Source organism: Capsicum annuum, chromosome 11 (assembly GCF_002878395.1).
Source record: "Capsicum annuum cultivar UCD-10X-F1 chromosome 11, UCD10Xv1.1, whole genome shotgun sequence".
NCBI classification, from domain to species: Eukaryota; Viridiplantae; Streptophyta; class Magnoliopsida; order Solanales; family Solanaceae; genus Capsicum; species Capsicum annuum.
Window position 1 is genome coordinate 60,155,806 of NC_061121.1, and position 72,089 is coordinate 60,227,894.

The following is a 72,089-nucleotide window of genomic DNA, read 5'->3' on the forward strand; positions in this document are numbered from 1 at the left end:
GGCCAAGCTAACCAAGCCAATCCATCAAATAACTGAAACCACTAACCATACAAAAAATAATAAACCAAAATGAAAATGATGACCCAGTGTGTCTGTATATTTATATAACATGATCAATCCATGTCAAAGTCCACAGTTTTCCATACAAAGACTCTAAATCAAAACCAAGGAGTATTAAGTCGGACATTCCCCGACCATAGCCAAAAAACTAAATCTACGGATAGAAAAAATATGAAAAGTTATCCATGACATGAAATGGATGCCTTCCATATATAGAAGCTCACCATTTCAATCTAACATCGACTATTCCCGAATTCGATCAATGAACAGAAGGAGTAGTATAGTTGGTTCCTGTATTGCATGGGGATACAGTCACCTAAAGACGGGTTAGCGGGTGAACGCTATCATGTACTCAGGATAATGATAAAATAATGCTAATCTTTAAAACCATGTAAACCAACCATATGCCTACAAACCATATATATATATATAATCATGTCGAAAAAGAAAACCGGGTTTAGCATGCTATTAAAACCATTAACTTGGGTATGTGCAGCTTAACCATCATAATCTACCCTCGGGCCATATGGGTACAGTGTAACCCACTGAACGGGCTTTGATATGTGTAGAAACACAAATTAGAGATACCGTAGGAGTAAGGGATTCTCGAGTACCCTTCACTCTCTATGATACATATATACAAGTGTACTTAGGAGATTTTCGTGTACCCCATATGTATCATTTAAAGTCGTCATGAGCTATCCTTATGTCGGCAAACATGAGTTTCTAGTGTTCATCCCTTGGACTCCTACCTTTACAGTTAGCTATCATACCCCGCCATTATTGCCCAATTAAAAACCATCACCATCCAACAAAACCATTATTCCATTTATTATCAATCAAGGCTAGTATAAGGGGTATCGTCATATCGACTATAGTTTGCAAGTAATGTCCTTAGCCAAAATTAGGGGAGTCCCGTGTAACCATAGGTTACATTAATAAATTTACTGGGGGGATTCCCATTTACCTCAAAAGTGCATCATCATTAAGCTTACTAGGGGGATTACGGTGTACCCCACAAGTATTTCATTATTAAGCTTACTTGGGGAATTCCTTTATACCCCACAAAGATGTTTAAATAAACTATAACCTTTACTTAAACTAATTTCATTATTGCATTCTCTTGGGGGAATCCAATGTACCCCACAGGTTACATTTTGACCAACATAACTACTAAGGCCGTACCCTTTTTCAATTCCAAACCATTCTCACCATTTAGACCATTCTAGACTGCACCAATTATCTAAATCTTTTAAAATATTTATACCATGTTAAATAATTTAAATGATGCAAAACCATCCAAATCCATGTAGGGTTCCATTACCAAACCATACCATGCAATAGATCCAATAAAAGTTCAACAATAGAGTAAAAGCATTCTCTTAGGCATTTTATCAAACATGTTGAGGGCATACCTTTACCCAAACAAAAACCAATGCATAAACCATTCAGTTTAGGGCTACTCATGACCCGTTTGTTAAAACATAACCAATAAGCACCCACATTTACAAACCATCACCAAAAACATGTGAAAACACAATTTAGAATATTGATGAGGAGGTTCGCATATCATGATGAGGGTGCTGGAGCACGCGGTGAATAAAAAATCAGCATTTGTAAAATTCCAATAACTCAATGTGATTAGGCCACTTCACGGAGATATAGTAATGGACACCCTAGCACGATGCGATGAAGCTCAAAAGTGGAAAATCTGTGCGCAAATATAAAAGAATGATGTAAAAAACTTCTCCTACACGGTTTATGATTGGTATATTATAAATTGGACATATTAAAACATGTTTTTGACATCTTGGAATGGTTGGGATCATTGAGGAGGCTACTACAACTTTATTTTTGGTTTTTATTCATTTATTTAGCTTCTTTTGTGGTTTTAATCATTCATATAATTATTTGGATTTTGGTTATGGGTATGGTGGTGAAAAACTCCCTTTTTTGGGTTCAAGCCAAGAACATGACTACTATTATTTTGAATTAATTTGATTTAGTTTGCCTATCATAATTGATTGTTTGTTTTTTCTTATTTTAACTATTTTGAGGATTGATAACCCCTTAAATTACATTTATTGTCACCCTTGTGATCTTGGTAGAGGGAATAGGGAGATAGAGCATGGGAATGAACAAAGTATTGTTCTTATTCTTTTACGAAATAAAGAATTCGAATTAGCATCTACGATAGGGATGTACCTAGAAGCCTTACTTGTTTAGCATGTAGAATGATAGCATAAATAACTTAATTGGATTATTACATCCCTGCTCAAAGATGTAGTTGTAATGTCCAAGTTAGGTAAACGGTTAGAGGTTGGGAGACCATGATCATGTAATTAACCCTACGAATCAACAACCAAGATAAGCAAGTTAAAGAATAAAGTTCAATAATGTAGTATGATTGTTCAAGGTGATTTAACCCTGGATTTTCTCCTATTTATTGGCTCAAGATCTTTACTTTATACATTGTTTACTTTACTTGCTATTTACAATATTCAAAACTCTATTTTGGTTATGCTTACATCAATTAATCTAAAATTACAAACTAGAATTGAATAGTCATTAAAATAAGTCCATGTGGGATCAATATTTATCTTTATTTATGGTCACTGTATTGCTTGGTAGACCACGCACACTTATGTGTGCGCTTAGGTGTTGTCAAGGTTTTGACATCGTTGCTGGGGACTTGTAATTTGGCAACTATTCTATTCTAAGTTCTACTTTTAGATTTATTTGGTGTTTTTATGCTTGGTATTGGTTTTGTATTTGTAGGAAATAGGTTTACAAAGTAGTATGCTGGCAAAGGATCAGACTAGGTTGAACCAAGCTCTGAACCTGAGCAAAATTTTCATCATCTCCATAGAGAAGCAATCCTTCTCCCTCGTATTCCTCAAATTGTAGAGGATCAAGAAAATCTTTCTCTAATGGATGAAGAACAAACAAATCGTAGGACAGATAGGGAAGTGGAAATCCCACTACTAACAAATTTGACCTCCCCATTTCAGAAGCCAGCAACTGGAGGTAATTTTAAACTCAAATAGAATATGGTACAACTTTTGATTAACAGTGGACAGTTCACAGGGCTTTCACTTAAAGATCCATAGGTCCTCTTGCAAAATTTTCTAAAAGCATGATACATTCATCCCCACGTGTGTGAATGCAGACTATGTGAGGATGATGTAGTTCCCGTTTTCACTGTTGGGGGAAGCAAAAAATGGTTGAATGCAGAGCCGACAGATTCAAACATATCATGGGATGTCCATGGCTTCCTTATCTGATTTTTCCCATTTGGCTAGACGATAGTCTTTATCATGGCTAGACAATAATATTAATGATGCATGGGAGCACTTTAAAGAACTTCTTTGGGACTATCCACACCATCAACAGTCCGATGAGGTAATTGCTCATACTTTTGTAGAGGCTCTTAACCACAATATTAAAATTTTGTTAGATTCAAATGCAGGTAGTCAAGCTCTTGAGAAGACTTAAGATGAAATATACACTTTATTGAACCACATAGCTCAAGGTAATCCCGAGTGGCATTCACACTCGAGCAGCGCTACAAAAAAAATTGCAGGTGTATTAGAGGTTGAACAATTCACTGCTATATCCATTCAAATCTCTTCATGGAAAAATCAAATAAGTAATCTGAAGCAGGGGCTAGCACAACCTGCAACCACAATTAATGCAATCCAACAAGCAGCAAGTTAGTGTGAAGTTTGTAGTAACAATGACCGTTCAGCAGCTATGTATGCTACAAATCCATAATTGGTAATGTCTATGGATAATGTTCAAAGGCCTAATTATGGTTACACCTACAACATGAAGTGGTAGACTTAACTAATAATTAAGACATAGAACGCCCCACAACAACAGGCTCAACCAAATCAGTCAACTAGAATTGTGGAGATGATAATGAAACAACGTTTAGCTGGTCAATCACAAATTATTGCGGACGTGAAAAGTCAACAGGCAGAATTAAGAAATCAACAAATAGTCATAAAAAGCTTAGGAAGTTACAAAAGACACTGAATACCAGGCCTCAAGGTGGTTTGCAATAAGATATAGAAAATCCAAAACAAGTAATGGTAATCACTTTGAGGAGTGGCAAAGATCTCAATGACGAACCTCTAAAGGCAACTAAGGAGGTAGATGCAGATTTGACTCCCCCACAGGTATGCAAAGAAGTTGTTGAAAATTTGAGAAAGTCTGAGTATTCAAACAATAATTACTGTAGAAGTGGAGAAGCAGATGTCAGAACTTTATTTACCATACTAGCACAAAAAAGTAAATGAGGATGCATGTTTTAACAATTTCTTTGACATGTCAGAGAGCTTTACATTAACTTACCTTGGTTAGATATTTTGCAGGATATGCCCAAGTACGCTAAGTACTTGAGGGATGTCATTGCTAATAAGGTAAAGCTGTAGAATATGCAGGAAATAACACTCACTGAGGAGTGTAGTTCTGTTTTGATACAGAAAATCCTAAAAAAACTGAAGGATTCGGGGAAGTTTACTCTCCCTAATACAATTGTGAGTAGTAAAATGGTCCATGCACTAAGTGACTTAGGGGCAAGTATAAAGTTGATGCCCCTCTCTTTGTTTAACACTTTGGACTTAGGGAAGCCTAGACCAATCCCTGTGCTACTGCAATTGGAGAATGGGATCATTTCTTGCCGAGAAGGAATTATTGAGGATATTCTTATAAAGGTTGGTAAATTTTCTATTCCTACTGACTTTATTATTGAAGATTATCAGGCAAATGAATAGGTACCAATGTTTTCGAGGCATCCATTCATAGTGTAACGCCCCGAGACTACACCCTAGGCATCACACAGTACTTACACCCCTGAAGGACCACAAGCTAACTCATGACTGGTACCTGCTGTGAACACTGAATAATAATCATAAAGTATATGTGGAAGTAAAACTAAAAATACCATAAGGTTCATAAAATTGAATCAAAACTAAATACATCTACAGAATAACTGCTAACTGATAACGTTTGCAAGCCTCTAAACATATGAAATAAAAGGATAGGACAGGCCCCAACTAACTCACAACTGTTGTTTGAAATAACTAAAATACTGAAATAATTCATAGAAAAATAAGTATTGCATCCTCGATGGATGAGGACTCACTTCTATAATTGTGGATGATCAACTGATCTGGTTAACTACGGTCTGGAACCTGAGTATTCTAACCTATATTATGAGACATCATAGCTTAAAAAAAGAGTATGGATCAGTACGTTGAATGTACTGGTATGCTAGGTGATGTTACTCTAATATGCATGGGTTCATGTGCATGAATAATTATAATAACTAAATATCATAAAGTGACTAGATGAGAGTAACAAGGTTGGGACTACAGAAGTTAATGACCCTGTAATATCAAACATATATCATCTGTTTGAATTAGGATAAAATTGAAGGACTGAATTTTTGTTAACAAAATAACTAATAACTATAAGTCATGATCATGTAGAACTGAACTGAGTTATGTACTGACTACTGAATACTGGAACTAATACTGTGGAAGTTATCATCTAACCGACATACCTTATTTATAGATTGATTCGAGGTCTAACTGGTGACCCTAGTCTGAAGAATGTTAGCACCATGCCACGAGTTACTAAAACTGGCTGGGTCAACCCTAATCGGGCTGGAAGACTCATGAGAAGTATATAGTTACATCAACCCTAGTCTGGCAGGAAAACGATTTACCCTATGCTGGCTACGTAGTTCTTAGCTCAGGGACTACTACTAAGGGTCAAACCCTATACTGACAGAAATTCTCCTATCCTCGCTGGTGCTAAATTCTACTCCCAACTAAATTAACACTAATCACTAGGTTGTTCTAAGCTTGACTGAACATACGCTGACTCTGTTAACTGACTGAATACTACTATCCAAGATACTACAAAATTATTCTAGTATGATTAGAAACTAAGTAAATAGATAATTTCGGGTATACAATAACCCCAGGACTTGATAGCATAGATAATGGAACCATATCACAAGTTTAAAGACATTACAATTAGGATATCATGAACAATTTATTCATATAGACATTTTGTCAAACACTTGGGGAGCATGGTTCTTCTACACAAGAAAGAATAATATGGGGATATCATGACTACAACCTTCAACTCACAATTCATGGGTTATGATATGAGAAGTACATAAATCAATGCACATGCTAGTTTTTTTACTTGAAATTCATAATCTTGTTAGTTTAAAACCCATAAAATCAACACATACATGAACACAATTAAATTCAAGAATATAATTCATAATTTTAATTCTCAAAATGAATTCTTGAACTCCAAGGGTAGAAGGAACCCAAGGATGAAAACAAAACATAACATAATTTATGAATTTATGAGAATTGATGGTGAATTCTTGAGATTTGATCTTGAATCGTGAAGGCTAGGATTTGTTCTTGAAAGAGACTACTTTAATTGGAGTAAATTGTGAGAATAATGAGCAAATAATGCTCTTTGGGACTGAAATCCCGTGTTTAGACTGAATGGGTGAGGAAAAAGGACTTAAATGTACTAGTAATTAAAAATAAAGAACTAAACTCAAAATCCAGATTTTGACGCCCAGTGCGACGCGGTGCAATCGCGTCGGGCCACTGAAAAAGGGACAATCTCGAATTTATCCAGCGGTGCGATGTGGTAAAATCTCATTGATCCACTGAAAATAGAAAGTTTCTAAATGGAACCTTAGCAAAATATGATGTCACACTGGAAAGTGACGATCATGAAATTAGACATCACCGTGATGCGGCCTTATAGCGTTGGGCTACTATTTTTCACTAAAAATGCCATAACTTCTCACCGAGTATAGGATTTAGAAAAAAAGGGTATTGTTTGAAAGATAATTTAATTTTCTACAATTTAGTTTGTATTGAGCTTTGAAATTCTTAATAGATCAAAAGATATGCTTGTTTGAAGTTGACTAAAGCAACATTCTTATCAAAAACTCAATCGGTAAGGATTATATTTATTCAGTTAATAGTTAGGAGTTATTTAAGGTATTAATATACATCAAAATCATGCAAACACTACCAACGAACTATAATGTATTTTGCATAAGCTTGAAACACAGATCTAACATTGGTTTGGATTTTTGAGGTATTACAATAACTCCCTTTGGGAACTTTCATCCTCGAATAAGACTGGTCAAGCTGAAAACACTGAGAAACTTAGGTTACATGTTGTATATACATGATGAAAATATGATTACATGACTGAGTCTAAAGTGTAGCACATGATTAAACTGGTTTTGTGAATGCATGACTACATGAGCATCATATGTAGCTGAAACTGAGCATGGAAAAGATAAATTCTAAGAGGACTGTTACCTTACACTGAATATGAGTTTCCAGAGAAAATATAAGGGTACTTGGTCCGTATATTTTTTTCTGCTTCCCAAGTGGTTCCCTCAATAGACTATTTCCACCAAAGAACTTTGATTAGGGGAACTTCTTTGTTTCTAAGTCTATTAATCTGGCGATCGAGGATTTTGAGTTGGACCTTTTCGTAAGAAAGACTAATCCTACCATCTACAATTTCTAAGGGAACAATTATAGATGGATCACCAATGCACTTCTTTAGTAAGGAGACATGAAACACTTGGTGTACTGATGATAAGTTTGCAGGCAACTCAAGCTCATAAGCCACCTTTTCGAAATATCTCAAAATTTTGTAAGGGCCAACATATCGTGGACTAGGCTTCACTTTACTACCAAACCTCTTTATTACATTCATGGAAGAGATTTTAAGATATACAAAGTTGCCGACCTCAATTCAAGGTATTATCTTCTCATATATGCATAAGATTTTTGTCGGCTCAGGGCTTCCTTAAGACTCTCCCTGATCGACTGTACATTCTCTAAGGCATCAATCACCAAGTCAAGCCCCACTACCGTGGCCTCACTTACTTCAAACCAACTAATTGGAGATCTACATCTTCTTACATACAGGTATCAAACTGAGCTATCTAAATACTGGAATGATAGCTATTATTATACGTGAACTCAATCAAAGAAAAGTGGCTATCCCAACTTCCCTTAAAGTCAACTACACATGCTCTCAACATAACCTTTAGGGTCTGAATGGTCATTTTTGCCTGACTATCTGTCTGAGGGTGAAAGGCTATACTGAGGTAAACTTGGGTACCAAGACTCTTTTGAAAAGCTTTCCAAATATTAAAGGTGAACGACATAAATCTATCTGAAATGATGGACAATGAGACACCGTGCAATCTAACCAACTCTCTTATATAAAGCTTGGAATAGTCCCCGACTGAAATGTAAGTATGGACTATTAAGAAATGGGCTGATTTGGTCATCCTGTCCATAATGACCCAAATTGAATCATGCTAATGATCAGTATGGGGCAAAGTTGTCACAAAATCCATGTTCACTTCCTCCCACTTCCAACTGGGAATGTTGAACTCCTGCATAGACCCACTGGAATTCTGGTGCTCAATCTTCACCTGCTGATAAGTATAGTACTTAGGTACAAACTCTCTAATATCCCTCAATTTCCCACAAATTGTGGTACATCTTTCTGGATCACTATGCACTTTTGCAAGAATTGTTTGTCCCAACTCATTAACAGATGGCATACATAGTCTACACTGGCAACCCAACACGTCGTCTCCCCCTTAGGAGAAAACCTCTACTCTCTGATCTCTGACTAACTCTTTTAATCTAACTAAATTTAATCCTTGTCCTACTTTTCTTTTACCTCAGCAACTAAAGAAGATTCTGAAATACTCTGCACACATATGCTACCCTCAGTTAGATCAACAAAATGAATTCCTAATCTGGAAAGATGGTGAACTTCCTCAACTATCTTCTTCTTACTATCCTCAGCGTGAGCTACATTACCTATAAAAAATCTACTTAGGGCATCTGCCACTATGTTGGCTTTGTTCAACTGATACAGAATACTCTAGTCATAGTCTTTCAGTAATTCTATCATCTCCTCTGACGTAGATCCAAATTCCTCTATGAGAACAAATACTGAATGCTCTAGTGATCAATGAACACGTTAACATTCACCCCATGCAAATAGTGCCTCCAAATCTTTAAGGCAAACACAACAGATGCTAACTAAGATCATGGTTAGGGTAATTCTTTTCGTGGGTATTAAGTTTTCTAGAGGCATAGGCCACAATCTTACCTTTTTGCATCAAAACATACCCCAAACCAACTCTTAAAGCATAACAGTACACAACAAGCCCATCTGAACCATCTAGTAACGTTAAAATTAGGGCTATTATGAGTCGAGTCTTCAACTCCTGAAAATTCTTCTCACAAGAATCTAACCACTGAAACTTAACTTTCTTTTGAGTCAATCTAGACATGGGAGATGCAATAGACAAAAATCCTTTAACAAATCATCAGTAATAGCTAGCCAAACCCAAGAAACTCCTAATATCAGATTGAGAAATAGTTATGGTCCATCGCTTTGGTCTTTTGAGGATCAACTTTAATGCCATCACCAGAAATAATATGGCTAAGGAAGGATACTAATCTTAGTCAAATTTTGCACATACTGAATTTAGTGAATAACTAATTTGCTCTAAGAGTCTGCAATACTATTCGGAGGTGGTCTGCATAATCATTTTCACTATAGGAGTAGGAAAGAATATCATTAATGAAGACTATGACGAACATGTACAAATACTACTTGAACACTTAGTTCATCAAGTCTATGAAGGCTATTAGGGGATTCGTGAGAGCAAAGGATATGACTAGAAACTCCAAGTAGCCATATCGAGTTTTGAATATTTAGTTTGAAATGTCACATCTCTAACTCTGAGTAGATGATAGCCGGATCTGAGGTCTATATTAGAAAAATAACTGGCACCCTGAAGTAGGTCGAATGAGTCATTAATTATAGGAAGTGGGTATTTGTTTTTGATAGTAACTTTGTTCAATTGATGGTAATCAATGAACATTCTAAGAGAACTATCTTTCTTATGCATGAATAGGATTGGTGCACCCCACAGGGAGATGCTTGGCCTGATGAATCCCTTATCTAGGAGATCTTTCAATTGTTCTTTTAACTCTTTGAATTTGGCTGGAGCCATTCTATATGGCAGAATAGAGATAGGCGGTGAATCTGGAAAAAGGTCTATTTAGAAGTCAATTTTCCTTTCAGAAGGAACTCCGGGAAGATCTTCAGTGAGCACATCTAGAAATTCCCTTACAACAAAAACTGATTAAAGATTTGGGGTCTCAGAATTAGAGACTCTGACTCGGACAATATGGTATACACCCCTTGGATATAATCTTTCTCGCTCTAAGGTACAAAACAAGCTGACCACTAAGCGTTGTAGTACTACCCCTCCATTCAAGGGATGGTTAATTTGGAAACTAAAAAATAAACTGCTCTATTTCTACAATCGACTGAGGCATAACCTGAGTAGAGCCAATCTAGGCTGAGAATGACGTTAAAATCCGCCATCTCTAGCTCTACAAGGTCTGCTGAAGTAATTTTCTGAGAAACCATAACCGGATTGTTCCTGTATACCCATCAGGCTATGATAGACTTACCCACTAGGGTTGAGACTGAGAAAGGCTCTGTTAGGATTTTTGGGCTGACTTAGAAATTGATGGCTATGTAAGGAGTTACAAAAGACAGAGAAGCTCAAGGATCTAATAAAGCATAAATATATAAATGAAAATTTTGCAACATACCAGTAACCACATCATGAGAACTCTCCTGATCCTGTCTGGACTGGAGTGCTTAGAATCTATTTAGGCGCTGCCCACTAGTGGCACTAGAAGTGGCACCCTGCTAAGATGGGTGACCAAACTAAACTAGAGGATAGTTATGCTGATTCTGTGAACCCACCTGAGGACACTCTCTGATTCTATGTCCTGACTTACTGCATCTGAAACACACATCACTGCCAACCCTGCAGACACCCTAATGGTTTTTATCACATTTCTGACAAATAAGAATTTCTCATGCACTATTTATAATACGTTGAGATTTAGAGCCTGGCGCCCTATCCTTATTATCATTCTTGAATTTAGGCATCTACGCACTAGCCAATGATGGAACTAAGAATGAAGATTTTGGGTGGAATTGAGGATGGTTGCCACCTTCGAACTTTGGTTGAGTGTAACTGAAACTACCTGTTCTAGACTTATTTCTCTCCCTCTCTTTCTCCTTATTCTTCTGTTCCTCAATCTATTGAGCATAGACCATCAACCTAGATAAGTTCATCTCTTTAATCAACATTTCATTCCTACACTCCTTGACCACACTTTCAGACACACCAGACAAAAACATGGTCATCTTAGACCTACTATCAGCTACCACATAAGGAGCATACCTGGCCAACTGAGTAAACTTTAGGGAATACTCTTTCACAATTATGTTTCCCTACTTTACGTTGATGAACTCTAACACCTTAGCCTTTCTCAACTCCAACAAAAAGAACCTATCTAAGAAGGAAGTACTGATCTCCTCCCATTCTATAGGCCATGCATCTGTGCCTCTTTCTACCTTTTACAGCTTCAACCACATATGAGTTGTATCTTGCAACTAATAGGTAGCTAACTCAACACTTTCACTAGTAGTAACCCTCATAATTTCTATTACCTTCTGCACCATGTCAAGGAATTCTTGTGGGTCCTCCTTATACTTAGACCCTAAAAATGAAAGAGGATTCATTCAGGTGAATTCCCAAATTCTAGATGCAATAGTATTGGCTATTTGGTTGGCCTAAACAGTAGTTGGTCGAACATTCTGAGCTGTCATAGAATGGGTTAGGGTGGTGAATGCTACTCTGAATTGTACATGACAAACGTGCTCATTCAGGGGATCTTTTGAATGGGCAGAGGTGTTGGCTCATTCCTCAACCTACTCCTATTTGTCTATCAGGGAGGCATGTTCTATAAATAGAAGGGGAAAGTTGGATTATACATAGAGTTTAACTTGAACTCATGCTCACTAGCATGATATGAACATTGAAAGAAGGGAAATTTTCCTAAAATAGCTTATAGCCTCTTGTCCATAAGTGTGGCATGCTTCACACCCATTCACAACACTCTACTTGACGTGGCTTTCAAAATTCTAAGGACACCTTAGAACCTTAGTCATTGATACTAATTTTGTAATACCCCAAGACTACACCCTAGACATTACACGGTGCTTACGCCCTCAAAGGACTACAAGCTAACCCATGACCGGTACCTGTTGTGATCACTGAATAATAATCATAAAGTATATATGGAAGTAAAATTGAAAATGCCATAAGGTTCATAAAACTTAATCAAAAATGAATACATCTATAGAATAACTACTAACTGATAACATCTGAAATCCTTTAAACATCTAAAATAAAAGAGTAGATGGGACAGGCCCCAAGTGACTCACAACTGTTGTCTGAAATAATATTGTAATAATGCAAAGATAAAATAAGTATCGCGTCCTCAATGGATGAGGACTTATTACTATAAATACAGCTGATCGATTGACTTGGCTTAGTACGATTAGGTTCCCAAGCATACGAACCTATGATATGAGACATCATAGTGCAAAGAGAGAGTATATGTTAGTTCTTTGAATATACTAATATGCTAGCTAAGGTTAGGCTAATGTGCATTGGTTTATTTGCATGAGTAATAATAATAACTAAATATCATGCAGTGACTAGATGAGAGTAGATGCAATGCTGGGACTACTGAAGGTAATGAACCTGTATTACCAAGCATATATCATCTATTTCAATTAGGATGAAACTGAAGCACTGAATTTCTAATAATTGAATAACTAATAACTGTATGTTATGATTGTGCAGGACTGCACTGTGTTTTATACTAAATATTGAATACTAATACTAGAACTAAGACTGTGGGAGTTATCCTCTAACCGAAATACCTCATTTATATACTAAATTGGGGTTCAACCTATAACCCTAGTTGGAAGGGTGTTAGCATCGTGCCACAGGTTACCAACACTGGCAGAGTCAATCCTAATCTTGTAGGAAGACTCATGAGATTTATATGGTGATGTAACCCTAGTCTGGCAGGAGAACAATTTACCCTACACTAGCTACGTAGTTCTGTAACTTAGGGACTTCTACTAAGGGTCAAACTCCATATTAATAAGAATTCTCCCATCCTTGGGTTTACTCGATGCTGAATTCTACTCCCAACTAAATCAACCCTGATCACTAAGCTATTCTAAGCTTGATTGAATAATTTTGTTAACTAACTAAATGCTATTGTCTGGGATACTATGGAATCATTCTAGTATGACTGAAAACTAATTAGGTCAATAATTTTGGGTATAAAATACCCCCAAGACTCGATTGCAGAAATAATGGAACCATATCACAAGTTTAAAAGTATTACAATTAGGATATCACTCACAATTTATTCACATAGACATTTTGTGAAACACTTAGGGATCATGGTTCTTGTACATGAGAAAGAATAACATGGGGATATAATGCTATAACATTTAAATCATAATTCATGGGTCATGACATGGAGAGTTCATAAATCAACACAAATACTAGTTTACTTACTTGAAATTCATAATATTCTTAGTCTAAAATCCATTAAATCAATACATACTTGAACACAATTAAATTCAAGAATATAATTCATAATATAAATTCTCAAAAAGGATTCTTGAACTCCAAGGGTGGAAGGAACCTAAGTATGAACACCAAACATACCTTGATTTATGACTTTGCAATAATTGTTGGTGAATTTTTGAGATTTGATCATTAATCTTGAAGGCTAGTGTTTGTTCTTGAAAGAGGGCTACTTTAATTTGAGTAAATTGTGAGAGTAATGAGAAAATAATTCTTTTTGGGACTTAAATCCCATGTTTGGACTGCATGGGGTAAGGAAAAACGACTTAAATGCCCTTGGAAATTAAAAATGTAGAACTAAACTCAACATCCCTATTTTAACGCCCGGTATGATGTGGTACAATCATGTTGGGCCACTGGAAAATGGATAATCCCAAATTTACCCAGCGGCACGACGCGGTGAAAGTACGTTAATCCACTGGAAATGGACAATTTCGAAATGGTACCTTGGCAAAATGTGGCTCCAATCACGATGACACATTGGAAAGTGAACAACATGAAATTGGCCATCACCGTGATGTGGCCTTATTGCATTGGGCTACTATTTTTACTAAAAGTACCATAATTTCTTACCCAAGTATTGAATTTAGGCTAAATTGGTATCGTTTGAAAGCTAATTAAATTTCCTATAGTTTGGTGTGTATTGAGTGGGAAATTTGCAATATATCAAAAGATATGCTAGTTTGAAGTTGACTAAAGACCCATTCTTATAAAAAATCTCAATCGATATGGATTATTTTAATTCGTCTAATAGTTGGGAGTTATTTAAGACCTTAATATACATGAAACTCATGCATAACACTACCAAAGAGTTATAATGTACTGTGTATGAGCTTGAAATATTTCTCTAACATTGGTTTGGATTTTCAAGGTATTACACTAAGTAACTAGATTATATTTAATTTATGTTACAGAAGGTACTCTCACAATGAGGTTGGAGGATAAAGAAATAATATTTAAAGTTTATAAAGAACTTAACACACTATCCCATTACATGGGCTTGTGTATGATTACATTAATTTAAGGGGAGAAGTGTGGGGTGGTTAGTCCACCAAGGACCTCTTCAGACTAGCTCACTAAACTATCTAAGCCACACCACCATATCCCAACATAATGCAAATTTATGAGCCTAAAAAGGCTAAAGTTGAAAACTCTATTGTCCTTGAGAGTTCATATACAAGAGGGGTGAAAATAATAAGGATATGGAGAAAAAGTGTGAGAAAGAGATGGAAAGATAATGACTAAGTCTTAGTTGGGTTTCGTGACACTAAATCAGGCGTTGATTGTGAGGCAACCCAAGTTAAGTAGGTATGTTTTATTTTTAATTTATAGTTTTTATTTTTGATTGAGTCACAAGTTAGTAGGAAGTCTAGTACTTGAAACATGAGCTTAGAAGCATGACGAAGACTAATTTAGGGGTCCTTAGACTACCTTGATATATAAATATGCTACTAGCTAGGCCTAGAGGCCTTATGGACTATTTCCATCTCTACTTTTATATTATACTTTTGGGACAGAGTAGATTTTTATGTGTCCCATTTTTAGGGTAAATTTAAAATTTTTTGTGTAAGGAATAAGTGGGATGTTCTTTTTGGTGCTACAAGTGATTGCATGATACAAGTGTTTTGTTTGTAATAGCATGTTGAATGAGTGAATTACTTCTTTTGAGACTCCTAGGCTCGTGATTATGACTGTTGTACTTGTTGGCTTAAAGTCAAATTCATGCTATTGTTTGGTTGAGAGTCTATGGTAATCCTACATGAGTTGAGCATGTTCCATACAAGATATAAGCTTGTTGTATATTCCTTGTTACATGTGATGTCTAGAACTTTCTCGGTGTGTGTGCAAAGCAAAATAAAGAGTAGGGGTTTAGGAGATGATATAGGCATTTCTTTGATAGCTTGCTTTTGCCTTCTATTTTACCTACCCCTTGTGCTTAACCCTAGTTAGCCCCATTAAGCCTTTAGCTTTTTCTTTGAAAGCCTTACAAGTAGCCTAATCCCTTCTTTGATAGACTTTAATTTCATCCAAATCTTTTAAGCACTTTAGTAAAAAAATTAATTTATTTAGGAGTATGAAATTAAAGAAGAAAAAGGTGAAATTGAAGTCCCAAAGAGATAGATATTGGTATTCAAAAGAATTGATATGTGTTGTGGTGGGGAGCTGAGTAATTAGAAAAATAAAAATTTGTTCAGATTAAATGAGTTGTGCATAAAATCCTCCCACCATAGTGTATGTAAAAGAGCTTAATAAGATGGGTTTAATAAAAGAATGAGGTAGACAAAAATAATGAGATTTGGTTGTTAGAGTTGAATTGAATGTATGAAGTGATGTATTAAAGCACTTAGGAAAGATAGCCGCTATTAAGTCAAAATAGTTTCTACCCATCCATTATCCTACATTACAACCACTAAAGACCTATTTGATCCCAAGCTTCATTATTTTGATATTAGTGGAGTGATACTCTAAGGAAAAGACTATGGTTCATTATGTGTTACTTGTGAATTCCTTGTGATGGTGAGCGTAACTTGATTTTTGTATCCATTATATTTTAAATTACATAATTGTGAATGATTATGGGTAACCCTCTTATTGTGAGGGGAACATGTTTGATAAATGTGAGTGATTTGTATGATGTCCTTAATTGAGAAACATGCATAATTTTTCCACTTGTTGAGTCAATTCTTGAGGCTAGGATGTTTTGAAGTAGTGTTCATAAGCTATCAATTGTACAAATAACATGCTCAGTGAAGAAACTTGCATTCTATGTAGTCATTGTAGTACTAGATTGAGTGTCTTGCTTGTCGTATAAGTATGGAGTCTCCTCATCTCATGATTCTTAGAGTTAAGAGTTGTTCGAGGACGAACAAGGCTTGAAGTGTGGGGTGGTGATGTTGAGTGTATTTATGCACTCTAGTGTTACTATTCTAGTTCATTTAGCCTTGTCTTGAGGATGATTCACATAGTTTATGCGTAACGATGATATAATAAGAATTTAAGTGTCTAAGTGTATGATAAAAATGGTTGAAAGTATTTTAAAACAAGTTTGTACCTAATTGAGACATTTAGAGTTCAATCGAGAAAACTAGTAAACTAGCTTGAGCTAGGTGTTGTTCTAGTCTATCGTATTGGATTCTATTGTGTTGACTGAGTTCCCAAATGTTTTTCCTATGTATTTATATGGGGAATAACTTGTTGTTAATTTTCAAAGTTTAATTGGATCAAAATTTAGTGTCAAAACAATAAGTTAAAGATCAGCATTAGCAAGCTTTGTCTTAGTTCGTGTTTGAGTTGTCGTTCTTGATATTGTGTTGTGTTGACCTATAATCCTTGGTGAAAATTGATGTATGATCTTTTGTGAGCTGATTATGATGGTATATGGATGTATACAAAGCTGGAAATCAAGTGGAAACAACATACAAAGGCTTGGAGTGGTCCAATGGAAGCACAAAATACACATGACGAACTACAATGCCGATGAAGAGGTTAGAGCGTCGCGATGAGGGTGGTGGCGCATCGCGGTGAAGAGAAAATCAGTATTTATCAAATTCCAGTTACTCAACATGATTAGGGTACATTATGGAGATATAGCAATGGACACCCTAGCACAATGCGATGAAGCTCAAAAGCGGGAAATCTATGCCCAGTTATAAAAAGATGACGTAAAAACCTTCTCCTACATGGTTTATGATTGGTATACTATATATAGGACGTATTAAAACATGTTTTTGACATATTGGAATAGCTGGGAACATTGAAGAGGCTATTACAACTTTATTTTAGATTTTTAGTCTTTAATTTAGCCTTTTTTATGGTTTTAATCATTCAAACAATTATTTGGATGTTGATTATGGTTATGAGTGGATAAAAACTCCCTTTCCGGGGTTAAAGCCAATAACATAACTATTATTATTTTTAATTATTTTTTTTAATTTGATTATTATGATTGATTGTTTGTTTATTCTTGTTTTAACTATTTTGAGGATTTATCACCCTTAGAATACATCTATTGTCACCCTTGTGATCTCGGGAGAGGGAATAGAGAGATAGAATATGGGAATGAACAAAGTATGGTTCTTATTCTTTTATGAAATAAGGAATTCAAATTAGCATCTAGGATAGGGATGTACCTAGAAGCCTTAATAGTTTCACATGTAGGATGATAGTGTAAATAACTTAATTGGATTATTAGATCCCCGCTCAATGATGTAGTTGTCATGTCCAAGTTATTAAACTAGTTAGAGGTTAGGAGACTATGATCATTCAATTAACCATATGAATCAACAACCAAGATAAGAAAGTTAACAAATGAAGTTCAATAACGTGGTATGATTGTTCGTGGTTTAACCCTGGGTTTTCTTCTATTGATTGTCTCAAGGTATTTACTTTACGCATTGTTTACTTTACTTGGATTTTCAATATTCTAAAATCTAGTTTGGTTATTCTTGCATCAATAAATCTAAAACTGTAAACTAGAATTGAATAGTCATTGAAAGAAGTGCTTGTGGGATCAATATTCGGCTTTTTTTAAGTCAACTATATTACTTGGTAGACCATATTTGCTTGCGTGTCCGCTTGGGCACTATCAATACTATAATCGACTAATTTTTGTATACTCGTCTAGCTGTAATAAATTTACCCACTGGATAGACACCAAGAAAGGCTCTGCTAATGTTTTGGGACTGACACCAAATTTGATTGCCATTTAAGGAGTCACAAAAGAAAGTGAAGCTATTAGATCTAATAATACATAAACTTGAAATTGCAAAACCTGTAACATACCTATAACCCCATTAGGATAAATTTCCAAATCATGCCGAGTCTACAGTGTAACAACCTATTTTGATGCTGCCTACTAGTTGCATTGGATATGACCTCTGCTGAGTTTGGCGACCTACTGGAGCTGATAAGATATTGGACTGGCCCTATTGGCGCTCACTTCTGCCCCTCTGAATTACCACCATACACTCCTGAACCCTGTGGCCTGGCTTGCCACAACCAAAACCCACATCACTACTAGCCTTATGCTCACCCTGATAATTCCTACCATATTTCTTGTTGAGTGGATTAGTACGACCACTTTTCACACTACCCTTGGACTTAGATCCTGGCACTCTATCCCGACTATCGTTTCTGAACCAAGGCACTGGCGCACTTGCTGAAGATGGAGTTGTGGCTGAAAATTTCTAACAGAACTGAGAACAGTTACTACATTCTAACCTTGGCTTAGAAAAGTTAAAACTACCTGTTCTATCCCTCTTATTCTCTCTCTCCCTCTCCTTATTCTTCTCCTCCTCAATTTGTTGAGTGTGAACCATGAGCCTATATAGGTCCATCTCCTTATCAACATGGAAATCCTACACTCCTTAACCATACTATTAGATACACCAGACATAAACTTACTCATTCTAGACCTATTCCTTAGTCATAGAAGGAGCATACCTTGCCAACCGAGTATATTTAAGCGAGTACTCCTTTATGCTCACATTACATTACTTCAGTTTGATAAAATCATGAAAATTAGCTTTCCTTAACTCCAAGGGAAAGAACCTGTCTAAGAAAGTTGTTGCAGTCTCCCCCACTCTACCGGCCCTATATTAACACTATGGTCTTCCTTTCACTACTTAAACCTGGTGTGAGCTACATCTTGTAACTGATGTGCATACAACTCAACACTCTCACTTGAAGTAATGCCAATAATATCAGTCACCTTCTATACCATATCCAAAAACTTCTGCGGATCCTCCTTTGAATTGAATCCCAAAAACAAAAGGGGATTCATCTGCGTAAAATCCTGAATCCTAACTGTAGCTATTTTTGACACTAGATTAGCTGGGGTAAAAACCTGTTAGTGTTCTGAGAAGCTAATTAATGGGCTAGGGTCATAAAAGTGGCACTAAATTTGGCATGAGAAACATGTTAATTCAGGGGATCATCCTGAATAGGTAGTGCTGCGATCTAATCCCCATTTATTCTTCTATTTTTCTTCTGGGAGGCATTTTCTGTAAATATAATGAAGGATGAGTTAGATAGAGAGTTTAAATAGAAATCATGCTCTTTTGAATGACATAAAAACTGAAGGACGTGAAACTTTCTTTAAAAGTTTCATAACTTCTTGTCTATAAGTATGGCATGCTTCACATCCATGCATAAGACTCTACTCAACATGGATTTCAAACTCTATAGGACACATAAAAATCTTAGGCTTTAATTTTCACGACAAGAGGGTACACCCTGGTCACGATAATGGTGCTTATGACCATAAGTAGCCATAAGGTCATTATAAAACCGTGCAAAATCCTAAGCTTAACTCAGACCTTTAAATCTTGTTAAGGGGTCCCAAACTTAGAAAATTTTAGCTAAGCATTCAGACTTAGTGTTATTTTAGCCTTTATAGGTTGGAAACTCTATTTAACGACCCTCATGACCTTAAAGTTACTGCATGAAAAAATCTTATGCTCCTTTCTCCATCATCAAACCACTCAAATCCTGCTTTCTATCTCCAGAAGTCCTCCTCTTTTCTCCATTGAATTGTTAATTCTGCTTGTGCTTTCAACAAATTAGCTCTATTGACCCCTATAGGATCCTCTTCAAATTGTTTTTCTCTTACTTTAATCACCTAATCTAAGGAAGCAATCTCTTTGAATATGTTTCCAAAAGTTTGTTTACTCCACTCAGTCAAATCAGATTTAGTTCTCTTTAACTTTTAATGAAAGATAGTAAAATGATTACCTTCTATATTTGTCTTCCAGTTCTACCTAATGACCTCCATGCATGATTTTTCTTTCAGATAGAAGTTAAGAAATCTAAATGGCTTGATCAACTGTTCACTTGACCTGCTAAACTATAACAACATTGTAGCATGATCCGAATCACTTCTTACTAAATTCTCTATGTCCATAATAGGAAAAAATTCATGCAAATTGTCATTATACAGTACCTTGTCCATCTTTTTGATTATGCAATCTTCATCAATCCTGCCATTCTACCAAGTGTATTTGCTTCCCTTAAAAATACTTTCTTAAAAGTCACTAATGTTAATATAGTGATTAAAATCCTCTATCTCATCTTTTGTAAATGTCAATCCATAAATTTTCTCCTCCACACTTCTTATCACATTAAAATCTTCACCCACTAACCAAGGTTTTTGTATCATACAAGCCATTTTTGCCATTGATTACAATGATAGGGATCTCTTATTTTAATCACACTTTACATACACCAGTGTAACAAACAAAACTAGTCCTGCAAGCTGGTTTTCCAGTTTTAGCGTAAGCTATTGTTTTCCATCCCAATAATACTATACTCTATTATTGAGTCCTTAAAGGCTCATATTTTACTTGATATATTTTCAACTGCGTGTTGTATTGCCAGTCTTCTTTTATAATCATCAAGGTTAAGGCTTTCCTAAAATGGTTCCATAAGGTCAATGAACCAAAATTGATATCTTCTATGCAATGTTATCAATCTTGTGCATGATTTTTGTGAATTAACAGATCTGATATTCCAAAGCAAGCCATTCATTTTGAAAAAGATTTTGACATATGACTCCTTGTTTGCATTATGCTTGCACCTGTATTTCTGCCTCTCCTATGCTACTTTCCATGCCTTTCATTTTATGACTAAATTTGCTTTGGAGACAGGTTTCGTTCAACTATAACCTTATCAATATTATCTACCAACTCTTCATTATCCAAGTCTTCCTTTTTTTATCCACAATTTCCATCAGATTCCCTACTTTAATTGCTAATTGTAAATACCCTCTAATGCTATTTCTTGCTTGTAAGCCTTATCATGATCTAAAGCCATTAACTCCTTTATCTTGTTTAGAGAATCCTATTATTTCTGCCTTTGTTGCTGAACATGTGACATGTGTTTCTCATTGGACTTGCTTTGTTCTACTGATTATTATCCTTGTTGTTTATTCTCCCTACTGATGGTGTCCACTTGACCTTGTTCCACATTAACCTCTTTACTGGTGTGTTCCTCTGATGCTTCATTTTCTTCTAATTTGCCAAAGCTCTTATTCGCCCAATCCTTTCTACTTTTCTTCTTGTGATTATTGCTAAACTTTTCCTGTAATTCATTATTCTATTGATTTAATACATTAAAAGCATTTATATGTTTTAATTTCCTTTGTCTTTTCATCCACTGCTTCTAATATATGACCATACTTGTCTCTTCTGTACTTATTCTTCTTTGTAACCATTGATATTTGTTGCTATCAGCTTTTACACTTCTACCCATTTCTTTTAGCCTTTTTATCTTCTTTAGTGCTATCTTTTTCATCTCTTTTCCCTTGTAACTTAGTGTATATATCAAAATGAATATTCCAGCAAGATTATTTATCATGTCCTTGTATACAACACTCTTTACAATACTTAGGCTTATGATCATATTTAATATGAATCTACTTGGACTTTACTACCCCTGTTATATCACCCTCTTCATTGATTTTTACTCTGAGGTAACTTAGCAATGAGATCCACCTCAATCTTCACTTTTGCTCAACATGGCCTCATGTGATTTTTTTGTAGCCATGTCTACCATTAGTTGATTCCTACTGCATATGTAATAGAAAATCTAGCTTCCTTAGCAAAAAAAATTATTTGTAAGTTAGGCAGTGAAATCCATGCAATGCCCATCGTGGTTTCAATATTTGGATCAAACCAGGGATCCCATTTGACTGTTTCAATTTACCAAAACATGTCTTTGGCCTTAATGAAATAAGAAGGCATTGATAATAATTTCACATAGTCTTCCAACTGATTTGATCTTATCAATATGTGTCTTGCATCTAGTACTCCAATTGTACAATCTCCCTTTATTCCACATTGAACTAGAATTAATTTTCGTAGTTCAGTAACATCTAGTTTTCCACATGAGATACTTACCAATGATTGCATATTGTAAATTCTCCTATATTATCAAACTCTTTACCTCTGAGGATTTCCACATAACACTTGGTTCCCATGCATCATTATGATAGGTTTTGGAGGAACCCTAATAGTTTAATGCACATATGTCTTATAATTTAATAAATCAGCATATTTTGGAGCTGTTGGATTCAACTTGATCTCGCCTTTCTTCTTCTGCTTAGTAGATTCCTCCGGTGGGTTAGTCCCGCCGGAAGAAGTAGCCATGATGGTCAAAAAATTGTCAAAACTTTAGGATCTTTGCATGCACCATTTTTAGAGTTTTAAGTCCTGAGTTTGGAGTGAAGTAAAGGTTAAAAGAACTCTCATCACTAAGTAGGAAAATCATATCAAAATGTCTCAAGATAGGGGAATTAAAAGGGTGTAACACCCCGATTATCTGAACTGGAATGCTACACGGTGCTTATGACCCTGAGGGACCATAAGCCAATGCTTGACTGATATCTGTACCTGTACACTGCAATATACAATGTAATAGTATAGAAAACACAAATATGTAGGTCATAAGGTTCAACTGAATAAAAATCTATCAAAACATAATATCCATATGGGTGAAAGATACCGAAAACAATTGAAAACTGAATCAAATCTGAACTAAATCTGAATACTAAATCGGAAAGCCTCTAAGTACAGTATGAATAAGGATTTGAAGGAACATATCTCCAACTAACTCCATCTAACAAAATTAAGCTGAAATAATAAAGGAAATAAAATAATACAGTCCTCAAATGGATGAGGACTCATTGCAACTCTGCAGTTGGATGCTACTGCTGATCTGGAGCTCGTGTCTCTGAACCTATGGTGTAACATAAAAGAAAGCACCATAGGACAAATGCTTCAGTACAACTAAAGTATACGAGTGAGGTAGACTAATGAAAAAGGTTTTATATACATGAACAATGCTAACTGACTGACTAATATGAATGCGAGAGAGTAAATATACATACATAGTAACTAAGATCGTGAGTACGTGATAGCTAGATCTGTACGCTAATACATAGTTTACTGATAGCTGACATGGCTGAAACTATAGTTCTGATAACATGGGCAACAATATCTAATGGTCTTAAATTTGATGGAACTATCTAAGTTCCACAGTATAACTGAATTTGACTATATCTGACAGTCTTGGTATACTAATATCTGAAGAACTATCTGAGTTCTTTTACTAAGACTGAGTCTGAAACTGTGGGAGGTAGTTGTTTAACCGACATGCCCTATAAGTTCCATTATGGCTAAGCTGGGGTCTAATGTCTGGCCTGACTGGAAAGGTGTCAATACCGCGCCATTCGTAAGGACAACATGAGAGAAATCCTTATATAACAGGTAAATCTAGTGAGAACTATGGGAACCCTCATATAATAGGTTAAGCCACCTCATCGGCCCTTATATACCAGGCTGCGATGTCTCAACCTATGATGGCTATATAGTTCTGGAATGCAAGGATGACTGCTAAGAATCACACCCTCATATACCGGTGAGTTCCCATCCTTGGGTTCACTCGATGCTAACTCCAACTCCCATCTGAAGAGATTGAACATGATATAACTGACTTTATGTGAGTAGAACTTACTGAATTCCATTGAATGATGGAGTACTACTGATATCTAATAACTGACTGAGACTATGAAGTTTCCCGAGTCATATGACCGACTGAATTCTACTGAATCATGGCTTGATTTTGTATATCATGAAACATGACATGGCTCTAGGCACACAGCTATAGTTTTTGTGTACGAATACCCCCAGGACTCGATGGAAGAAAGCCGAAACAACATGACTGACTTGATTATAAGATTAGAGTCCACAATTCACATTATCATAAATAGGGGATATTATACATCATGTAGTTCCTCAATATATTAAGCATCGTAGGGAGTGCATAGCTATATTTTATGTGCATATTGTATATCTCCATTATCACACATGCTTCATACCACAATAATTGCAACACGTGAAAATCATAGAATTCATATTAAAGATATAGCTAACATGGACTTGTTATTTAGACATCATGGAACCATATAAACATGAATTTCTAGCATCCTAAGCATTTTATCGAACACCTTGCATGCATTCTTTAAGGCATAGGTGTGCTTCATTACTTGCACCATTTTACACCACCTAAAGTTCATAGTTTTCAACTAACAAGCATACATATTCCATGAAAACACATCTAGATATCATCTTGAAACTGAAAAAACAATCATCAATATGTACTTGCTCATATCACCATAAAAAGTTCACAAAATAGTATTTAAAACATGGTTCTTGAGCTCTATGAACGGATTAGATCCTTAGATAAACTCTACGCATACCTGACTCAGGGTTCTTGACGTTTTTAAACTTGAAGGTTTTGAAATCCTTTGATTCTTAAAGAGGATTGGGTCTTGTTCTTAGGGATTAATTTCAGAGAGAAACCCTAGTTTTTATTTGTGGAATAACAATGAGCAAAATGGCTGAATTCGGACTCATCTGGGTATACAGGTGAGTAGTAAGTGACCAAAATACCCCTGTTAAAATGAACTAGAAATAAACTGAACATGGAATTTAAAGGTCCGACTGATGGTCCGTCAGATACTTGACGGTCCATTACTTATCCCGTCAGACGTGGACCATAAATGGGTTTCACTGGATAAGAGTTTACGGCCTAGATGACGGTCCATCACAATTTTGATGGTTCGTCAACTCATCCGTCAATCCTTATCTAGTACATGGATCAACTACCTTAGATTTGATGGTCAAATTGGCGGTCCGTCACTTATGTGGCAGTCCGTCAACTTGGCCATCATACCTAGGCATTTTTGACAGTTCCAAGAAAAACGTCTATAACTTCCTCGTCTGATGTCAGATTTGGACAAAATTGGTACCGTTGGAAAGCTAACTCAATTTTTCATGTGATAGAAATTGAAAATGTCAAAAATACCACGTCTAAAAAGATAGTTTTACATTTTTAAGTAAGTCCTAGTATCCTTGAGATGATTTCTAGCTAGGAAAAAAGAATGGGTATTACAATACCTCCCCCTTGAAAACATTCGTCCTCGAATAGAACTGACTAAGAGGGGAAACAATAATCTAAAAATGAGTAGCTGGAACATGATCTTATGACCGACAAACTGAATGCGTTATACTGAACATGCATATCTGATGCACGTGTAATTGATTCATGCATGCAAGATTGAGGTTCTCGCAATGAGAATGCATATCTGATGCATGATTATTTACTAGACTTATACATGTATGCATGACTGAATATGCAATGGTACTTGATACCAAATTTTTGCTAACTTGGTGCTAACTTCTACTCCCATCTGAAGAGATTGAACATGATTTAACTAACTGTACGTGAGAGAAACTTACTGAATTCCATTGATTGATGGAATACTACTGATATCTCATAACTGACTGAGACCATGACATTTCCGGAGTCACATTACTGACTAAATTCTACTGAATGATGGCTTGATTTTGTATATCCTGAAGCATGACATAGATCTAGGCTCACAAATATAGTTTTTGGGTACGAATACCCCCAGGACTCGATGGAAGAAAGCCGAAACAACATGACTGACTTGATTATATTAAAATGACCTGGAAATAAACTAAACGTGGCTTGTGAAGGTCTGACTGATGGTCCGTCAGACACTTGATAGTCCGTCACTTAGCCCATCAGACGTGGACCAAAAATGAGGTTCACTAGATAAGAGTTGACGACCTAGATGACGGTCCGTCACAACTTTGACGGTCGGTCAACTCATCCATCAGTCCTTATCGAGTACGTGGCTCAACTACCTTGTCTATGATGGTCAAAGTGGTAGTCCGTCTCTTATGTGGCAGTCCATCAACTTGGCCGTCACACCTGGGCATTTCCGACAATTCCAAGTAAAACGTCCATAACTTCCTTGTCTGATGTTGGATTTGGACAAAATTGGTACCGTTGGAAAGTTAACTCAATTTTCCACTTGATATAAAGTTAAAATATCAAAAATACCACATGTAAAAAGATAGGTTTACATTTCAAAGTAAGTCCTACCATCGTTGAGATAATTTCTAGCTAGGAAAAAGGCACAGGTATTACAAAGGGCTAACCATAGGATAAACATACCACATATGTGGAAGACTCAAAGTTAGGTTTCAGTCGACATTCTAGCCCTCACACTACAAACTCTCATTGTTCAATGAAAAGGGACTTTATACTATGGACTATGACCAAGTATATATGTTATTTTGTTATTCTGATTATTTCAATACGTGTTTATACTTGGTCTTATATTCGATTTTCATGTTCAGCTTATGTTTCAATTCAATATGTATAACCTTATATTTCGTTATTTAGTTTTCTACAAAATATGCTTATACTTGGTCATTGCATCAGTTCATGTCCTAAAGTTTCAAACCCAGTAGTCATACATGACCCTCAGTATAGTTTTACAACATATTCAGCTTTAACTTGAGTTTTAATATAATATTCATGTTTCTACAACTTTCCAGTTTATATGAATGTTTTAGCTCAAAATTTAGAAATCTCACCACACCGTATAGCTTTTACGTACAAACATAATTAGAATGCATATTTCAGCAAATGGCTTACGTTCTTAGTTTTAAAGCATATTTTATGTATTCTCATGACTAGTGCATATCTGACATACACAGTACATTCCAAAGTTTTGACAAAATATATGTGTATGTCTCTACATTACTTCATGATGTAGGTACCATATGTAGCCCATATATCAGGGTCATATAGTTCATAGCATTCAGTCAGCGGGTGATAATTTCTCCTTTTTTAAGAACTCAAGACAGTTGCAGTTCTTGTATTGTATTTCCTTATTTGTATGTATTAATTAACGATAGCTGGGAGTCATGTCCCGACTACCTATAGTTTGTCTTAAAATAGGCTTCATAAATAGACAGTCAGAGTTAATGTATGTAATTCAACATCCTTCTTCAAATTTATCGTGTTGTAAACTCTTACAGCATCTTATTTAAATAACTTATCTCATGATTATGCTTTCGCTCTAAAAATTTAGCTCTTATATACATTTTAAATCATTTTTTGAAGCGTCATGCCAATACATGGGCTAGCTTGGGATCACTTGTGGTACTAAACACCGTGTCTCGACTAAGGGGTAGCCTAGGTTTTTACCAAGAGTAGCAATAAAATTTTAAATATATAGATTATACAATAGCTTCAAAGATTTATGAATCAAGAAATCACATAATTGAGAAAGCTTAATGACCCAAGGTTTATAGAAGTTATTCATCTTATTTCTCAGCTATACGTAAATGCAAGTTCAAAATACGCCAAATCCTTGACATAAATCTTAACACAACTGAACCCAAAGATTATCATCTTATTTCATTTAGTTTTAGGCATTTTCTAAGAAATAGATTCTATGAATTTAACTCTATATTAATATTTAAAATACAAGGATAGAAACTCTCATCTGAATTTTCATTTAAAAGTTATTGTAGATTTTAAGATCTAGACCCATCTATTTTAGATTTCGGAAAAAGAAAAGGAACAACAATGACAATAACATATCCAACAATAATTCTGTTACATGGATATGATATGAAATAACTATAATAAAATTATAGAAGTTAATTAGAACAAGGAGTGGTATAGTAGCAATCAGTTTGTTGAATATTGTGATGACAAGGAAGAAATTTGGCAGTAACTAACTTTCCCAAGGTTTTAAATAGTTAGTCGATATAATGGAAAATCCACAACAACGAAGTTCAACAAAAAGAAGTTTCATTAATTTTTACAAGAGCTTTAGTGAAGCAGGATACCTTTTTCATTTTAAGCATGATGATAAGATTTGAAAAAGTTACTTTTTTGAGTTGATACAAATAGAAGAAAAGAAGTTTCTCCCTTACAACTCAAAAATGAAAGATGGAATATAATATGAACCAAAGTTAATAAGAAGTGATCAGTGACAAATACGGGTAAAATCTAAAAAATTCTATTAAAGGAGGAGTAAAAGTCAACATGGAGTGAAGTCAGACAAAATAGGTTACTGAATAAGGAAAAGAATGAAATACATGAAAGCAGGATAACCTCGACGAAGACTTAGGATAAGCAGCATCAAATCTAGTTGAAATGGCACAACTAATCTACATAGTAAATATTTTTGTGAGAAAGAGAGATAAGATTAAAAGTTAATATTACTCTTAATATGATGATGTAGATAAAATGGTTTTGGCATACCATGGCATAACTCATATTTAGTTTTATCTTTAGAAAATTGTTGAAGAATTGTAAGCTAAGGATCTTTTGGTGCATCATGATTTTTTAGCAACAATTGAAAGTTATAAAGGGACATTTAAAAAATAAATAGAAGTGAAGCCATTATTATCTCAGTTATGATAAGGATCTTTGAATAATTTCATCGTAAACTACATTGTGTGTTGAACGATCATCATTACTTTCTCCTATAGGTGTACGAATTAATATTTTCAGACATTTTGAAGTTTTAGCTCTTGATAAAGCTACATAAAGTAGACCTTGCAAAAAAATAGGTTCGCATAAATAGATTCCAACAAAATCTAATGTTTGAAACTAAGTTTTGTTTGTGGTCATAGAAAAGAGCAATCATAGAAAAAACTATGTTCTTTTAAACTGGACGGGAATGTTATTATTTAGTATGTTAACAATGGTATTCTTGGAATAAAAACATGGTTATTATTAAATTCAACACTTTCAATTTTTTCACTTATCACATGTCTTTTAAAATCACAACATGTTAATTGTGTGCCATTATATAAACCTTCAAAAGGATTAAAATTTTGTAGTAATATAACTTGATTGTTCTCCTTTAAAGTAAACTTATTAGGAGGTAAACTAGGAGGATCTAAAGTATGTAAGAAATCCTCAAATTGCCTTTGGTCATTTTCTTTAATAATTTCATTTATTGTGATATATGTTCTAGCTTTTTCTAGAAATTTTGTAATTAACATATCATTTATCTGATTTATGAAATCATTCTTTGTTGTTAACAAACATAACACGAGAATATATCATAGATGAATTAGATGAAAATGCATCCAAATTAGGATAAGTTATGTTAAATAATGCTAATAAGGATTGTTCTTCAATTGTAAATAGAATAATAAGAGAATCAAGAATCTAAATTTTGTTTTCAGAGTTAAGTATTTTTTCTCTGTTTCCAATTATAAGCAAATATTCACAAAGTGATAGATTATCTCTTGCATGCATATTTTTAATTAAATGCAATTTCTTAAGCTTACTCCAAATTATATGTTATAATATAACAAGCTTTCATGAATAAAATATTCTTTTTATCTATTTTTAACAACTGGAAGAGTTTGTTTAAAGACACGACCAAATACAATAACCTTACTACAAAAACGTGTATTGACATTTATAATATCTTTCATAAGTAAGTCAACATCTTCAATCATTCTCATTTTTTCCATCGATGCTTTGATATTTGGTGGATTTATGCACCTAAGTGTCCTTATCTATGCTTGTTTAGCCATGTTTTGAGTACTTCTTGTGTGCTTAATGAGTGGTTAATAGTATAATTGATCATATTAGGTTTAAAATACTTAATTACATTGTTTAAGGTGTGTTCCAAAGAAGTTTGGATTTAATTTGGTCACTTAGAGTTTAGACAAGAAAACTAATGTTACTAGCTTGAGCTATGTGTTATTGTAGTTGATCTCGATGGATTATAGTGTGCGTAATAAGTTTTGTAATAGTATGATCTCTTAATAATGCTTAACATAAATTTTTCATAGTTTTTAAGGTTCAATTGAAACAAGACAAGAGTCACAACTATGTTAAAGATCATAAGGACAAAACTAGAATTCTTAGCTTAAGTTTCTAGTCCACTATCTTGGATTGTATGTTGTTTTGAGCTCTAATTCATGGTGTTTTATGATATAGGAGTCTTGTTGAGTTTATAATGATGATATATGGATGATTAAAAAGTAGTAAATAAATTATAAAACAACATCACAAGGCTTGTAATGGATGGACAAAAGTATGGGACAAGATTTGACCAATAACGGACGTTTTGGAGTCATTGGCATGCAACAGACCTTAACCACCATGTTAGGGTCTATTCCATAGACTTGGATGAATCCTACACAATTAATTACAGTATTTCACCATGACATTAATGTTACATGGACATTGGGCACCTCTATAAGGTTCGTGGCATGGGCCTAAGTTAAAATCGGCAGCTTTAGCCCTCCTATAAATAGGACATTTAAACATTATGCTACACACCTTGGACGACCTTGAAACTATAAAGGAGGATGGGGAACACATAAATTATGGTTTTTATTCCATTAATTTGGTTTGTGTATGGATTTTAACATGTATTCTATCAATGTGATTATGGTTATGTCCATGAGCGGCTAAACACCCTTTTCTGGAGTTAAGGCCTAGAATGTGATTACTCTTGTTATGAATTGACTTGATTTTTATTATTTAGAATATTTAGTTTTCTATTTCTCCTTTTTATCAGTATTTTAAGGATTATCTACCCTTAGAACACATCCATAGTCATCTTGTGATCCCAAAAGAAGGAACAAGAGATAGTACTTAGGTATAAATAGAATGGGATTGTAATCTTCTACCGAACAAAGTGATAATTTGTATTTAGGATAGGAATATTGCCTAAGAAACCTATTTGGTTCCCTTATAGGATGAAATATAAATGTATTTAACTTATTTCTCGTATCCCCACTTAAAAATGTAGTTGTGGGTCTAAGTTAGATAGGTGATTAGAGGCTCGGACGACCATAATCATAATATCAACCTCGAGAATAAACAAACAAGATAAGTAACCTAGCCAATGAAGTTCAATAGCATAGTATGATTGCTAGGAGAGCCTTAACCTTGGGTTTCTCCACATTTATTATCCAAGAACTTTAATTTACCACATTGTTTACTTTACTTCTAGTTTATAACTCTCAAACTTGTGGTTACGTTTGCACTTGATTAATCTTAATAGTGAACTAGAATTGGATAGTTTCATAACACTAGTCCCTGTGGGATTGATACTGGGATTTTTTAAGCCCACTTTACTACTTGATGAGATCACATACACTAGCGTGTGTGCTTGGTCCCAATATATTATTTGGTACCACTACCGGGGACTTTTAATTTCGCAACTGCTTTAGTTTTGGGTTTACTTTTTGGATTTTTTTGGTTCTTTTCACTTGGTCTTTGTTTTGAATTTGCAGGCATATTTGAACAGAATAGTAAGCTGAAAAGGAATAAGGAGTTTGTTGAATAGGATCCTAAGCCGAAACAATACATATACAAATAGAGCGGAGAAGCAGTCCCTATCTACCATATCCCATAAATCAATAAAGAACAAGATATAACAACTTCTATGGCTTAGGACACACCAGCTCGCAAAACAGTTCCCGAAGTGGCAATCCCACTTGCAATAAATTTTACCTATACTATTCAAAAATTAAATTTTGGAGGTAGATTCGAGTTAAAGAAGAACAAGGTGATGCTCTTGCATGGCAGTGGACAATTCATTGGGCTATCACAAGAAGCTCCATAAGTCCACTTGCAGAACTTTTTTGAGATCAGTGATATATTTATCCCTATGAGTGTGTCAACTAATTATGTGAGGCTGACACTCTTCCCTTTTCCACTATTAGGGGAAGCAAAGAAGTGGTTGAATACTGAGCCTATAGGTTCAATAACATCTTAGGATGATTTATCCTCGAAGTTCGTCATCGTATCTTTCCATCTGGAAAGACCGTGAGACTCCGCAGTGAGATTTGAAGCTTCAAATAGAGGCTAGATGAGAATTTATATCATGCTCAGGAGAGGTTCAAAGATATTCTTAGGGACTTTCTACATCATCAACTGTGTAATAAGGTAATAGCTCACACCTTTAATGAGGCACTTGACCATAACATAAAAATTTTGCTAAATTCAGATGCAGGTGGTCAAGCATTGAAAAAGACATATGATGAGCTATACACATTGTTGAATAGGATTGCACAAGAAAATTTAGATTGGCATAGTGATACCTTAAGAGGTTCAACAAAAACGGTTGTAGGCATGATTGAAAGTTACTGTACTACACCCTCAGTCGCCCAACTATCAACTCTGCAAAACCAAATGAAGACATAATTCAGCAAGTTGGGTATGCATTAGTCTCAGGCTTAGGTAATTGTAGTGCATCAAACTCTAGCATGGTGTGAGGTTTGTGGTCATACTGGCCACTCGGCAGATATATGAGTTGCAAATCCTGAGTCAGTCAATTTTTTGGGAAATTCTCATAGACCAAATTATAGTAATGCCTACAACTAAAATTGGCAGACTTAGGCACCAAATTAGTCATAGAACAATAATCAGCAATAATAGCAGTAGTAAAACACATACGCCAGTAACATACAGGACATGTTAAATAAGATTATGGCCATCTAAGAATAAATGCTCGAAGACCAAACAAAATGTTCTAGAAATTCCTTGTATAGTAATTTTTATTGTATGTAGTTTTGATGATTAACAGATGACTATAAGGGACCAGGTAACTAGATGTTCGAGGCAACAGTACAGCTGGCACACACCAGTACAACTTTGTCCGTTTGTGTAATAAATTGATAGGTGGTGCTTGTACTAATTAGGACACCCAGTCCAATGACATTTCAACCCTAATAATCAGATATCTATAAAAAGAAAAATATACTTCTTCATCAAACAGCTTTTGTAAATACAAAAAGAGTGTTGAACAAAAAGAAAGGCAAAAACTCAATATCTAATATTGCTTTTTCCCATATGTGCGTGGAAAATTAGAGAGTGTCTTGAGTAAGTCTTGATTTGTACCCAAATTACTCATGATATAAGAGTAATGATATTTTTTCTTTGCTTAGGGAGTGCTTAGGTAGAGTTGACTAAGTTTGATACCGATTAGAGTTAATCAATTTGGAAAGTTCCTTGGAAGTGTTGTCAAGATAAGCTTGTTGTAGAGGTAGCAGAAGCAAGAGGAACCTAGAGTTAGGTTCAGGTTTGAGTTTGTAATCAAGAGGTTGATTATAGTGAACTTTTGAGATTGTTGTGAGGGAATTCCATGGTTTTTCCTACCTTGTCAAGGAGGTTTCCATTTTAAATATTGTGTGTTGTTATTTCTCTACATAAAATTTAGTTTTCCTACACTTTATTGTTTGATTGTCTATGATTGACTTTGAGGGACCTTGTCCTTCACTATGTGGAGCAACACTCAAGGGTTCGATCAACTGGTATCAGAGTCAGGTTCACTATAAAAGGTTCATACCTAGAGTAATTTATTTAGCATAGCTGCTCCACCTTACATAAAAGAAGGTTAATCTACCACTAGACCACCTAGATCTAATGGACAGTACTATGGATGATGGAAAACAAGGATGTTTGACTTTATTATGGCTGAGGATAATGGGCTAATGGATATAATTCTTAATGGTCCTCATGTACATATAAAAGAAGTCAAAGAAGGAGATGTTAGAAGAATGGTTATCAAAAGCAGAAGGGAGTTCAATGATGAAGAGAGGAAAAGAATTAAGAAGATCTATAAGGGAAAGAAACTCCTAATGTATGGTATAGGTCCAGATAGATACCGTAGGATTTCTGCATGCAAAAATTCTAAAGAAATCTAGGACTGCTTGAAAACTACTCATGAAGAACTATAGATGTGAAGGATTCTAAAGATGACATACTAATAACACAGTATGAAACCTTAAATACGAAAGAAGAAGAGACAATACAAGAAATGCATACAAGATTTACTTTCATCACAAATGAGCTACAATACTTAAAAGAAGTGATTCCATTATATACACAAGTGAGGAAGATTTTAGGTGTTCTTCCCATATCACGGTAAAGCAAAGAGGATGCCATAATTGAGGGAAAAAACCTAAGGACCCTCACTATGGATGAACTTATTGAGAACCTAAAAATGCATGTACTCAAAAAGAAACAAGGAGAACAGAAAAAGAAAGCAAAAAGGGAAAATTCTTGGCACTAAAAGATTCAAGGTCAGGTTCTTACGAAGAAGATAGTGATGTTTCCTACTTAGCTAAAATAATTGTTAGAGCTATGAGGAAAAGTAACCAATTTTAAAGAAGTGAAAATAGTAGCAGAAAAAGAGCCACAATGGAAGTTTGTCATAGATGTGGAAGTCCTGAACATTTCATTAATGATTGTCCAATGCATAAAATAAACTATTAGGATTATCTTAACACTAAAGATGACAAAGGAAAGAACAGGGACCGCGTCCCTGTAAAATCAAAAAAATAGGCTGCAGCTAATCTTTCATTTAAACAAGACTTAGATAGTTAGGGTGCCTCCTACAATGAATCTGATAAAGATGAGAAGTCTATAGATGTTTCCATGTTTGCTATAGAGGATGAGAAGGTGACCTTTAATTCCTTGTTAGCTTTTATGGACAACATAAAAGATGAATAATAAAATGAGGCAACACTTTTTGACCATAAAGAAAACTTGGAAAACTATTTATCTAGAAAGAAAAAAGGTTTGCAAATTTGTTGATTGACTCTATATGTGAAATGACTGAGAACAAAATTTGGTCTAGGGGAAAAAGTGGAAAGTCAAGAACTTGAGTTGATTGCTTTAAATCCGCAAATATCTAAAACTGAAGAGCAGGTTACCAAGTTAAAATTTGAAAATATAAATTAAGTGAGTCAACTGGAGAAAAGATATGATGCTTCTTATAAAGAAAAGAATAACGCTCTACCAAAAAAATTAAAGATTACAAGCTTATGCTGATAGCTTTGACTCTCTAGATATCTAAAACTGAGGAAAATGTTAGTAAACTAAAATTTGAAAATATGAGTTTTGTAAGTCAACAGGAGAAAGTAGGTGCTTCTGAGAGTAAAAGGAAGAAAGAAACCTTAATGTTTTAGGTTGAGCTTAAAGAAAAATTAGAAGATTCTCAAATGCTTCTCATGACTGCACTTCAAAAGAATGAAGAGTTAGAAAGGGACCTGGTCCATCTAAGGAAAGGACTCAAAAAATCCCTTTAGTGGACTTCATCCTCACAAATCCTTTCTAACATAATTGGTAAAGGAGTTAATAATGGTAAGGGCCTTGGATATCAGCACAAAACTCAATCATCTAGGTCATCAGGAAAAGTTGTTCAAAAGGTTAAAACTAAGCATATAAATTGTTGTTTACTCACTGTGGAAGAGATGGACACCTGAAAGAAAACTATCAAAGATGGTTCAAAAAAAGAATAACAAATGTTGAACATGTCCACCAAGGGAGCACCAATCCCAAAGGTTTACCTAGATGGAAAAAGAAGGATTTAATCACAGCCCTGTCCTCTTATTAGGAACTCAAACTCCAATGGGTTCCCAACTCTAACAAATGATCATAAGTGCAGAACAGAGAAAGGGTTTGCAATTAGAACAATCTTCTGGATATGTAATTGTTAAAGTCTATGAAAGGAAGATCTGTTTGTATTCTTTTTCCTGGGACATCATAAAGTGAAAGTGTCTTACGTGATTAGGTAAAAAGGGTCAAAACTTACACACATCATATGGGAATGGTTAATTGCCTAATAATACCAAAAAAATGATAAATGACAATCCAAAATCACAATCACAAACATAAGCTTAAGTAGAAGAACTCCAAAGAAGTGTCTCATTAGAATTCACAGGGACCTGGTCCCAGTGGAACTTTTCTTAGAAGAAAAGATTAGAATAACATATCCTCTCTTCTTTCTAGAAATTCTAACATAATATCTGGAGGCAAGTGTGCAAACAAGAGCCTAAGAAAAAATCTCATGGCTTTTCTTAGCATTACTATCCCAAGAAGAAGTTCACAAAGTTGTGAAAGAGGTTAGAAAGTTCAAAACAATTTCGAAGGAACTCTGGATATTTAAAGAATGTCAAATCTAGGACCTTCTTCTTTGACCAATTTCCTAAAAAAGTTGTAGTATGATTTGTTTAATGAATATGACAAGCTGATGCTGGGATTGATCAAATTAGCCCGACCTACTATTAAGTAAATCAATGTTTGTTAAAAAAATGGCTATGTTTAGAAGGCTGGAATCCTTGGTAAATTAGGTACATGTTGGTCTAACTCAGTATCATACCTATAATACCTCATGTTTCCATATCACTGTGCAAAATACAATTCATTTTCTTAAGTCGTATACACAATATATGAGTCATATGTTATAGTAGTATCCAAGACAATATAAAGTGGTTGATGTTCTATTTTAGGTACGAGTCAACTCTTAGTGTTGTATGATTATTAAACGAGTCATATGAAGTGATGTCACGAGTTCAGCAGTATAAGGTCCTTAAGTTTTTGTCCAGCTTATGAGGGGTGGCTACAAGTTGTAATGACTTGTTACGAATCATAATATATAAGAATTACGAAAAAATAGTTTCTTATATAAGAGGAAAATAAAAGTAATACTAAGTTACTAAATAGTAGCTACTCATAAAGTAAGAAAAGGAGAAATTATTTTTTAAAATTAAAAAATAGTAGATATTCATAAAAGAGGATAAAGGAAACTGATATTCTCAAGTTGCAAAATGATGCCCATGTCTGTCTTTAAGACTTGTTGACCTCTATATTTTCGAATTCCTTGGTGCAAAGTTTGATGGATTATCCTTTACAAAAGGTATGTCCTAGTTTGCAAAATTATCATTACCGATTGGAGGCTCTTGCAGAAACTTTATATTGCCAATTCCAATCATGCTTTAAATCTTGAATCTTAGTGTTGGATATTCTTCAATGTTATGTCCTTGAATATTTGAATGATAAGTACAACTTTAGGATAATTCAAAGTTTGAAGATGTATATTTAAGTATGAATCCTTCTTTTAGGTTGTCGAATTCCTTTACTTCTCAATCTCTAAGATATATCGGTCAATGACTCATCTACAAAAGTAAAGGAGAAATTTTTCAACTTATTTTGTGGTCATGAGGTTGATCGTACTTGTATAAACAGTTACTAGGAGCTATTTCTAAAACTTTACTGGCAAGGAGGCTGGAGATGCATGCTATGAAGTTCAGAAGAAGCATGAGATTATGAATATTAGTGACTTTGATGGCATAAGAAAGTGATGCATTAAAACTAAGTTTTTTACATATTGATTTTCCAATGTCTTTGGTTGGAAAATTGGATAAACAACTTGTATTGCTTCTATAAATTTTTCTTCTTGAATATCATTTTCTATCTCTTTGCCAATCTGAATCATATCAAAGAAGTTGTGTGCACAAGTTTCAAACAACATATCATAATATCGGTCTTCTTGAATTTGGATAAAGGCTAAGATCAATTCTTCTACAGGAAATAGAGGATGTATCTTTGAAGATTCTAACCTCCATCGTATGGCACATGCTTGAAAAGATTTATGTGGAATCTTCTTTACTTAACGAAAATCGATCACGCATGTATCACTAATGATATTAAACTCATATGTCTCAAAAAGACATGAGTCATATCATCCCATGTATGCCATTTGCTAAAGTTTTGCTTGGTATACCAAGAAACTGCCAATCCTGACCAACTTTGAATGAATAATCTCGTTCATATGACTTCATCATGTCCAATTCCAATTAATCTGCTACAGCAATCCTGTAAGTGAGCAACGGGATCTCCTTTCCTACTAAAATTATTAAATTTTGGTAGATTATACCCCAGTGAAAGCTAAACATTTGTTGCACACATAAATCTTCATACTTTAGACTCTGGAGTGATTTGATGGGGTGAATGTAGCTGGTGATCCCAAAACATCTGCTTTGCCAAAAATGTGATAGGCCATCTACATATTAGTCCAAATTTTGGCTATTGGAGAAATGATTTTTTTACAATATTGTGAATGAACCCATAATAGTTACCTACGTATTTTGTTGCAAATGAAAATCAGGTCAAACGTTGTTCATAAAAAATTCTAAAATAAATTACAAAATAGTAGTTGCTTATATAAGAGGAAAAGAAGAGTGGTACTAAGTTACAAAATAGTATTTACTCATATAACAATAAAATGGGAAATGATATTTTTCAAATTACAAAATATTAGCTATTCATAATGGAGGATAAAGGAAACTGACATTCTTAAGTTTTAAAATGATGCCCTTGCCCGTCATCTACACTTGTTTGCCTCTTTGTCTTCAAATTCCTTGGTGCCAATTTTGATGGATTATCCTAAACAAAAAGTATGTCCTTGTTTACGAAATTATCATTGCTAATTGGAGGCTCTTGCTATAACTTTATCTTGCTATTTTCAATCATGCTTTCAAACTTAAATCTTAGTGTTGTATAATCTTCAGTGTCATGTCCTTGAATACTTGAATTATAGTACAAATTTTTGATAATTCAAAGTTTGAATATAGATACTTAAGTATGAATCCCTTTTTAGGTTGCAGAATTTCCTTAGTTCTCAATCTCTCAAATATGTCGGTCTGACTCATCTAGAAGAGTAAAGAAGAAAGGTTTCATGTCTTTTCGTGGTCACGAGGTAGATTGCACTTTGATAAATAGTTACTGGGAGCTATTTCTGAAACTTTGTTGGTAAGGAAAATGGAGATGCATGTTATAAATGTCAAAAGAAGCATGAGATTATGAAAATTGGTGACTTTGATGACTTAAAAAATCTATGCATAAAAACTGAGTTTTTTACACATTGTGGATTTTTCAATGTCTTTGGTTGGAAAATTGGATAAAAAACTTCTATTGCTTCTACAAATTTTCCTTCTTGAATACTATTTTATATCTCTTTGCCAATCTGAATCATATCAGAGACGTTGTGTGCCAACGTTTCAAATAACTTATCATAATATAGGTCTTCTTGAATTTGGATAAAGGCTAAGATCAATTCTTTTTCTAGGAATAGAGAATGTATCTTTGAAGATTCTAACCAACATCGTATGGCACATGCTTGAAAATATTTATATGGAATCTTCTTTATTGTAAGAAAATCGATCATGCAAGGATCGCCAATGATATTAAATCCATATTGTCTTACAAAGTCATGACTCATATCTTCTTATGTGTGGCATTTGTTATAGTCTTTCTTCGTATACAAAGCTAGCGCCAATCTTGATAAACTTTGAATAAATAATCTCATTCATATGACTTCATAATGTCCAATCCAATTAACCGGCTTCCGTAATCCTCTAAGTGAGCAACGAGATCTCCTTTCCCACAAAAAGTATTAAATTTTGGTATCTTATACCGTTATGGAAGCTAAATATTTGGGTGTACAAATAAATCTTCATACTTTAGACTCTGGTAATTTCCTACGTATAACCTTTCCTCAACTGCTTTTCTCAGATTGTAGAGTTCTTTGCCTAGATATTCATGGTGGATTTACAAAATCACCATTCTACGTTTTGCATTTTGACAAATTACTAGTTGATCATACATATTTTCCTTGGAAGAAAGGATAGTTGTGGGAGAATGATATTTGGCATCAGAGTAAGCTGAAATTTTTTTAGACTGGTAGTATATATAGATGACATTTGCAGAGACATCATATAGGCAGGACTTGGGTGAGGAGATATGGTTAAATAAATATTTTTGTTTGAGATGAAAGTCATGGTAGTGTTAGGAAGAAGGTTAAAATTACCTGGAAAACGGATCAAAATATTTTTTCATATTATATTCTTCTTGTTCTTATTATTTTGTGCTTTCATTAAACCCATATCAATATTGAATGCTTCAAACCTGTATGCCATTATCGTCTCATCGTTAGAGAAAATTCACAGTCAAAACACTGTTCAATGACAAACAATCTCTAAACAAAAAAGAAACTTTGAAAATAAAATAAAGTTTTAGTACATGCAAAATACATACAAGAATAATTATAAAATTTTGTTAAAAAAAATTATTCATGAGTAGACTAAGTGACAGTTCTAGACTATATAGTCTCTTTTTTAGAGCGAGCGCGAATTGGATGATTCAACAAATAATTCATCAGTTGTTGAATCATGCCATTTTTTTGATTCAACTTTCTTCCTTCTCAGGTATATTCTAATATCACTCTTTCAGTGTTTAAAAAATGCTTCAGCTGAGGAATCATGTTATTTACATGATTCAACTTACTCTTCGCAAGAAACTCCTAATCTCACTGGCAGTTGAATCATGTTGAGACGATCTTAGTTCCAGAATGGGTGGATAAAAAGACTTCATAGTTAGTAGGCTCTAATGCTTGCGATGTAAAAGTAAAATTATAACTGATTTGGAGTTATAATAAGAAGAAAGGTTGAATAATGTTGAACATGAAAGCTTGGGTCAAGCATGGCCCTTATTCTTTGCAAAGTCTGGCATATCCTAAAATATTTCCCAATCTAAAGACATTTCTAATGATGATTCCCCATATTGCATTTCAAAATCCTGCCCTAGTCTTTAAGACATTTTGATGATTCCAAGGTTCTACCCTAGTTGTCGTCTCTCTTATTTGAGGAAAAAATAAAAATACAATAAAGAGATCGAGTCTTATGTAGGCTGCCTATGATCCTTTGTCCAGCAGAAAATTAGGTCGCAAGTAGTTTCAATTAAGTGCTAAAGGAATATTGAAACTCTTCGCTAAATATGACCGAGTTCCCATATGGGATACCTACGTATCCACCAAGGAAATTCGGTCAACCATTGTTCGACATACATAAAAGAATATTTTATAACTTACAAATGGTTGGTCATTACGTTTACAAAAGTACATAATTATTACCCAAAAGACGCTACATAACCTGTAGATGACATATTTTATAAAATGTCTCACTGTACTTTAACCATCATGCTCAAGGAAACCACTATTGGAGTTTTATCTGGTTGGATCATAAGTGCTTGCCAAAATTGCAGAAAAGGATGAATTTGGTTATTTTCCTTGTATACTCTTAGTAAACTCTGTAGATTTTATTTTCAATGTAAAAACTCCTCTAGGAATACTGCTAGGAGAAACATATTTCTTGACAAAATCATCTACTAGATCGCCTCAAGTTTTCTACATGTCTTGCTTTGCATACCACATCAAAGTTGGACTTGTAAGTGTCTTAGTAAAAAGTCTCATCTTCAATTCATTATCTTGATGAATATTTCTCACCCAATCAACATATGCCTTCTAGTGGTCTACGGGTCTACCTACCCCATCATACATCAGAATATCGTCATAACTCATCTCAAAAGGTAAAGCAAGATCATCTAATTAGGCTCAATATTAAAATGCCTTCCATCATTTTCTCCACTTTTGCTCATCTCTACTAAGTTGTTGAATGTCTCTTTTGGAGAGAATGAATTCATATTTGAGAAAAATTAGGTATTATAATCAAAAGTGGGAAGTACAACAGTGCAAAAGGGTGAGTACTAATACCCAAAAAATCCAAACCAATGTTAGTGTCATGTTTCAAACTCGTGCATAGTATATTATCATTCTTTCATAGTTTTTTGAGTTAGTTTAAGGTAAATTAATGCCCCAAAAAACCCCCAGCTATTAGATGAATAAACATAAACCTTACTGATTGAAATTTTGATATGAATGTTGCTTTTATTAACTTTGAACAAGCATATCTTTTTAGCTATTAAGAATTTTCCATCTAAAGATGGACCAAGTTATGGTAAATTGAATTAGCTTTCCAACAATACCAATTTCTCCTAAATCCAATACTCGGGTGAGATGTTATGAAACTTTTAGTGCACAGTAGTAACCCAACACGATACGGCTACGTTACGGTGACAACCAATTTCACGTTTGTCCTTTTCCAGTATGTCACCGTGGTAAGCACCGCATCGCGCCAATGGGAATTTTTGTAGTTGTCAATTTCCATTAAGGTATTGTGATTACCATCGCGTCACGCAAAAGTTCCAGTCCGCAGTCATCCATTTCTAGTGGCACAATGTGATAGTACTATATCGCGTCAATGGACAAAATGGGGATTGTCCATTTTCTAATGTCCCAACGTGATTGTACTGCATCGCGCCGGTAAGCGAAATTGGGATTTTTAGTTTGCAATTTAATTTTCCAGGGACCGTTTGGTCATTTTCCAAAGCCCTAAATCTGTTCAAACACAGGATTTAAGTCCCAACAGAGCATTATTTGTTCATTATTTCACAAATTACTCAAATAAAAGTAGTCTTCTTCCAAGAAAAAAACCCTAGCTTTCAAAATTCTGGATCAATTCTTAAAAATTCACCATCAATCCTCACAAATTTCTAAACCAAGGTATGTTCAGCGCTCATTCATAGGTCCCTTTCAACCATGGAGTGCAAGTATCCAAATGTGAATTTAAAGATATGATATTTGAAAGTTGAAATGATTTTAAAATGTGATTTTAACCCTCAATCTCTATGAATCTTGACTTTGTACTATGCTTACAGGAAATTATTGTCATTTATCAAGTCCCGCATGTTTTAATGTTGTTATTCACTGATCCTAACCATGATTAGGTGTTATTGATGTCGAAATCATGTTATTACTCCAACTTTTTCTACTATTCCCATGCTTAGCTTAAACTACGCATTACACGTGTTTAATGAAATACATACAAGAATGTATTTTTAATAAATGGTTTCATATTATGTTCTCCAAGTTTCGCACTATTTTACTATTATTGCTATTGAGTATTAGGGGTTATGAATACCCAAAAACATAGTTGTTTAATTAGTCTCAGTATCGTAGAATAGTTTCAAAATATATTTTGAGCATTATCAGATCAGTCAGTCATCATAATTTGTTAAACATAGAACAATTCAGTATTTTGAGTCAGTTAAGTTAGGAGTAAGATTTAGTATCGAGCGAGTGCAGGGATGACGGCTTCCCCGTCAGATAGGTAGAGTCATTAGTAGAAGTCCTTGTACTCTAGAACTACATAGTCAGCGAAGCATATGAGGAGTCACCCTTCAGTTTAGGCTTGACTACTTTGCAGGGGTCGCCCATCAGTTTAGGCTTGACACCCTTAATCCTGTGGGACAATATATCAGTGGATACACACAGCCAGTTTTAGAACCCTTGGCATGGTACTGACAGCCTTCCAACTGGGGTCACAGGTTGGACCCTAAATTTGCTCATTGGGGTATGTCGGTAAGATGATAGCTCCCATAGTCTCAATCTAGTCATCCATTCAGTGATCAATTTAAGATTGGGTTGACCATAGCATAAAAATTTTGGTTATTCAGTTATTAGTATTCAATATTTTAGATTTTAGATTATATTCAAAATATGTTCTATGCTTAGTCATGCATCTTCAGTACTTATAGTTACCATGTATTCTATTCAGTATATCATGCTACATATATATTCAAATAGTTATTACTCATGATCATGAAATTATACATATAAGCCTACCTCATTTAGCATGCCAGTACATTCAAAGTACAGATCGCATAATTTTTTCTTGAGCTATGATGTATCATATCATAGGTTTGGATGCTCAGTTATCGGATCATGCATAGACTTTCCAGATTATGAGCCGTAGTAGTGGTGAGTCCTCATATTTCGAGGACATAATTTATTTAGCTAAGATTTCTTTATTAGTTTTAGTCATTCATATTCAGTCGGAGTTAGTTGGGGGTTTGTCCCATCATCTCCTCAGTCAGTTAGTAGAGGTTTTTTAGAATAGTGCTGATAGTTAGCCTATTTTTAGGTTTTAGTTGTCATTGTCAGACATTTTTATCAGTATTATCAATTTTGCCTTATAGATTTTTATTATATTTATATTTTAAAACCTTATGGCATTCCTCTGTTAAATTCTGTATATGTTATTACAGTATTCAGTGATCATAGCAGGTACCAACTCATGGGTTAGCTTTTGGTCCCTTGGGATTTGAAGCACCGTGTGGCACCCAGGGTGTACTCTTAGGGTGTTACAAACTTGGTACCAGAAAATAAGGTTTTAAAATGTCCTAGAAACTTTGTAAGACACGCCAAGTAGTGTCTTGTGCATGAGTGTGAAGTGTGCCACACTTATGGGCTAGAGGCTATGAGGAGTTTTAGGAAAAGTTCCCTTCTTTCAATGTTCATATCATACAAATGAGCGTGAGCTCATATTAAACTCTCTATATAATATGTTCTTCCTTTTATTTATAGAACATGCCTCCCAGAAAGTCTAATGGAAGAAGAAACGTAAACCAGCTAGCACCTCCACCCCTTTAGGAAGATCCCCTGAATGAGTATGTTTCTCATGCAAAGTTTAGAGTTGCATTCATTAATCTAGCTCACTCTGTAGTGGCTCAGAATGCTCAGGTAGCTGCTGTTATGGCTAACCCAATGGACAATACTTCCGCAGCAAGGATTCGGGACTTTACCCGAATAAATCCTCCTCTATTTTTTGGATCCAAATCTGAAGAGGACCCACAGGAATTCTTAGACATTGTCCAGAAAAGTAACAAATATTATGGGTAAACTGCTAGTGAGAGAGTTAAGTTAGCTACCAATCAGTTGTAAGATATGGCTCATACATGGTTTAAGCAGTGAAAGGTAGATAGAAGCACAAATGCAGGGCTTATAGAATGGGAATAATTTGCTACTGCTTTGTTAGGTAGATTTTTTCCATTGGAGTTTAGAGAGGCTAAGGTGTTAGAGGTTATTAATTTGAGGTAGGGCAACATCAGTGTGAAAGAGTATTCTCTTAAGTTTACTTAGTTATCTAGTTTTAAGAGGAGTAAGTTCATGTCTGGTATATTTGACAGTGTGGTGAAAGAGTGTAGGACTGCAATATTGATTAACCAGATGGACTTGTCTAGGCTTATGGTCCTGCTTAACGGATTGAGAAGCAGAAGCTTAAGGAGAGAGGGAGGGAGAACAAAAGGGCTAGAACGGGTAGCTTTAATTTCAATCAGCCGCTACAAACTAAGTCAATAAGATATAGGGACATGCCCCTGACAAGAGCCAAACTATGGAATATCCTGATATAATTAGGGTGGACAGACCCATAACATTCTATTTTAGGGTGGAACTAAATATGTCCTATTTTTGGGTGGACAAACTCAGTATATATTGCAAACTTACAAATATTAATACAGTGCTGTGAGAAAGATGCGATTTTCTCTAATAATTTTTGAAAAATTTAAAAGATGGCACCCAATTTTTAACTAATTAAGAAAAATAATAATGAAAAATATAAAAAAATGATTAAGGCAATGCGATATGTTCAAGTAAAGGCAAGCAAGCATAAATATCTAATTGAGTAAGTTTTCTAATAGAGAGAACAAAGATAAAACTTTGATAAGACCAAGGATTGTCAATTACTCAAAATTCTAAGTTGATAAATATCTAATTGAGTAAGTTTTCTAATAGAGAGAACAAAGATAAAACTTTGATAAGACCAAGGATTGTCAATTACTCAAAATTCTAAGTTGGCTTTATTAGGTAAAGAAAAAATATCAAGGTCGAAGAAAATGTCATCCAATAGATTTTTTTTTATTTACATGCTAAATCTTGAATTAAATTAGTGTAGAAAGATCAATTACATAATCCCAAGATAAGAATGACACAAGCATTTTGAATGCGTGAAACATTAAAGATGTATAAAACTTAGGACGTTGCTCTAAAATAATTTAACGGGGATAATTCAACAAATAAAGCAAAGTGCAACTTGATAATTTGTGTAAATAAATTTGGACATCTAGCAACTTAAGAAGAAACAAAAGGCCTGAAGACCAATAAATGGTCGGAAGAATTTCAGAGCGCGAGCAAGAGTTCCATGACGTAGATTGGCACCCAATAGATACTATAAATGATGAAACTAATAGACTAAATGTTTCATCGCTACAAACAAAAGATTACATCCATAAATAACGGACTTGGAAGAGCTTGGAAGGTAGAAAATCTAATAGTTTGAATTTAACACGAGTCTGACAAAATTTGAAATTAATGATTTAGGAAAATTAGACGAGAAAAATATTTGAGAAAAATTATGACCAAGTTAACAGAGTAGAAGAAAATTTTTAACAAATTACAGACACAAGTATTGAAAAACTTGAGGAAAAAATTTAATTTAATGACAAATTAAATTTATTAAAAATTTAAAGAGAGAATGTAAACCTATAGAAGATCGTAAACTAAAAATGAAAGAAAACCTTAATCGAAATACTAAGAGTTCGACGAGCTTAATATAATTTTCTAAATGGTGCTCTAGAATTGTTAAAGTGCATTAAGCACAAAAGTGTTGCAATAATAGAATTTTAAAGAAATATCAGGATATAAAATATGTAAAAGTGCAATAGATAATAAAGAGATATATAAATGCAAATTTAATTTTGTTCTCAGAAAATAAGGACAAAATAAATTTGAAGTTAGCAAATAAATAACAAGTTAAATTATATTACAAATAACTTTATGCAGGTCAAGTAGCACGTAAGCAAACTAATTTATAGAACAAATAACATAACTATATTAAATAATATGTCTAAATATACGAGTGATTCTCTAATCCGTAGGTAGAACTAAGTGCAAATATTAATTGAGATTCTGATAAATTGATTTGAGCTTTAATTAATAAAATTACTCGAGTTTGGAGTTAGAATTTTTCAAACTTAATTTGATCAAATTTTGGCTTGAATCAATTTATCATTATCTTTGCACATAAAATGAGGATGGTCGTTGAGTTATGAAACACATTTGGTATAAAAGGTTTTCTCCTACTTGTGGAATAATACCACGGGTCAAGCCACCTAAGGTTTATTCATGTATGACCTAGATCAAATGTAGTAACACTCAATCTTATGTTTATTAAAGATTTAGACAGTCACGAACTTGAATTTTCTATATAAGAAGGCACGTGATCCCACGACAATAAAACTTCCGCTCACCACACGTATGCACCGATCTCTAAAATAAGGTGATTTGAAGAATTTTAAAAAGTATAATGTACAATCCGCGCATGCAATGTGTTTGAGTGAGTTTTTTAAAGTGGATTAAATATGAACGAAATTCCAATTTATATAAAGCCACAAAAAAATAAGAAATTTATATAAAATAATAGTAAATAAAGAATTTATGCCACATAAACATGATAAATCAAGACAATTAGGGTGAAGAAAATAATAATATATAAAAACTTAAATATGAAACTAAGTTTGTTAGGGTTAAGAACCTAATAGTGCCAATGAAGTCGCCAAGTTGTTACCTCATTTTAACACAGGCCAAATCGAAGTACAATATATTGAAAACCTCTAAACAAAATTAAGAAAGTCGCTACCTAAATGAAAATAAAAACTTTATTTTTTAGGTCTATATTAACTCAGTGATTCTAGATAAGAGTTCTAACTATCCTAAAGGGAAGGTATTAAGCACTCTAAAGGACCCACTAACTTCAGTTAATGCGTCAAACTTAGGTTAACAAAAATATTTTAAAATGTAAGCATATTTGACCGTAAATGTAAAGATATTAGAAGTATTTCTTTTTGAGAAGTTCTATGAAAGGATTATTATGAATATAATTTATTTTATAAAAAGTAAAAGACAACAAAATAATTTAGCCTTCGCATTACTTTTTTTTGAAAAAAATTCAGCCACGCCTACTTTATCTAAGAAATGAAATGGACCCAAAAATGGACAAAATAATTTATTTTGGAAATAGAATTTGCTAGTAAAAGGTTTTTATAAAATGTTTTCGAAAATCAAATGGTCAAATTTCTAGAAAATGCTTTGATTTTGAAAAGAAAAAGACTTTTCTTTTATCAAAAACTCTCCAAAATCAAATGTTGCGTCCCTTTTAACCCAATCTAGTTGTGAACTAAAAAAGTTGTTAAACTATAACGACCCAAAATAGGGCCTGGTCATAGTGAGTATCTTAAGTTCCACATGGAATGGAGATCACCCACTTCACCTCACCTAACCAATATATCAACCACAAGTGTTGGATAAACTCCAAACATATAATAAGATAGAGCATAAGACTAACAACAACTCAAGAAATGTCTAAATCATCCATCACCACCTGACATTAAACTAACACACCCAAGTCCACAGTAATCCACAAAGCCTCTAAAATCAAAGTCACTAAGATGTCGGAACATGCCTCTAACAATAGCCAAAATCCAAACTTAGGAATATCCCGACAAATCAACCATGAAATGAATGCCTTCCAAACTATGGAAGCTCACTACTTCAATGTCAACTCATGAACCACTCGAACACCTGGTCACTGTGCAAGAAAAGAAGAAGAAGCTTCAGTCCCTATATAGCGTGGGAATACAATATTCAGAGATGGTTTGCAGTTAGAACACTAGAATGTAACTTAGGGATGAAGGAAATGAAATAATTCCACCAATAAAACAAAGTCAAATTATCATATGCAATTACATGTACACATACATACATACATATATATATATATATTGTGTCGGGATAGGGAACAAGGGTTAGAATGAAATTTAAAAACATTAACCTGGGCTGTATAGAATAACCATAAAAAATAAGGTAGTCACGGGCTATATGGGTTCAGCTTTCCCCTAGCTAGAAATACCCCAATGCGTATAGCCACATGAACCATATAATATCCATATTCGTATATGCTATTATGGGGGACTCGAACCTCCCTTCATAATCAAGGTGATGTAGCACCAATGTATACAATATAGGGGACTTGAACCTCCCATTCGTATATTCATTTGGGGGACTTGAACCTCTCAGTCATATAAACACCCACACTGGCTAGTACGGTTTCCATTATGAGTCTTTTAGATTCCCCTTTCACGGTCCATTGACACATCCTACTTTAAAGCCCATTTAACATCATTTACATGTACACACAACCACTAGTTAGATTACTTACCAAAGGAATCTCATTGGTATCATCACACCAACCCTACTTACAAGCGTATAACATGTTATAACCATTATCATTCAATATTTTGGAGTCGAACCCATATTCTACATAAAGACCTCAATTCATTTTAATATTTAGGAACTCAAACCTATTTATCCAATTTAACCACCAAGGTTACAATTTAAAAACATTGATGACCCACAATGTCTTCATGAAACCATTTTTCGACCATTCACATTATTAGGCCAATGCTTTAGTTTATGTCACAATTCAATTCAACTTACGACCATCAAGGCCTTTACAAAACCATTCATCCTTCATTAACATTGCTATGCCAAGCGTTGGTTCAAAACACAATTCATGATGTGACAAAATTCTTCTCATAGATATTTTTACAAATAGATTGAGGGCATACCATTATTAAACAATTATTCATGTAAAAACTATCAAGTTAGGGTTAACCATGACCCATTCATTAATCCACAACTTTTAATGCACCCACATATGCAAAAACCATTTTTAAAAACATGTGTAATCACAAGTGAAATCACGAGAGGATAATAGATAACATTATGTATTCAAACCCTAAACAATAGATTTCAGACCCACCATTTATGATTCATGGACAATTTTTAAAACATATCATTTTTTTATGAACTAACACTGAAGAAAGAGTCACATTCCCTGGTTAGGATGATTCATGGAAAGATTTTAATCCTTAAGCCTCTAGATGACAACCTTGATGAAACCCTAGCCAAAACTCTTTGAGAGATTTTTTATTGAATGAAGGGCCAAATAGTGTTAAAATATATGTTGTCTTAAGGGAATGGGTTGGGAGATATCTTAAATACCTTCATCATAAAAGTTGTAAGATACTCGCAGGAGGGTACAGTTGGATCCCTTCACTCGTACCTACATCATACGAGTAGTACCTTCTACTTGTACCTTGATCAGAATGTTGGACACTATATTTTGTCCAACATACGACTCCTTACCCTAAATTGTACCCTATCATACTAACTAAGGGTTGCAGGTCGTATACTGGTGTATGGTTGGTAAGGCTTGGTCATATACGAACCAATGTTGGTTGGTGGGTTGGATTAGTTTCTAGAATAAGTACGACTTGGTGGGTATGAGTATTATGGTTGGATACGGGTTGTATGGTTTGGTTTTTCCCATTATTTAATTTGAGACATAGTAACTTTACTTGGATTTGAGTAGGAGTGGCCCTCTATGATCTATAAGATAAGGTATGAGTCGTACCATTGGTCCATATACTAGATAATGATCAAACCTACTTTGATTATATTCTGCTAGGGATACAGTTTAGGGGTCCTAGTCATATGGTTATGTACGACTTGAGTTGGGTAAGTCATATGATAGATGGTGTTGGCTCAAAGAGAGAGGCCTAGGGTATGAGTGATGGGTATAACTCATATTGGAAGGTATAACTGGTAAGGGTAGTCATACCACCTAACGATACTTTTAAGCATTTTAAGTTGGAAGTATTCTTGACATTTCCCCACATAACCACTTAAGGCTTCACGAAATCTATTGGGACATTAATTTCCATATTATTCTAATCTGAAATAGCTCAAAGGGTTCCATCTAAAGGCTCTTGGGTAAAGGAAGGCTAGGGTTCCATCCAAAGGATCAATTTGGGTCTTGTTTAGGTAATTTCTCTCCAAAAATTCATAATCTAAGGCATGTACTCCTCCCTCATTATTAGTTCTAACTAAAGGAATATTTTATACATAGTTTTCATGGCATGATTATTATATGGTTTTGGGGTTTTTAAATATATGTTGGGGTTTTGGTATTAAATTCTTGGTTTTAGTTTACCCATATTTTATGTATGCTTTTGCAGTCTTTAATGGTGGTTTAGATAATTGTTGCATGGAAATGGTTAATTGGTAATATGAATTGGTTTTGGAAACACTATGCCCCTAAAATGTTTGATAAAATGCCTATGAAAATTCTTTTACTATATTATTAGATTTTTAAAGGGACAATTGCATGGTAAGGCTTGGTAATAGAACCCTAAATGGCATAAATAGTTTAAATAATTTAGAATAGTTAAATGGTAAGGTTTGGTGGTCATGGTTATGGTTATGGTTAATTAAACTTCCTTGTGGAGTATAAGGGAATCCCCCAAGTAAACATGTTAATGAATAACTTATGGGGTACATGGGATTATTCCAAGCAAACTTAATAATGATCACTTGTGGGGTACATGGGTTTCTCTCGAGTTAACTTAACAATGTAATATAAGGGTACATAGGAATCCCTTCTTCTTAAAAAGGTTGGGTAAGGACATTTCTTACAAGCTACAGTCGATATGATGATACCATTACTTATAGCCCTTGTTAATAATTATGGAATAATGTTTTGGTTGGTTAGAAATAGTTTTAATTGGGAAATAATGGTGTGGTGTGATAGCTAATTGTGAAGTTGTAAGTCCAATGGATAAACACTAGAAAATCATATTTACCGACATGAGAGGTGGCCATAGTGACTTTATATGATACTATAAGATACATGGAAATCCTCTAAATACATTATACATATGTATCATGGAGAGCGAAGGCTACTTGGGAATCCCCTACTTTTCTGGTATCTTTAGTTCATGCGACTACATATATTGAGGCCTGTTCAAGTGGTAACATTGGAACCATTTTTCTTATGGGTGGTATTAGGATGGTTGAGCTGCACATACCTAGGTTAATGGTTTTAAATACATGCTAAACCTGATTCCCTTTTCTAGCATAGTTATACTTATATATATATGTATGGTTGTGTTAATATGGATGGTTTACTTGCTTTTCCTAGATAACATTATTTTATTCTTGTCCTAAGTTCATGCTAGAGCTAACCCACTGACCTATATTCGGTCAGCTGTATCACAACACGATGCAGAAACCAGACATTCTACTTCTCTTACTTATTGATTGAATATGAGATAAACTATTTGATTGAAGTGGTGATCTTCCATATTTTAAAAGGCTCTATTTCTTATAATGGATGTCTATGCATACTTCGGTTATTTTATGGATATTGGTTTTGGCTGTGGTTGAAGGCATGTCCCAATTGGATATTATTTTTCTTTTGTTTAGAGGCTTGTGTTACTACTGTAGGCTGTAATAGTCTGGTTCTGTATTGGTGGCAGCCTTAGTATTGGCATTGGTATTAGGGTTGATACCTTTGGAATGAATTTAAGATTTTTCCATCCTCTTATGTTATGTTTTAGAAAGAAACTAGGTTTTTATATTTATTTGATTATGGTTATTGGTGGGGTTCAGACGGTTGGACTCATTTGATGGGTCACATTCATAGACCTAACCCAAAGTATAAAAGTTGTGTAGATTACTCTATCTTGTTATATGTTCAAAATTATCCAACTCAGGGTATGCATTTAGAAGGTTGGGTAGGGTGTCGGGGGTTGTCCTCAGTCTTGTTTAGACTTGGGATGCCCACTACGACAAGGATTCAGGTTGGGTCATGTCAAGTTGGTATTAAGGCTTTAGGTTCATAGTCAATTGGGAGTCCACAAGTCGTGTTGAGAAGGTTCTCTTTTAAGGGTTTGTAAAACTCATAAGGTAGAGGCTACAAAGTATTTAGGAATGTCTCACTTTCTTGGTATTCAATTTTCAAGCTAGGAGTATAAGTCCTGGAATCTTCTTTGATACTAGTTTGTTCACTTTTTAGATCATGCCTAGATAATCTGAGATGCAAGGTAACTTTATTGTCCAAATTAGGGACAATCTTAAAGGGATATGTACTACTCAGGGTATCCATACTCGGTTTAGGGATACAGTCCCTGATATTTCTTTAGTTCTACCAGTTACTACTTATCCTTCTCAAGATGTGGTGACTAATGCAGAACTTCATCAATTGATTCATGTTATTGCTAAGTTGGTTGCTGCTTAGGCTATGAGGGATGCTTCAGGTATTTCATCTAATGAGGCCATAAGGGTTAGCCAGTTTATTAAGATGTATTCTTCTACTTTAATTGGTATAAATGTGGAGGAGGATCCTCAGGGTTTCTTGGATGAGACGGAGAAAATTTTCTGGGTAATGCAGGCCACAAATGTGGAATAGGTGAATTTTGCTGCTTAGCAACTTTAGTATGTGGTATATTAATGGTACGGGAAGTAAGATAGGGTGAGAGGTGATATTGAGGAGTCAAATTTATCAAAGACTTTCTCTAATGCTTTTTTGGATCACTTCTTTCCTACAGAGTTAAGGGAAGCAAAAGCTTTGGAATTTGTCAATCTGAGACAAGGGAAAATGTCTGTCAAGGAATATGCCTTGAAATTTTATCAGCAATCAAGGTATGCTCCGGAATTGGTGTCTGATATGAGGTCCTGGATGAGAAAGTTCACTTTTAGACTATCTTGGAATTTGATCCTTAAAAGAAAGATTGTGTTGCTGATAAAGGGTATGGATATATCTAGGTTGGTGGTTCATATGCAATAGGTGGAGGAGGTAAAGAGAAAGTAGGATGAGTTTGGGGAAATAAAGCGTAAGAAGTTCAGATGATCTGAACAGAGTGGTGCTTAATAGCAAAGTGGTCGGGATGGTGGTTAGTGGATAAAGAAGAAGTAGAGGATTTATGGTTCATGCTCAACATCTAGTTCTCCTTACCCAAAATAGTCGGTGAAAGGCGTCACAAGGTTAGCGATAATTTTCAAGCATAGGGTGAGCAATCTCAGGCAAGTTGGGCTTAGTCAGCCTCATCATGCCCTCTTTTTCGATTATATAGTAGGATGCATAGGGTTTCTATGATGAGGGGAGAGAAAAAATTTTCAAAGGTGGTCAGCCAAGCCATATGCTCAGAAATTATCCAGTTGGTAAGGGTGCTTTATGAGTAAGTAAGGCTCTGGTTTCTTTATCTTCTGCTCTTGCACCAAAGGGTACTGCTTATGCATTAATTTACTCTTTTAGCACCGGCACCAGCCAAAATTCGTTGTATGATCTTGTAACTAGGCAAGAATCTTAGGCATCACCTAAGTTTGTGCCTGGTACATTACAATTCTGTACCTATGACATGTATTTTTTGCTTAATTTAGGGTCCACTCTCTCTTACGTGACTATATTTGTGGCTGGATATTTGGTTTTGATCAGTAGGTAACTCTGTAGTTGCTAAAAGAGTCTACAGGATGTGTATGGTATCTATTGGTAGTAGGAAGACCTTGTTAGATTTGTTTGAATTTAATATGGTTGATTTTAATATTATTCTGGGATGGAATGGTTAAACTCTTATTACTCGTCCTTAAATTATTGGACCCACAAGGTTGTGTTTAGTTTCCCTGGTGCATCAGTAATTGAGTGGGAGGGTGGTTCCCTAGCTCCTAGAGGGAGGTTTATATCTTATCTTAGACCTTAAATACTAATCACCAAAGGGTGTCTCTATAATCTGGTCTGGGTTAAATATTGTAAAATAGAAGGTCTCTCTCCAAATTCAATTTCATAGGTAAATGAGTTTCTTGAGGGCTTCTCCGATTGATCTTCTAGTGTTGCTCCAGATTAGGAGATTGAGTTTGGGATTGATTTGGTTTCGAAAACTTGCCCAATATCTATTCCTCTTTATAGAATGGCTCCAGCTGAGTTGAGGGAACTCAAGGAGCAACTTAAGTATCTCTTGGATAAGGGTTTCATCCATCCTATTGTATCCCCGTAGGGTTCACCGGTGTTATTCGTGTGAAAGAAGGATGGTTCCCTTCAGATGTTAATTGACTATCAATAATTAATTAAGGTAATAATTAAGAAAAAGTATCCTTGTTCGAGAATAGATGACTTATTTGATTAATAGCAAGGTGCCAAATTTTTTTGTAAGATAGATCTTCAGTCTAGGTATCATCATCTTAAGATTAGGGAGGCGGCTATCCTTATGACGGCTTTTTGTACTAGGTATGGGCACCTTGAATTCCTGGTTATGTTATTTGGTTTGACTAATTCCCCGGCGGCATTTATGGATTTGATGAACAATGATTTTAGGTAGTTTCTGGATCATTTTGTCATTGTGTTCATTGATGAATTCTTGGTGTATTCTAAGAGTTGGGTGGATCATGTTAATTACCTCCATGTGGTGTTGTAGACCTTGAAAGAGCAACCATTGTATGCCAAATTCTCCAAGTGTATGCTTTGGTTGAACATGGTGACTTTTTTTTTGTCATATTATTTCTATTGATGGGATCATGGTGGATTCATAAAAAGTGGTTATGGTTAAAAGGTGGCATATACCTATGACTTCCACTAATATTTGAAGCATCTTAGGTTTTGCTGGATATTATATGCGGTTCATGGAAAGTTTCTCGATGATAGCTGCCCCCATTGTCTAAGTTGACTCAGAAAAAGGCAATGTTTTCTTGGTAGGATGATTGTGAGGGGAGTTTTGAGATGCTGAAGGATAAGCTAACTACATCTCTTATTTTGACATTGCCTGAACCTAATGAGGGGTTTATGGTTTATTGTGATGCGTCTCGTATGGGACTTGGTAATGTTCTGATGCAGCATGGAAAGGTGATATCGTATGATTCTAAGAAAGTGAAGGTGCTTGAGAGGAATTATCCTACTCGTGATTTAGAGTTGTTAGTGATAGTTTTTGCCTTAAAAATCTAGTGTCATTATATCTATAGAGTGCTCGTGGTGGTCTTTCCTGATCATAAGAGTCTATAGTATGTGCTCACTCAGAAGGAGCTAAATCTCAGGTAGAGGAAATGGTTGGAGTTTCTCAAGGACTATGATATGAGTCTTTACTACCACCCAAGTAAAGCTAATGTGGTTACTGATGCTTTTAGCAGGTTGTCTAGGAGAGTTTAGCTTATGTGGATAAGGAGAAATGAGAATTGGTGAAGGATATTCACCGCTTGGCTAATCTTGGAGTTCATTTTTTGGACTCTAATAATGGTGGTGTAATGGTACAGGACGTGGTTTCATCGTCTCTTAGTGTAGAGGTCAAGAAAAAGCAAATATTAGATCCCATCTTGATGAAAATCAAGAGTGAGGTTGGTGTGCAAAGGGTGATGACGCTTGAGATTGGTAGTGATGGTACCTTATAGTACCGAGGAAGGTTATGTAATCCTGACATCAATGGTGTATGACAAAGGGTTTTGGCTGAGGTGCATGAATCGAGCTATGTTGTTTATCCCAATTTAAATAAAATGTATCATAATCTCATGGAGATGTATTAGTAGAGTGGTATGAATAGGGATATGGCTGATTTTGTGGCTAAATACATGGTGTGCCAACAAGTCAAAGTTGAGAACAAGTGACCTTGAGGGTTGTATCAGGAAATGGAGTTTCCTTAATGGAAATGGGAGGTAATCAATATGAATTTGATTATCTGTCTTCCTCGGTCTTGAAACTAATTTTATTCATCATAGATAGGATGACAAAGTCCACTCACTTTCTGGGCGATGTGGACTAACTTTTCGACTGAGCACTATGTGCAGTTGTATCTTCATGAGATTGTAAAGCTGCATGGGGTACTTGTTTTGATTATCTCTAATCGTGGCACACAATTTTCATCTCACTTTTAATAGTCATTTCAGATGGGATTAGGTACTAAGGTTAGTCTGAGTATTGCTTTTCATCAAAAAATGGATGGGAAACTAGAAAGGACTATTCAGACATTGGAGGACATACTTTGTGCATGTGTGATTTATTACGGTGGTAGTTGGGTTAAGTATCTACCTTTGGTATAATTTCCTTACAACAATAACTATCAATATAGCATTGGTATATCCCCTTTTGAGGCATTGTATGGTAGGAGGTGTAGTTCTTCTATTTGATGGTTTGAGCATAGTGACGTAGATATGTTTGGTTAAAATTTTGTTTATCAGGCTATAAAAAAGGTAATGTGATTTGGGATACGCTTAAGGCAACCCAAAGTCGCCAAAAGTCCTATATGCATATAGGGCGTAGAGACTTGGAGTTCGAGGTTGGGGATGAGGTATTTCTGAAGGTATCTCCAATGAAGGAAGTAATGCAGCTTTGTAAAATGGGAAAGCTCAGTCCCAAGTATGTTGGTCCTTATGTTGTTTTGCAAAGGGTTTGCAACGTGGAGTACGAATTGGACTTGCCTTCTTGTTTGAGCTCAATTTATTCGGTATTTCATGTCTCTATGTTGAGATAGTGTATTGGTGATCCTTTGAAAGGATTGGATGTTTCGGATTCTCTACTTATGAAGAGGTCCTGGTTGAGATATTTGATTAAGAGGTTCATTGGCAACGTGCCAAGGATGTGTCTTCGGTTAAGGTTCTATAGTGGAACAACAACGTGGAAGATGCTACATGGGAAGCAAAATGAAATACGAAGTCCAAATATCTGCATTTATTTCTACTTCTAATATTCATATGGAAGGTAATGTTCTTGATCAAATATTGATTTTCTAACTTGGTTAAAGGTTGGAGTGATATTTAAAAATGCAAATGAATAGTGTTTGTGTTTGACCTACCTCGTTCATCACTTGGAGACAAATGATCCTAGTGGGAAGACAGAAATACCCTGGGTTTTGTAACCTTAGAAAATTTCCTAGATTTTTGGTTTTGGTCAAGATATGATTAGGGGGTACTGGTCATATAAGGGGGTATGGTTTGGAAGTCCTGGTCGTACACTAACCAATGTTTTTTTGGTCGGTTAGCTTTGTTTCTAGAATGGGTACGACTTGGTAGGTATGAGTCATATGTTTAGATATGGGTCCTATGGTTTGGGTTTTTCCTTCACTTATTATGAGACTTAGAAACTTAACTTGGATCTGAGTATGAGTGGCTCACTATGAGCTATAAGATATGGTACGAGTCGTACTATTGATTCGTATGGTAAATAGTGATCAAACCTCCTTTGATTATACACTGCTAGGGATACAGTTTAGGGGTACTAGTTTTATAGTTAGGTATGATTTGGGTTAGGTAAGTCGTATGGTAGACAGTGGTTGATCCAAGGGGAAGACCTAGGGTATGAGTGGTGGGTACCACTCATATTGGAGTGTACGACTGACATAGGTTGTCGTTTAAAATGACGGGACATTTAAGGAGTTTATGATGGGGGTAATCTGGACATTTCTCCACCTAGCCAATTAATTCCCCATGACTTTTAATTCTATTAGGATATCATTTACCCAATTATTCTAATTTTAATCATTAGAAACTCTCTCTCCTTCTCTTTAAGGCTCTTTGGTAAAATAAGGCTAGGGTATAATCTAAAGGATCAATTTGGTGCTTTTTTGGGTAATTGTTCTCCATCATCTTCATAATCAAAGGCATTTACTCCTCCCTAATTGTTAGTTCCAACTAAAGGCATGTTCTTTACAATGTTTTCATGACATGATTATTGTATGGTTTTGGGGTTTTCAAATATATGATGGGGTTTTGGTATTAATTTCTTGGTTATGTTTTCCCATGTTTTAATTATGTATTTGCAAGCTTTAAGGGTGTTTAGGAAGATTGGTTGCATGGGAATGTTTAATTGGTAAATGGAAACACTATTCCCGCAACATGTTTAATAAAATACCTATGGGAATGCTTTTACTATACGATTGGATTTTTAATGTAACTATTGCATGGTATGGCTTGGTAATGGAACCCTAAATGCCATAAATGGTTTAAATAGTTTGGAATGGTTGAATTGTAAGGTTTAGTGGTCATGGTTATGGTTAATTAAACCTCCTTGTGGGGTACAAGGGAATCCCCCAAGTAAACATGTTAGTGAACAACTTGTAGGGTAGCTAGGATTCCCCCAAGAAAACATAATAATGATTACTTTGGGGTACATGGGATTTCCCCAAGTCAACTTGACAATGTAATGTAAGGGTACATAGGAATCCCTTCTTCTTAAAAAGGTTGGCTAAGGACATTGCTTGCAAGCTATAGTTGGTATGACAATACCACTACTTATAGTCGTGGTTAATAATAATGGAATAATGGTTTTGCTGGTTGGAAATGATTTTAATTGGAAAATAATGGAGGGGTGTGATAGCTAACCATGATAGTGCGAGTCCAATGGACGAACAGTGGAAACTCATGTTTGCTGAAATGAGGACTAGTCATAGTGACCTAATATGATTCTATATGTTACACGGGAATCCTCTAGGTACACTATACATATGTATCATGGAGAGCAAAGGGTACTTCAGAATTACCTACTCTTATGGTATCTTAGGTTCATGCGGCTACACGCATCGGGGCTCGATTAGGTGTAATACCTCGAAGATCAAAACCAATGTTAGCGCCATGTTTCATTCTCATTCATAGTACATTATCATTCTTTGATAGTTTTATAAATTAGTTTGAGGTATATTAAGGCGCCAAATAAATCCCAGTTATTAGACGAATCAAAATAATCCTTACCGATTGAAATTTTGATAAGAATATTGCTTTAGTCAACTTCAAATGAGAATATAGTTTACTTTATTGAGAAATTTCCATCTCAAGACCCACCAAGTTGTACAAAATTGAATTAGCTTTCCATTGATACCAATTTAACCCAAATCCGATACCCAAGTGAGAAGTTATGACGATTTTAGTAAGAGTAGTAGAACACCGCAATAACTACCGCGTCGCAGTGAAGGAAAAATTTGCAATGGTCCGATTTCCAGTGTAGCACTACAATTTGCCCACATCGCGGTGGAGTTACAATTAACGTTCGTTCTTTTCTAGCAAAGCACCACGATGGCGCTACGTTGCACCAAGGTGTAAATTCATGATTGTCCATTTTCAAGTGACGGACCGCGATGGCACCGCGTCGTGCCAAGGTGCGATTTTTCACTTGTCCTTGTATTACACTTACAGTGAAATTCCAGTTACTCACCGGGTTAGCACCGCATCGCGGTGATGGTCAAAATTGGGATTTTCAGTGACCAAAATTAAATTTCTCCAAGGGCAGTTTGGTCTTTTTCCCATGACACAAATTCGTGAAAAAGACGGGATTAAAGACCCAATATCCTATTAGGTCATTATTTTATTCAATTTATCCCAAATCAAAAGTACTCTCTTTCAAGAACAAATCCTAGCTCTCAAGATTCAAGGTCAAATCTCAAGAACTCACCATCAATTCTTACGAATTCATCAACCCAACTATGTTAAATGTTCATCCATGGGTCTTTTTCACCCATGGAGTCCAATAATGTAAGTTTTTAATTCAAAGTTATGATAATTTACAAGTTATTAGGATTTTTAACCATGAATTCCTATGAACCTTTATTCTATACTATGTTTACATGAAATTATCGTTGTTATTCAAACCCACATGTTTTAATGATGTTATTCGCTGATTTAATTCATAATTAGAGATATTGATGCTGAAATCATGTTATCACTACAAGCTTTAAACTAGTCCAATGCTTAGCTTACATTATGCATATGAAGTGTTTGACGAAATGATTACAAGAAGGAATTTAGAATAAATGCTCTCATATTATGTCCCCAGAGTTTTAGTACTATTTTGCTATTATTGCTATCGAGTTTTGGGGGTTATGAATACCCGAAAACTTAGTTTTTTACTTAGCCTCAATATATTCAGATTAGTTTCAGACATGTTATGAGCAATATCGGTCCAATAAGTTATCATGATCATTTAAACCTAGAACAATTCAGTAATTTCAAGTCAGTTCAGTTGGGAGTAGGATTTAGCACCGAGTGAGTACTGGGATGACGACTTTCCTATCAGTTAGGCACAGTCGTTAGTAGCAGTACATGTACTCTAGAAATACGTAGATAACATAAGATATGAGGAGTCACCCATCAGTTCAGTCTTGACTACTTCCCAAGGGTCACCCATTAGTTTAGGCTTGACACCCTTAGTCATTCGGGACAGTACATCAGTGGATCTACGCAGCCAGTGTTAGTACCTATGGCATGGTACCGATACCCTTATAACTGGGTTCACAGGTTGAACCCTAAATAACTCATTGGGGAATATCGATTAGATGATATCCCCTACAGTCTCAGTTCAGTATTTAGTATAATTCAGTTCAGTCTTGTATTAACCATTATATACAAATATCAATCATTTAGTTATCAGATTTCAGTATTTCAGTTTTCAGACTATTTCAGAATCATTTTATATTTTTGGTCTTTCATTATCAAATTCTATAGCATTCACAGATGCATATTAGTTATTAAGTTACTTCACGCTAATAATTTAATCAGTTATCACTCCTACACAAGAAACCATGCATATCAGCCTGCATCATTTAGCATAACACTACATTTAAAGTACTGATTACATACTTTTTTCTTGCGCTATGATGTATCATATCATAGGTTCGGATGCTCAGTTCCCAGATCATGCATAGACCTTCTAGATTATCAGCTGCAGTAGTAGTTTGTCCTCATATTTTGAGGATAGACTATATTTATTTTCATGTTTTCAGTTTAGTAGTTAGTTGAGGCCTATCTCATCAACTCTCATTTAGTCATTTTAGAGGCTTTCGAATATTTCATATAGTTTGTCAGTTATCAAATTTCAATTGTCATTGTTAGATTTCAGTATTATCAGTTTTGATTACAAATTTTATTATATTTATTACTTAAAACCTTATGTCATTCCTTAGTTAATTCCGTATATGAACTTTTGTTATCAGTTTTACTCAATGCTTACAGAAGGTACCAGCTCATGGGTTAGCTTGTTGTCCCTTGGTACCGTAAGCACTGTGTGGAGCCCAGTTTATACTCTTAGGGCATTACATTAGCGGATTACACTGGACTCATATAGCCCGTAGGTTGTTTTTGGAATGTTAAGCTACACAAATTGTAGCACCCCTAGAGAAGACCCTGGACGCCACACGGTGCTTAAGGCGACAAGTATCCCTAAGAAAACCCATGATACCTTATCTAACTTGAAATCACATAATAGAAGGAATATAATCAAAATTATAAACTCAACAGATAAATCTCAATCTTCTTAAAAATGATTCTCAAGCTTAGATAATCTTACAAAGCTTGGTAATCTTAACATACACCATTAGACAAACCTTTATGAAGATAGTACTAAGGAGCTACTGGGACAGACCCCAGCTGACCTAAATGTTGAACTAAATACTTAAATCCTTATGAAAAGCTAGAACTTTAGGCCCTCAAACTAAGAGGACTCACCACAAGTTGGAATGTAGGTAATGATGCCGAACTTCATCATATTGTGGATACAGGCACCAGGACCTATATTATAAGACAATGTAGCACATAGACATATATTTGTATCAGTACTTCTTTTATATACTGAGCATGTGGTGGTGAATGCACACTTAAAATAATAATATCAATCAACATTCTCTTGAACACAATGCGTGGCAAGTGTAAACGAATCACCTTAGGATTGAGTAAATCTTAAAACTTGCAAGGTCATAAAGCATAAAAATCAAATCAATAAACTTTCGTGAGCCATAACATTTAGTTCTTGAAATCATTATCTTTATTCTTACTTATGGGAAACTTCTGAAAATCTATAGTTTTATTACTTCTCGGGGGAGATTTTTCTAACTGACATAAACCATGAGAGATAACATAGAGTCCAACATCTTATCCACATTGGGGAGAGCTATTCTATTCTTGCCATTAGAATAGAACCATAACTTAGTGAATACTTCTAACTTCATCCATATTGGGAATAAGATTAACCAATGTTGGCTTATAGTTTTCGGTATTTTGGATACACTCATCCGCAGTCCTATCTCGGTTCTAAATACTACTCCTATTATATACATATGCTCTTACTTTAAGAAATCCACCTTAAAATTTAGCATAAGGGCTATATAATGAAAAAAAATGATGCTCTTCTCTTCTTTACTTTAAATCATAAATAGAATGAAAGTGTGGATTTTAAACTTACCTTAGGATAAAAAGATCAATCTTTGCTTTATAAGGACTTAACAAATCTTATCTTGAGGACATAATTTCCTTAAAAATTTAATAATTGATCACAATGCTTAAAAATCAACTTTAATTCATAAATAATCACATGGAAACTTCATGCTCCATAATTATCTTAAACATCATTCATCAAAGTCATTCAAATTAATAAAGCTTAAATCATTATTGAAGATCTCATGAGCCAAACATAGTTCTATGAAAACCTCATTTCACTTGGAATCTTAAATCACATGGTAACTGTATAAATTCAAGAATATAGGAAATTGGGATCAAAACCCTACATAAAATCCATGTAGTTTAAACTCAAAATCAAATTTTGGGCACAAGAGTGGAAGAAAACCTTTGCTCATAACCCCACATACCATAATAGACTTTATATAGTGTAGAAATATCAACCTAGAAAGCCTTGGAGATGGCATTGAAGGAATCATAACTTATGTTTTTGAGAGAGATATGAGAGGATTCTAAGATGTTCAACTGATGAGATAAGGGAAAAGTAATGCCCTTCGAGCTTTATAAGTCATGGGCTGGGAGTTATAAGGGGGTAAAAGATAAAAAATCCCTGAACTTAATTTCTTTAAAATTACTCTATAGTCTATATGACTCAAGTACGATTCGTATACTATGGTACGAATGGTCTTGAGAGTCATATCCCGGACAAAATCGTAGATGGGAAAATACTATTTATTATACGAGTCATACTTAAGACTTGTATCTTATCATACAACCCGTATCACTTACTCCTATATTAGTTAGGATCTCAAAAGGGTCAACACTAATGAGCTTAAGATCAGGCTCCATATGACTCGTATAGTCAACATATGACTTGTAAGGGAGAGTTGTATCCTTTCCAGAATATTTATCAGACTTTACTGATCTGAGTCTGAGTCCCACTCACGACTTGTATCGGTAAATATGACTCATAAGGCTTAGTTGTATTGGGAATCGAGATTTCCTAAAGGCATCCCAATAAACCACGAATCCATCTAACCCGTACAGTAAAGCTAAAATTCAAGCCGACGTAAATTTATCCTTGAACTCCTAAAAACTCATTTCACACTTATCAGAAAACACAAACTTTACTCTTTTTTAGATCAACTTAGTGAAAGGCGCCACTATGGAGGAGAACCCTTTAATAAATCTTCTGTAATACCCTGCCAGACCCAAAAGGCTTTAGATATAAGATGGAGTGATGGGTCTAGGCCAGTTCTTCAATGCGTTCGTATTTTGAGGATCTATATGAATACCAAATCATGAAATAACATGCCTCAAGAAAGTAATAGACTCTAAATAAAACTCACACGTACCAAACTTCAGATACAACTTATGATCTTTAAGGGTCTGCACCGCTATTTACAAATAATCATTATGCTCTTCTTCACTTCTAGAGTATATAAGTATGTCATCTATAAAGATTAAGAAAAATATATCCAAATACTACTTGAAGACCCTATTCATCAAATCCATAATCCCTGCAGGAGCATTCGTCAGTCCAAAAGACATAACCACAAACTCAAAATGGTCATATCTTATTCAGAAAGTTATTTTTGGAATATCTTTCTCTCTAACTTTCAGTTGATGATACCCTGATCTAAGGTCAATCTTAGAGAACCATCGGGCACCTTGGAGTTGATTGAAAAAAATTTTATTCTAGGAATAGGATACTTGTTCTTAATGATGACCTTGTTTAGATGTTTATAATTTGTACTCATTCTGAGGGTGCCATCTTACATACAAAAAAGAATGGATCACCCAAAAGAGAGACACTGGGTCTAATGAAACCTTTATCTAATAGATCTTTAAGTTGCTCTTTTAACTCTTTAAGCTCAGCCATATCCATATGATATGGTGGAATAGAAATCGGCTGAGTATCAAGCAGATAATTAATACCAAATTTATTTCTCTATTTGGGGGTAACCCTTTCAAATCTCTAGAGAAGACTTCTGAGAACTCATTTATTACTCAAACTGCTTAAACTGTAGAGACTTCAGACCTAGTATTCTTGACTCAAATTAGATGGTACATACACCCTTTTGATATTATCTTTCTAGCCTTAAGATAAGAGACGAAATGACCTTTGGAAGACACAGAATTGCCTTCCCTCCTCAAATATTGCTTTATTATGAAACTGAAACTTTACTACATGGGTGAGACAATCTATGGTTGTATTTCATAAATGAAGCCAATCCATGCCTAGAATGACATCAAAATCCACCATCTTTAACTCTATTAGGTTCACTAGTGTGATCTTATAGAGAATAGCTATAACAAACACTCAAAATATTCATCTGGAAACAATTGACTGACCTACTAGGGTTGATAGTAAGAATGGCTTAGATAGATTTTCAGAGCTTACCTAAAAACTCATAATAACTAGATGAGTAACATAAGAGAAACTTGACCCCATGTCTAACAACACATAAACATCAAGATGGAAGGCATAAAGAATACTAGTAAAAATATCTAGGGAACTCTCCTACTCCTGGCAGGATGGAAATGCATAGAACAAATTTTGGTGCTAACCGCATCGGTACTGGAAGATGCACCCTAAGGAGGAATTGACGGTCTGGCTCAAGTGCTGGGTTAGTAGCCTGAGTTTGAGGATAAGAATCTCTACTTCCTTTCTTAGTATATGGACATTCCTTGACTTTATGAACCATTTTACCAAAATATTAACAACCCTCTTTACCCGCCAAACATTTACCCAGATGGGTCCTGTCATACTTTGTACAAGTTAGGTAACTGGGCCTTTCGGTTACACTATTCTGTGACCTAGAATTTGAAGTCCTGCCCCATTACTCTTGACTAAACCTAGGCACAGAGGCATTAGTTGATGATGTTGTAGGTACTGATAAATGACCCTAGAATTATAACCAATTTCCTTCTCCAGACCTTGACTTACTATAATCAAACTATCTAGTCCTAGCTTTCTTATTTTTTTAAACTTCTCTTCTTTAATCTGCTGAGCATAAGTCATTAACCTAGAAATATCCATATCTTTGATTAACATGGAAGTCTTACACTCTTTGACTACTAGAGTAGACACCCCAGCTATAAAATTACTCATAACACTTAGTTCTTGAAATCTTTATCTTTATTCTTACTTATGGGAAACTTGTGAAAATCTATACTTTTATTACTTCTTGTGGGAGATTATTTTTAACTTCATAAATAATGAGAGATATCATTAAGTCCAATGCCTTACCCACGTTGGGGAGAGCTATTCTATCCTTCCATCGAATAGAACCTTAACTTAGTGATCACTTCTTAACTTCATCCATATTGGGAATAATATTAACTTATGTTGGCTCATAGTTTTTTGGAATTTTGCATACACTCATCTACAGTCCTATCTCGATGCTAAATACTACTCCTACTATATACATATGCTCTTACTTTAAGAAATCAACCTAAAAAATTAGCATAAGGGCTATACAATGAAAACCAATAATGCTCTTCCCTTCTTTACTTTAAATCATAAACTGGATGAAAATGTGGATTCAATATTAGCTTGGGATCAGAAGCTCAGTCTTTTTCTTTAGAAGCACTTAACAAAGCTTATCTTGAGACCATAATCTCCTTATAAACTTAATGCTTAAATTCAATGCTTAAAATAACATCTTTAATTAATAAATAATCATATAGAAATTTCATGCACCATAATCATCTTAATCATCATTAATCAATCTCATTCAAATTAATGAATATTAAATCATAATTGAAGATATCATGAGTCAAAAATAATTATATGAAAATCTCTTTTCACTTAGAATCTTAAATCACATGGTAGTTGCATAAATTTAAGAATATAGGAAAATGGGATCAAAACCCTAGTTGAAATTCATGTAGTTTAATCTCAAAAACAAGTTTTGGGCACAAGGGTGGAACAAAAACCTTGTTCATAACCCCGCATACCTTAATAGACTTGACTTGGTTGAAAAATCTCAACCTAGAAAGCCTTGTAGCTGATATTTAGGGAACCCTAACTTGTGTTCTTGAGAGAGATATGAGAGGAATTTGAGATATTTAACTATAAGAAAGGGGAAAAGCAATGCCCCTTGAGGGGAGTCATGGACTGGGAGTTATAAGGGATAAAAGACAAAAAAAATCCCCCAAACTTAATTTCTCTAAATTACTTAGTAGACTATATGACTCAGGTATATGAGTTGTATACTAGGGTATGACTGATCCTAAACATTTTTAGTACATGATTCATACTTACGACTTGTATCTAATAATCATACCACCTATATCACTTTCTCTTTAGTCAGGATCTCAAAAGGGTCAACATAGATGAGATTACAATCAGGCTCGATATGACTTGTATAGTCAACATAAGACTTGTAAAGGCGAGTTGTATCCATTACAGAATGTTAATCGTACTTTGTTGATATTGCTATGAATCTCACTCATGACTAGTATCGATGAATATGAATCACGAGGCTTAGTCGTAAAGGGAACACATATTTCTTAGGATGAGGTATAAGACATACACTGGTTAATTATTTTAAATACATGCTAAACGTGATTCCCTTTCCCATCATATTTATATATATATATGTATTGTTGTATGCATATGGTTTGTTTACTTTGTCTTACTGGATGGAATTATTTTATCCTTATCCTAAGTTCATGCTAGCATTCACCCTCTAACCTGTCTTCAGTTGGTTATATTATACGCAATGCAGGTACCAACTATACTATTTCTCCTACTTAGTGATCGAATTTAGGATCAGCTAATGGATTGAATTGTGAGCTTCCATATTATGGAAGGCTCTATTTCATATCATGGATGTCTTTACATACTTTAGTTATTTTATGGATATTGGATTTAGCTATGGTTAGGGGCATATCCCAATCGAATCTTATTTTCTTTTGGCTATAGGCATGTGTGACTACTAGGGGTTGGAATGGGCGGGATTAGCATTGGTGTAAGACTTAGTATTGGCATTGGTATTGGGGCTGGTACTTTTGGACTGAATTTGTGATTGTTCTATCCTCTTATGTTATGTTATAGAAAGGAACTTGGGTTTTATATTGGTTTGGTAATGGTTATTGGTGTGGTTTTAGATAGTTAGACTCATTTGGGTCGATCATGGTCAAAGACCTATCCCAGAGTCCGGAAGTTGTATTGAATATGCTATTTTGTTATATGTTCATAATTTATGGACTTAGGGTATGTATTTGGATGGTTGGGTTGGGTATCAGGGGTGGCCTCCAATCTTGGTTGGACTTGGGATGCCTATTACGACAAGGCCTTGGGTCAGTTTGTATCATATACGACTAGTACCCTTCAATCCGTACCCTATGAAAAATGTCTAGGCTAGACACTAAACAACATACAATTTTGAACTATACTTCTCGTATCATGTACATACGGCTCGTACGATGCCATCTCATACCTAGAACAGAACTTGGCCAATGTGACACGACTAGGGTCTTTGACACATAAGAACAACATACGAGTGATATGGTGGTCATATGATGCACAAAAAATTAATGACTTAAGAAATTTTGCAAGGTCTAAAGTTTGGGGTGTTTCATAAACTCTAAATGGAGCATCCTTACTAGGAATATTATATTATTTCTACGACATAGTCATACATTTAAGCCAAGTGATTATGCTAAATTTATATTTTAAAAAGCATGAAAAAAAAACTAAATTTTCTAATCATATTTGAATGACATATAACAATTCAAATTCAAGCAAAAAAAGCATAAATTGAAAATAACAATGTGTAAAAAATGTAAATGAAATACAATAACATATGTATACCAAAAAAGTAAAGCTAGAAGGAATTAAAGAGGCACTGCACTACTAGCATATTTGACTTAAGAATATGGAATATGACTCCTTCCTCGTATGAGGGGTAATATCCAGTATTATTTTTTAGACACTATAAGGGTTCGAGTGTTTAGACCTAAGAATCCAAGTTGTTTTCTCCTGTTTGCATATGCGAAGAGAGAAAAAACAAGAATTAGAAAAGGAAATCTGATTCTCAAGTATGCATAACAAATGAAATTAACAACAAAGTTGTATAGTCACTGGGACTATAGTGGCTCTTCAATCATGATAAAACAAAGGCCATGTAGTCATGTATATAAGCTTCATATTATAATTTCACCTGAAGTTTCCACTCAAACATACCAATTCCCAATAAACAAAATTGAATTAATGGAATCAGATGTTGAATGTTTAGTGAATTCACTATCAAGTTTTATGGGAAATCATCATAGGCAACTAATGGTCAAATGCTAAGTTAAATAATCAGAAAGCAAAAATAAACTTCCTCTCTACTAATTCTTTGATCACAAAGTTTATAGAAAATATTTTCATCATTAAGGAGTTTATAACCCAAATATTTTAGTCACCGCGTGTAATACCCCATATTTTGCTAGCATAGAGTAACTCTCAGTTCTAGAGTTATCAAATATATTTTTAAAAATATGTAGTATTTTTCAGTTTAGAGCTAGCCATTGCGCAGGAAGTTGAATTGGGTTTCCAACGATATAAAATTTGTCTAAATCCGATTACTATGTAAAAAGTTATGGCTATTTTAAGTTTTAGTCATTAAACACCATAATTCAAGCCAGTAGCGTGTTGCGGAGTATGTCAAAATGAAAATTGTGATTTTCCAGTGAGGTACCATGATACCGGCACATCACGCCACAACTTATATTCATATTTATCACTTTCCCGTGCACCAACGTGATCCCACCGCGTTGCGGTGAACTTCCTGGTCGTATCCATGGGGTAACGTGATTCCACTGTGTTGCATTGATGGTCCAATTCTTAGTTGTCCACTTTTAAATAACACGGAATGATAGCACCGCATCGCTCCTAGGGCCCATATCGATATTTTTCAATTAATTTCCAGCTTTAAGTTCCAAGTTTTTAAATCATTCCAGGGGTATTTGACTTTTTGTCCATGGCCCTAGTCATCCTTTAACCCAAAATTCAACCCTAATAATCCTAGCTACACCATTATTTATTCAATTTCACCAAGATAAATCATTTTTCTCTCAAGAGGCAAAAATCCTAGATCAAGAAATCAAGAACAAGCTTAAGAATTCCTCCAAGAACCTTCAAGAAAGAATCTTCTAAAGTATGTTAGGTGTTCATTCAAGGGTTAATTTCACCCATGAAGTCCAAGAACCATATTTCAAAATACAAAGATTGTGTATTTTATGATTTCCATGATTTAGTAGATTTGAATTCATGTTCGTGATAGTAATTGGAATCCAATTCATGTTTAATTATAATTTCCCATGAAATTAGGATAGTTATGTGGTAAATTATATGAATTGCATGCTTAACATTTGATATTGAAATTGAATGTTGTATTCATGCTAACATGTGTTGACCATTATCATGTAAATAATCCATGCTTACTAAGTGTTTGCTAAATTGCCTATGTAAAGTAAATAGTGGAATCATGATTGGTATTATGTGGTCCCAATCATGCACAAGCTTATGCCCTACAAGTGTTTGATGAAATGCTTATGTGATTTGACTAGTGAAAACATTACAAGTTATTATATGATCCCATTCATGCACAAGTTAATGTATATCAAGTGTTTGACAAAATTTCTAAATGAGTGCATTGTTAGCAAGCAAGTATTATTATGCCTTTATGATCATGTTTTGTATTTGTTTTATGCAATCGAGTCTTGGGGGTATTTAATACCTGACAATTTAGCTGTGTAACTAGAACCAGTTTCAATTATAGAATAGTATCAGTCATGTCCTATTCAATAGAATCTAGTCAGTTACAAAATCAGTAGAACTTCATTAGTTGCGAAACTCAGTAAATTCAGTATCAATCCAGTCTAGTCCAGTTCAAAATATTCTGTTCAGTGTCTTTCAATTGGGAGTAGGATTTAGCACCGAGCGAGTACAGGGATTACAACTTCCATTTCAGAGAGGCTGAGTTGTTAGTAGTAGTCCCTATCCTCCAGATCTGTGTAGCTAGCACAGGATAAAGGGTCACCCATCAGACTAGGCTTAACTACCTCCCAGGGGTCACCCATTAGATTAGGCTTGGATCCGCCTAGGTGTAACTCGTTAGTTAGGCTTGGCATGTTGGTTTTCCAGTGTTAGTAATTGTGGCATAATATTAGCACCCTTTATACTGGGTTTACAGGTTATACCCCAATCAGTTCAAAGAGGGGCATGTTGGTTAGATGATTACCTCCCGCAGTCTTAGTTTTGGTCTCAGTTTAGAATTCAATTTAGTTTTATAGAATCAGTACTGTCAGACATAGTCACTCAGTATCAGTAATTCTATTATTAGTAACTTCTAATATTAGTTACCCTGTTATTAGAACTCAGTACGAAGCTTCAAAAAAGATCAGTTACAGTATACATATGTGCACATTACTACATACTCAGTATTTACAGTAGTTTCAGTTGTTCATATACTCTCTAATTCAGTCACTCCATATCACTCAGTCAGTTATTGTTCATGCATATAAACCCTTACATTGAGTCCTACCTCATCTAGCATACCAGTACATTCTATATATTGAACGTATACTCTTTCTTTGCATTATGAGATCTTATATCATAGGTTCAGGCGCTTATGTTCCCGACAGTGCGTAGACAGATCCAGTAAGCAGTTGTAGATTTAGTATTGAGTCCTTATCTATTGAGGATATGCTTTTATTTTAGTATTTTAGTTTATCAGTAGTTCAGTAGTTAGGGTTAGTTGGGGGCTTGTCCCATCAACTTCACTTTCAGACACTTCAGATTAGAGGGTTTCAGACTAAATTTTTAGATAGTATTTAGTTTTATGGATTATTATTTCAGATGTTATATTTTATTAGTAATTTAGATTTTGAACATTTTGGCATTTC